Source organism: Ahaetulla prasina, chromosome 4 (assembly GCF_028640845.1).
Source record: "Ahaetulla prasina isolate Xishuangbanna chromosome 4, ASM2864084v1, whole genome shotgun sequence".
Lineage (NCBI taxonomy): Eukaryota > Metazoa > Chordata > Lepidosauria > Squamata > Colubridae > Ahaetulla > Ahaetulla prasina.
In genome coordinates, this window is record NC_080542.1 from 29,529,207 (window position 1) to 29,601,295 (window position 72,089).

The 72,089-nt window shown below is 38.5% G+C and overlaps 3 pseudogenes; all 3 read right to left on the reverse strand.

The window, feature by feature from the left end:
- Window positions 1-1,805: 1,805 nt before the first annotated feature.
- LOC131198123 (vomeronasal type-2 receptor 26-like) lies at window positions 1,806-19,133 on the reverse strand (annotated as a pseudogene).
- Window positions 19,134-23,066: 3,933 nt separating this feature from the next.
- Window positions 23,067-45,784, reverse strand: LOC131198124 (vomeronasal type-2 receptor 26-like; annotated as a pseudogene).
- A 15,833-nt stretch (window positions 45,785-61,617) lies between these two features.
- LOC131198125 (vomeronasal type-2 receptor 26-like) overlaps window positions 61,618-72,089 on the reverse strand; it is a 14,266-nt pseudogene continuing 3,794 nt past the window's right edge.

The window sequence follows — 72,089 nt, forward strand, 5'->3', positions numbered from 1 at the left end:
GGTGGCAATTGTTCCCACAACAGTCTTTGCACAAGTATGAGTTGTACACCAGTCATATCCTTTCCTGTCTTGGGAAGGTCAAGCCTTTCAGTGGCAGCCTCATCATTTGGGATACCCTTCCATGAGATTTAATAGTCCCCTAAACCTGGCTCTAACAGAAAGCTGAATGATCTGACTTCAGAACTTCACAGATCTCAAGTTTCATACCATTTCAAGGCCTAGAGTAAAAGTCAAATCATTCAACATTCTAGAATACCCAGGTTTAGAGAATGCTAATTCTCATGGAAGGATATCCCAAAGAATGAGGATGCCACTGAGAGGCTTGATGCTTACGTGTTTCTACATGATTATATTTAAGCAGTGAAACATAAAGTGGTCTCCTCTGACAGTATAATCGGCAGATACCCTTGGGAAGAGGCACACATAAGGAAGAAATGTGGTGATAACCAGCAACCTTGACTTGTATCGAGAAAGAAAATGCAAGCCAATATAGCTGATATAGCGACAGTGTAATATGAACCAAGTATGTAAAACCCAAAATTGCTCATCCAGCCATTTTTTGGACCAGATAAAATTTCTGGATGCTCATAAGGGCTGTTCCACATAGAGCATGTTGAAATAATCTAATAATCCCATTCCAATCCCATCCCTTTCCACCAAAATAAGAAGCCAATTCACCAATACAGTTCACTTAACTGTCTGGTTCCTGGCTAGTGTTATATATGCAGGCATATTTGCTCCTAATCACTGTATGATATTTGCTGTATTTGCTTTATAATCTCTCATCTCTACTATCTCTGTTTAAGATTGTAAATATGTTTTTCAGTGACATCATTAATGCTCTTAATGGTGGCAGATACTTTTATATCTGGCAAAATAGTATTCTTTAGAATAGAAATAGCAGTAGCCCATAGTCTTTCCAGCATTCTCTAGGAAGTTGATAAAGTCAGCATATTGCAACCAACAATCTGGGTCCCCATTTCACTGACCTTGGGATGATGTAAGGCTGAGTTAACCTTGATCTGGTCAAGATCAAATTCTTGGCAGAGGGCAGAGTTAGCCTGTAATACTGCATTCTAACCAATGCACCATCACTGCTTAGTCCCTACCACTGCTTTTTTATACTAGAAAAGAAAGCAGGACCAGACATTTTCAACTTTTTCCATTATAGAATAAGAATAAATCAGGTTTTTTTTAAAAAATAATAATAATAACTAAAATATTTTTTCTCAAATTATAGATTGTAACCTTAAATAGACTCATCATCTCTTAAGAGATCACTTTTTCCATTTTAATCAATGAAGACTAATTTTTTCAGATTGAATTTGTGATGTTTTATCCATCATTCATAGAATAATTGGTTAATGCTTCAGATATGTTTCTTAGTAATAAAGTTCTTGATGTAGAACCTGTCAGGGTTAGTATTAGAAGTTTTTACACTTTTTTTCTTTTTTTAAAAAAAATCCCATCATTTCAAAAATGATGCAGAGCTAGGCATATTCATACTTTTTTATGGAAATATTTGGAAAGTTTGTTAGCTTGTGTTTCTCTTTGTGTGTGTGTGTTTTCAAATTAAATCTTAATTATTTCAATAGCATGAATCAAATCAATAGGTCCTCAAATTCCAATTTACAAACTTAAAATGAATCATGGCCTCTTAATATCTCAGATTTTTAGTTAAATGAGGGATAATTTGACTGGCTTTTACTCCTACATTGAAAACTCACCCAACCATTTTCATGTCTTCAAATTTACTGATGAATTTACTAGAGCTTTAAACAAATGCTTCTAAAATAGAGAAATGATTATAGGAGAGTTTGGTTCATATTTTATCAACTTTTTCTCTTAATGAGTTGCTCCCTATTGTTTAGCTGTGGTTTACAAATAATTATGTAACATTTGGGGAAATATATGCAGACAAGCAACCCTGCACTGGAGGCTAAAATGGAGAAAACCTCCACAGCCACCATGTATTTGCCTCTGGTGCTCAGGTAAGATGGAACAAAGGAGAGCCACACACTACAGAAGATCAGCATGCTGAATGTGAGACATTTGGCCTCATTGAAACTGCTGGGGAGATTCCTGGAGAAAAAAGCTACTGTGAAACTTCCAGCTGCAAGAAAGCCCATGTAGCCCAGGACACAGTAAAACATGGTAGATGAGCCTTCACTGCATTGCAATATGATTTCTTCCATTTCTGAATGTTTGTCAATGTCAGGAAAAGGAGGAAATGTGATGAGCCATACTGTACATATGCCTGTTTGAATCAAGGAACAAGAAAGAATAATGGAGGTGGCCAGACTTCTTCCCACCCAATTCCTCATCCTGGATCCTGGCTTGGTGGCCATGAAAGCCAGAACTACAGTGATGGTTTTTGCCAGCACAGAAGACACAGCCACTGAGAAGATGATGCCAAAGCTAATTTGTCGGAGGAGACATATTATATTGCCTGGTGCAACAAGGAACTGCAGTGAGCAAAGGAAACAGAGGAGAAGTGAGGTAAGTAGAACATAGGTGAGATTTCGGTTATTGGCCTTGACGATGGGAGTTTGGTGATATTTCAGAAATGTTGCCAGAATCAGAATTGTGCAGGCAGAAAAGAAAAGTGCTAGAATCAGTAGACATATTCCCATTGGTTCCTCAAAGGATAAGAATGAAATTCTCTTGGGAAGACATGAATCGTGCTTCTTATTTGAATATTGACCATCTGGACATTTGGAACAGTCATCCATGTCTGGAATTTAAATATACATGCATTATATATAAACACTGACTCTGTAAATGCTTAGACAGGGATGTAAAGCTCTGTGAAATGGTATATAAGTCAGTGTGTCTATTGATTATTATGGTGAACAATATAAATAAGAATAAACATAACAAGAATGTGCTTTGATCACTTCATCCATACTGAATTTTCTACATTTTGTACATTCCTGCGGGATAAAATGTGTTCATATCCATAAATGCGAGTAACATTCAAGAAAAATAGTTAAGGATTAGCCTCTTTTCCATATATTTTCAACACATTCATGTGGCACAGATTTTATGGGAGAATAAATAAGACACAGCTACAGAAATGACAAAGTAATCCCACCGTAAGGGAAATCGGGAGTTTCAATATTATGTTAATCACTTATTTAATTGTTTGCTTCTTTTTGTTTGTTTGTTAAACCAGAGCCATAGTTAAATGCTTAACTCTTTGCTTTCTTACCCTTCTGTCTTGATATTTTCTCTTTCGGACATTGATGACAATCATAGCAGCAAAACGGCTTCGCCTCCTGCTTTCTTTTGTAATTACCAGGGGAGCAGCTCTCAGTACACACGGAAATAGGCAGTGTCTATTCAATAAGTAAAATAAGAAGGGAAATATTAGTGTTCACTCTGGTGTTTGAAAAGAAAATTTAAAAATCATGATTATTTAATATTTATTTATTTATTTGTGATTCATCTCACGGATTAAGTGACTATGTGGCTTACAAGAAATAAAAGACAAATATAAAATTAGTTAAGATTTTAAAAATTATATGAACATCAAAACCAAGGAAATGGAAGGCAGGGGAGACATTTGTCTTGCCCCCATCAATCATCTCCAGCAGTGAGCACTCTTCTTGGAGCACCAGGAAAACAAGCAGAACCAAGTTCTGATATTCATCCAGAAGGCCAAACAGAACGGGATTACTTCCTACCTTTGGTAATAGAGCATTTCACATTGTCATGGCTCTAAATGAAAAAAGCTCTTCTCCATCACCCTACCTATCAAATTTCTTATCAGATAGGACCCACAGCAGCTCCCTTCTGTTGGAATAAGTGGGGCGGGTTAGTTCCACTGCTCCTCAAATGTCCTGGAACCATGCTACATAAGGCTTTAAAGGTAATAGCACCTTTTATTGAACCCAGAAGCAAACCAGTAACCAATGCAACTTGCACAACAGCAGTTATATGTGTGCCACCCTAGGAGCCTCCAAAACTGCAGATCACTGCATTTTTTACCAAGCTAAATTCCAAGTACTCTTCAAGAGCTATACCAAGCTAAATTCCAAGTACTCTTCAAGAGCTATACCAAGCTAAATTCCAAGTACTCTTCAAGAGCTATACCAAGCACATTGTAGTAATCCAAATGAGATCCGTATAATCACAATCCATATAATTATATAAGGATGCAACTGGTGCACAACAAGAAGTTACACAAAGGCCCTACTAACCATGATTTCCATCTGCTCTTTGAACATCACCAGGTGAATTTAAGGTTGTGTAACATCATCCATAACTAAAGATGATAAACAACAGGATCTTGAGGTCTCCTCAATCCACAGCTACTTCATCTTATAGAATAGAATAGAATTTTTATTGGCCAAGTGTTTGTCTTGGTGCATATGCTCTCCGTGTACATAGAAGAAAAGATACATTCATCAAGGTACAACATTTACAACACAATTGATGGTCAATATATCAATATAAATCATAAGGATTGCCAGCAACAAGTTATAGTCATACAGTCATAAGTGGAAAGAGATTGGTGATGGGAACTATGAAACGATTAATAGTAGTGCAGATTCAGTAAATAGTCTGACAGTGTTGATGGAATTATTTGTTTAGCAGAGTGATGGCCTTCGGGAAAAAACTGTTCTTGTGTCTAGTTGTTCTGGTGTGCAGTGCTCTATAGCGTCGTTTTGAGGGTAGGAGTTGAAACAGTTTATGTCCAGGATGCGAGTGATCTGCAAATATTTTCATGGCCCTTTTCTTGATTCGTGCAGTATACAGGTCCTCAATGGAAGGCAGGTTGGTAGCAATTATTTTTTTTGCAGTTCTAATTATCCTCTGAAGTCTGTGTTTTTCTTGTTGGGTTGCAGAACCGAACCAGACAGTTATAGAGGTGCAAATGACAGACTCAATAATTCCTCTGTAGAATTGGATCAGCAGCTCCTTGGGCAGTTTGAGCTTACTGAGTTGGCGCAGAAAGAACATTCTCATTAAAAAACATTTTTTAATGATGTTTTTGATATTAGCTGTCCATTTGAGATCTTGCGATATGATAGAACCTAGAAATTTAAAGGTTTCTACTGTTGATACCGTGTTGTCAAGTATTTTGGTTGCACCACAAGGCTAGTCGTTCGACCTCTAGTCTATATGCGGATTCATCATTGTCTCGAATGAGACCAATCACTGTTATGAAAATTCAGTTGAAGACCTATCCAGACCCCTACATCCTCCAGGCCTTCCTAAATGCCAACCGTTACATTATTTAGATTACCAGAGATAGAGAAGTGAAGCTGATTGTCATCTATGATATCTCATCCTTGGTGCCAGATGATCTCATCCAGTGGTTTTATGAAGATGTTTAAAAGGACTGGAGAGAGTACTGAGCCCTATACCACCTCTCAAAGGAATAGTTGTAGACTGGACCTCTCTATATTAACACTGGCTAGAAATGGCCTTGGAGAAAGAAGCCAAACCAATGAAGTACAGCACCACTGAGTGGCAAATCCTGCAGTTGGCCCAAAAGGATACTATAATCATCATACAGAAACCCACTGAGTGGTCAAAGGGAACAAGATGTCAACCCTGAAGTGGACCTGACTGAGACCATCTTTGTGGCTTCAGGATTTCCACAAGGCAGAAGTGGGGACAGGGAGGGGGGAATAGTTAGCTGGGGCTTTGCAGTCAAAACACAAAATTTTCTTGTGGGAACCAAGGTCATTCCAACAGGTGGCTGGGAGAGGAGGAGTGAAGTAACCAAGCAACTGGCCAACACCTCTATTGGACAATGATGATTTGGGAAAAGGGGAAAACTTCCATTTTTTTTTCATCAGGTGATAACCATGGGAACTTTCAGAGTCAGTTTTTACCAGTTGTGCCAAAATAATGTATCCAATAAATTGTTTTTTGAAGAATCTACCTGCCTTGGAGTTTTATTTTTCAATGGATGCATTACTTGCGGCACTGACACAAGGATGGATGCACTATCCTTACTCCACTCTTATCAAAGATTATCCATAAGTTTGACCAATACTATTTCCTTTACATCAAGTGAAAGCGATCCAGATAATGTTTTATCCAGGATGCTTAGGAGTTTCAATGGAACCACTTTTCCAAATCATCCCTAAAATGGAGAAGAGGAAGCCTGGATGGAAACTGTGCATACACATTGTATCCAATGAATTTTTCATGAGGAGGGAATAGACCAAGGTCTCCTTGAATTGTGCTGGGAAAACCTTTTCCTTCTTCCAACTTCACAACACTCTCATGGAGACTTTCACCAATTATTGTGGAAAGACAAGGTTCTAATCAACAAGTAGTTGTGTTGACAGTCTTGAGGATCCAGTGTACTTTCTTAGTCCAAAAGGATCAGTGTAGAGGATCTAGTCCAATTCCTCAGCTCAATAGGATCAAACTGCTTCAGAGCTCCATCAATGGACACTTTCAAGAAGAGACTGGACTGCCATCTGTCAGAAATGGTGTAGGGTCTCCTGCTTGGGTGGCGGGTTGGACTAGATGACCTACAAGGTCCCTTTCAACTCTGTTAATCTGAAAATCAGCTTCCAGTAAATCAGGTAAGTCCATTCCATGGGCATCTCTAATGGTCTTGCTCCATGCCTGTTCTCAAATTGAGAATGGATCTGAGTGACTTTATCCATCAGGTGTAATGGCCCTGTAAATGGTCATCAAAATCATCCTTCCCCTAGGAGGACCTCTTGATTAGGGTGGAGCTCATTCTCTGAGCTTGTGGGTTGATTTATTTCATTACCATGCTTGGTAACATCTGCAGCAGAGTTGAGGGGATGCCTGGGTTTTTCTGCTTATAAGGATTTTGTGTGATCAATAGGTCTTGTGAAGGATCAGATGTGGATGTGTCAAGAGAGGGCCTTATGATGGGTCTTAAAAAACCAAAATACATGAACATCAGCTGGCAGTCAAATACCATGATCACAAATCCTTAATCTCTATCCACATCAAACAGCATCAATTTGATTGGAGTAACACCAGAATCATTGGCCATGCTACCACTAACACATGTGTGAGTTCATCAAAGTCTGGCACTCCATAAGCAATTTCATCAACAGAAACACTGACCTATAATTAGCTTACGAACCAGTGTTGGGTTTCAAATATTTTTACTACAGATTCTTTGGGTGTGGCTTGGTGGGTGTGGCTTGATGGGCATGGAAGGGGAAGGATACTGTAAAATCTCCATTCCCTCCGCAATCGAGAGAAAGGTTACTGCAAAATCCCCATTTCCTCTCAATCAGCTGGGACTGAAGAGATGGGGTGGGGCCAGTCAGAATTTTGACTACCAGTTCTCTGAACTACTCAAAATTTGGTTCTCCAGAACTGGTCAGAATCAACTGAAACCCACCTCTGCTATGAACCCCTCAGAATTCAAATCAATCACATAACCAACCAATGATAGCACCGAACCTCAACCAACCCACCGACCTACCTCCCCACCAACCAGCACTTCACCTCATAGTGACCAACACCTGACATGACCTCCCCATCACAAGACCCATTACAAGATCTTCACTTGACACACCCACATCTGATCCATCACAAGATCTACTGACCATTAAAGTTTACTGTTTTTCATAAATCTAATTTTTATGCTGCCTTAATGCTCCCCAGGTATATTCAGATCCATATCAACTGAAAGAATCAGTCTTTTATCTTCTTTCTCTGTCAAAAGATATAGAGCTTTCATTTGGATACAGGGGTCCTTACTATTTTCTTAGTGACTGCTCAAAGTTATGAAGAACCTGAAAAAATATTAATGACTGGTCTTCAAAGCTCTGCCTATTGCAGTGTCCTCATGGTCATATGATCATGGTCATATGATTAATTGTGACAACTGGCTTCTGACAAGCAAATTCAATAGGGAAGCTGGCATGAAGTCATTCAATGTCCCCCTTGATGACAATGGGTGATTTGCTAATGATCACAGTTGGAACTGATAGTGTAAATCAGTGCGATAATTTTATGACTTAGCCACAAAGTTCCAATTATGGATCTAAGAAAGTATCATCCCAGACATCCAAATAAAATCATCTACCTTCAGAACTTACTTGGTTGAAAGTGGTAGGCCATGTGATGGCTTTCTCATGAATGGTGAACATCTGGTCTTCAGCAGCCCAGGGATCTAGTTTCCCAACTTTCACTCGATGCAATGATTGGTTGGGGAATGTGACCCAGTTCTCAATATCCAGTCCTGTAACCAGTTCTCCTTTTTCATCAAAGGAAATTTCATCCCCAGCACTGTTGTTAAATGCAATTCTTTTCAAAAAGAAATGAAGCTGAATACAGAAACAATTGAACACATTTGTGAAAAAAAGAAGACAGAGAGAAAGCTTCATTAAGACACAGAATTATGTGATGGATCAAAACAATGAGGGGGATTATGTGTAATGTTCTGGTGGTCCATCAGATACGTTTGTTTATATGGCATTATTGATAAAAAATATTTTCCCATAATCTACAACTAAAAAGCAGAAACATTATCTTGCCAACAAAAGTGTGTATAATCAAGGGGCGTAGCCAGCAATGCAGTGGTACAGTGTGGATTCCGGGGCTCTAGGAGAACACCGATATCCCAGCCAAACAGGAGATCCCTAGTGGATCATAGCTGTCCTGTAGAGACAGTTAAGAATGGAGGCACAGGCTGGTGTGAACAGGGAAATAGCAAGTTCCCTGGAGTGCCAGCATTAGCCTCCGACCCAGCAGCATGGGTAGTCAGCCATTAGGAGCTGTCAAAAGCCAGGGCAGTCACACAGAAGATTTGAACAGGAGCAGTGATTGAATGGAGTATTGTTACCAGGCGAGTGATTGGCCAACAGATAAGAAGGAATCATTTTTAAAGCTTGAAAGAAGTCCCAACCCAAAATTAGCAGCTAATTGGCACGTGGAAATTCAAAGTGAAGGAAAACAAAAAACAAAGAGGAACTTTAAGATCAAAGCCCTAAAAGGAAAACTTTCCATCTGGATTTAAAATTGGACTTGGAAGAAATTAAAAATAATAAAAGAAAAATAAAACTGGGGAAAAGCATTTTTTAATAACAAAAGGATTTAATTGAAGAAGAGGAAGTAATTATTTTGTGGATTAACAATATGAAGACATATTGTTGCCGGGGGGGATTTATGAATTGGAGAGAGACATCCGCTGGTGGAAAGAAAGCATCACATTACTTAGACCACAGTGGGAAACGACTGGAGTAGTATTTGTTTAAACAGCTGGAGCACAATTTCAAAAAGGAGTAGAAAGAATAAAGACTCAAATTGGAATTGTTTAAATTAACATTTGAATTGGACATTATTTGGAAAGAAAAAAGAAAAAAAGAGACATTATATGGACTTGAATTCAAATTATCCATAAGCTAAAATAATAAATTCAAAAATACTTTCTCTTTAAATTGATAATATAGAGAGTTGGAAGTATGAGTATGAGGAGATGTTTCAAATGGTGTGAGCATCATTTAAGGGAAATAAAGAAGCAGAGGACTGGTTGGAATGTAAAAAAAAGGAAAAAGGAAATATGAGTGAGAAGCAAGAGGAACAAGAATACAATGTTGAAAAGGAAATAATTGAAGATAAAAACATAGATGATTACACTGAGATTGACAGTGACAGAATAAAAATTTATAGGGGGAAATATCTCTCAAAAAAGAAGAGAAGAAAAGGAAATGGGAAAAGATTGAGGGGGAAAATTAAAAAAGTAAAATTAGAGAAAGAGGCAGAAAGGAAGATACAAGAAAAAGAAAAAGAAAACAATAAGAGAATGGAAGAAAGAGAGGAAAACATTAAGAAATGGAATTTTGGAGAGACTGAAAGAAAATAGTTAAAAAGGGAAGAAAAATTGATAGCAGAAAGGAAATTAAAACATTAATAGGATGATTAAAGAGAAGGATATTAGTAGTAGAAATTGTATGTAAGAAGTAAATTAGAACAAATATATAGATTATTGTAAAAGGGAAGTAAGAAAGGATGAAATGAAGTGTATGTAAGAAACAAAAAAGAAGAAATATCCTGTTTAATGTAAAATGGAGAAGTAGATGAAATATGAAAGATAAAATGGGTTATATGTTTTGTTGTCTAAGGATGCATGGATTGGAGAGAACTATAGTGGATGGTAAAGAAATATGTTTTAAATATTGAAAAGAACAAAGAAATCAATTGAAATTAAGATATAAAACTGAAAAGTTGGTAAATAAGTAAGGATGAAAAGAAATATATGCAAGAAGTAAAAAAGGAAGAAGTATACTGTTTAAGAAAAATAGACAAGCAGATGAAATGTGAAAGATAGAATGGTTTATAGGTGAAAATAACTGAAAGGGAGATATAAAATTGAACAAAATTGAAATGTTAGTAAATGATGTATGTTAATGAAAGAGAAAAATAATTATTGAACTGGGAATAAGAATTTAAAGAAAATAAGAAGTGGAAGGTTGAACTAACTAAAAGGTTGTAAGGTAAAAATGGAATAAGTTGAAAGACATTGTTAATAATTAAAAATATATGAGGACATTCTGAGAAATATATTCAATAAAAAACCGGGGTTGTCTGGACACCATAGTGAAAAATACTGAATTGAAAATGAATACAGCAATAGAGAGAGATAAGGAGTAAAGAGACAGAAGAAAGGGAGAAGGAGAAAAAAAAAAGAAGAAAGGGAAGAGGAGAGAGAGGAGAGGAAGAAAGGGATGGAGGGAGGGAAAATAAGAGTAGGAGAGAAGGCTAGATAGGGAGGAAAAAAGGAGGAGGTGGAGAAAGGAAGGGGAATTAGAGAAGGAGTAGGAAAGAAGAAAGTAGGAAAGAAAGGAGACGAATAAGAAAGAGAAGAAACATTGCTGTAAAATGAAAAAGATGAAATGGAAGAAAGGCAATCCTGAATATGTTTGAACATATGAAGATAAAAACTGAATTATCTAAAAAATAATAAAAGAGAATATATATCAGTAAAAATGGAGAAATTAGAACTTGAGGGTGAAAGAAGATGTGGCTTATATAAACAAGTATAAAAATATTAAGATAGGGTTAAAAATATGGAAAAAGAACATTTTGGCAGAAATTGTAACTAAGTAAAATGTATTTGGACATGTTAAGTTGCATAAGATATGATATGGCCAATACTCTGTTCATAAAATATGTGAATGTGTGCATGGGGGGAAAAAACAATAAAAACTGATTTAAAATAAAAGTGCGTATAGTCAAGGCTATGGTTTTCCCAGCTGCAATGTACGGCTGTGAAAGTTGGACCATAAGAAAGGCTGAGCATCAAAGAATTGAGACCTTTGAACTCTGGTGCTGGAGAAGACTCCTGCGAGTCCCTTGGACTGCAAAACAATCAAACCGGTCAGTCCTAGAGGAGATCAACCCTTAATGCTCCTTAGAAGGTGAGATCCTGAAGATAAAACTCAAATACTTTGGCCATTTAATGAGAAGGAAAGACTCACTGGAGAAGAGCCTAATTCTAGGAAAGATTGAGGGCAAAAGAAAAAGGGGACAACAGAGAATAACGTCACTGGATGGAGTCACTGAAGCAGTAGGTATGAGTTTCAATGGACTCCAGAGGATGGTAGAGGACAGAAAGACCTGGAGGAACATTATCCATGAGGTTGCAATGGGTTGGACATGACTTTGCAACTAACAACAACAACAACTATTTAATAATAAAAGAAATCTAACAGTACATCTAGGAGAATTTAATTCTCAAAAATAAACCTAATTGGGTAGGCAGTTATTATTTATCACATAAAGATGGTAAAGTTTGTACTATTATTTTGCAAGCACTAAAAAGAAATTCTGCCCAGCTATTATTAGAGATATGCAAATGAGGGAAGATTCAGATATAAAATTATAGATCTACAAATAATATAATAGACACAATTACTGCAGCTATAATTGTAACTTGTTTCATTCCATATCTGGATGTCTGAAAAACTCTAACCAATCATTTGGTGGCAATAGAGAGACACAGAAAAGGCTCTTTGCTACTATTTAGTGGTTGACTGAGTTTTTACAACTCTAAAAAAAAAAAAGACCAGTACCAAGTGTTTTTGCAATATGCTAGAATTGTGAATGAGGCTGAGTTATTGGAACTGGCTGTTTGAAAGTGTTTTTTATGGCTTCCCTTTTCTTGCATGCAAGCAGCTGTTGATACTTTCTCTTCTGGTGGAGGAGGTCCAGTTCATCAAATACTTAAAACTGGTAAGTGGTAGCAAAAGGAGTTTTTGATGTTAACAAACATCTAGTGCAGAGCTGTCAAACTCACAGCCCTCCTGAAGGGGAAAAAAGTCATGATACATCATATAACAATGCCAAGAGACTTTAGGAAAAACCCTTCCATACTTCCACCTCTCACAATACTTGACAACACAGTATCAACAGTAGAAACCTTCAAATTTCTGGGTTCTATCATATCGCAAGATCTCAAATGGACAGCTAACATCAAAAACATCATTAAAAAAGGACAACAAAGAATGTTCTTTCTGCGCCAACTGAGTAAGCTCAAACTGCCCAAGGAGCTGCTGATCCAATTCTACAGAGGAATTATTGAGTCTGTCATTTGCACCTCTATAACTGTCTGGTTCGGTTCTGCAACCCAACAAGAAAAACACAGACTTCAGAGGATAATTAGAACTGCAGGAAAAATAATTGCTACCAACTTGCCTTCCATTGAGGACCTGTATACTGCACGAATCAAGAAGAGGGCCGTGAAAATATTTGCAGATCCCTCGCATCCTGGACATAAATTGTTTCAACTCCTACCCTCAAAACGACGCTATAGAGCACTGCACACCAGAACAACTAGACACAAGAACAGTTTTTTCCCGAAGGCCATCACTCTGCTAAACAAATAATTCCCTCAACACTGTCAGACTATTTACTGAATCTGCACTACTATTAATCGTTTCATAGTTCCCATCACCAATCTCTTTCCACTTATGACTGTATGACTATAACTTGTTGCTGGCAATCCTTATGATTTATATTGCTATATTGAACGTATCTTTTATTTATTTTATTTGTCACAACATCATACAAAAAGATTATATAGTATATACACATATAAACATATATAGGAAGAAGAAAAGAAAAACAATAGGACAGGAACATGAGAGCATATGCACCAAGACAAATTCCTTGTGTGTCCAATCACACTTGGCCAATAAAAATTCTATTCTATTCTATTCTAACAATGCCAAGATGACACAAGTTTGATACCCCTGATCTAGTGAAACCATAGCTTGGGATTGTGCAATAGTTGCCTGGAAGCACAATATTATTATGGGATACATGCTGGTGGAGCTCTTGGATAAGGGTGTTATAATTTTTCATGAGTGGATCAGGAGATTCAGCTTATGACGGAGATCTGAGGTACCTCAGTTATCATTTGATTTAGATGGGAGTCCACTTGACTTGGCAGAAAATATATCCTCAGTATGTGTTTCTTGAATGAAGCATTTTAATGGAAAAGGATTGAGATGTGTTTGATGCCATATTACTAGAACCTTGGCAAAAGGAAGAAGGTCTCTAAAGTTTATTAAATAGTTAATAGCTAGGCACACTTTTGCAATTGTTGTTCTCTGAGTTTTGACAATGGGTGAATAGGAATTCTTCAGCCTCAGGGTTGGGAAGGAGATATTTGTGCCATGCATAGAGGATATGGTCATTAGGATCCAATCCTCCATTGAGGATCCCTCCTTGGTCAACCAGTACATTTACAACGTAAGTTACCAATTCATCTCACATGCATCTAATCTGGGTTTCTGCCTCATTGGGGGCATTGAGGAATTTATTATCAAAAGGGCATAGTAGGAGAGGGACTTGAATATGGTTTATAGAATAGTAGAGACTAGGATTCCAGATTGCCTTTTGCTCTTCAGTGCTGGTAATGTCCCAACTGTAAATTAATGTAATCCATTAAGTAAAAGTTTTTTAACAGTTTATCAGCAATACATTTTCATCACTAACTTAGTTTCAAGGTTAGAAGGGTGACTTTATGCTGGTCACTTAGATATCAAGCAGTTGTCTTCCAAACCAGGACCTATAAGGGTAATTTTTGCAGGAGTGGTAGCTTTCCATTAGCTTATGGCTGGAATTGTAATTGCGTCTCTAGGTGGTGGAGAGTCTCTAGGTTGTTATTTGCACCCAAAGGATGGGAGTGGAATGGAGTGGAATGGATCAGATATTAAAATAAAATTGATCAGGTGAATGATGGTGAAGGAACAGAACTGGAGAATTGGTTTCCATAAAAAAAATCAAAAGAAAGTTTTCTTGTAAGAGATCCTCTTAGAGGATCTCCTCTATGCTAAGGGGACTGTCAATGTCTCTCCGTATCCACTGGCAAGATTTTCTTAGCTGTATGTCCCGGTACAGTCAGCTTACACCATCGCTGACTGTGGGGGAGGAAGTACTGACCCCCAGGGAGGGAGTGTGCAACTTAGGCATTCTCCTGGACGATCGGCTGTCCTTGGAGGATCACTTGACAACCGTCACCAGGGGAGCATTTTATCAGGTTCACCTGATTCGCCAGTTGCGCCCCTTTCTTGACCGGGACGCCTTACGCACGGTCACTCACGCCCTCGTCACTTCCCACCTGGACTATTGCAATGCTCTCTACATGGGGCTCCCCTTGAAGAGCAGCCTCCAGTTAGTCCAGAATGCGGCCGTGCGGGTGATAGAGGGAGCACCGCGTTGCTCCCATATAACACCCATCGTGTGCGGTCTACACTGGCTACCGGTAGCCTTCCGGGTGCAATTCAAGGTTTTCGTTACCATCTTCAAAGCGCTACATGGCTTAGGACCGGGATACTTTTGAGACCGCCTTCTGCCGCCAATTGCCTCCCAACGACCCGTGCACTCCCACAGAGTGGGCCTCCTCAGGATGCCATCAACCAAACAATGTAGGTTGGCGACCCCCAGGGGGAGGGCCTTCTCTGTGGCGGCACCTGCCCTGTGGAACGAGCTTCCTCCGGGATTACGACAACTCCCCGACCTCCGGACCTTCAGACGTGAACTGAAGACTTTATTATTTCAGCGCGCTGGACTAGCCTAAGAATAAAATGTTTTAGCTAAATTTTAATGGGGTTTTTAATCGGTTTTTACCGTTTTTAGTGATCTGGCTATTATAATATTTAGTTTTAACTGGGTTTTTAAATGTTTATTTATTATATTGTTTTTAATATGCCTGTGAACCGCCCTGAGTCCTACGGGAGATGGTGCGGTATATAAGTTTGATTAATAAATAAATAAATAAATAACTGTTTTCAACAGAAACTATTTTAAAGGTGTTCCTGAAGAATAGGAATCTAAGGAGGAAATTGTTCAGGAAAGGACTTAGAAAAGAAGTGAGATTTGAAGACTAAGTCAGGAGCAAACTACTCTGGGAATGGCAATTTTCCCCCCAAAAAAAAAAAATACTAAAGAAAGAACACAAGAGAAATTCCTAATTCTATTCACAGAAAACTGTCACTTCTAATTTCAAATTCATGTCTCATTTCCCTCATTATTTGACTCTTGAGAAAATTACCTGCCACGGCTGTACATCCTGAAGATTAGGTTTCCTGCCACTCAACCTTCTCCTATGTGGTTGTTGAGCTACCAGTAGGGCATGTAAAGCATGTGCCACAGCATACACTGCATTGTATATGCTGTAACTGGGACTGGACATCCTCATTTCAAAAAAAGCCCCAGGAAGGCTCTCTAGTTTCTCCTTCCCAGTGCAGATACCCTCAGTTTCTTGATTCACAAATGGGTCTGGAAATACACAGCCAAATGCATGTTCCCATACATCTTTAATGAAACCATCTTGGGGAAAGAATGAGAAATGGTTTCTTGACTGAAGAAAATGTTGGAATCCTTCAACCTCATTTGAGTAACCTGCAAAGGACAGTGCACCATGGAGAACTTGTATGTCCCAGCTTTTCTGATAAAAGAATGATGCAATACTGATTTGGGAAGCCACAATCCATACTTTACCTTTTGGCTTTATAGAAACCATTTCCATTTCAGGCAGAAATAACAACCATCTTAAATGTAAAACATATTTGTCATTGATTATCACAACATTAGCTTTGCTGTTAGAAAAAAGATGAAATGTCTCCACAAACCATTTCAGGCCATCCTCCATATTACTGATATAAATTGTCCCGAGTTTTTGTTCTAAGAAGGCAATACAGATACCATGAACAGAAAACCATGAAAATATCAGTTGTTCAAATTTTGCTCCAACTTCTCCTTTCACAAGAATCCCAACCCAGGTCCACCTGAAATGGACAAGTAGCTGAAGAATCCCCCTATAATTTAAGTCTTCACCTGGAACCATGTGGTAATAGAAGGGGATAGCAGTTTTTCCATTCATACTTGGAGGAGGGCCATATAGGAACTATAGGAACAAAAAAAAAGATAGAAAAATGATTGACAAAACTGATATGCATCTTCTGCAAATAAATAGTTCTGAAATGTTTCAGGATTTGCTTTCACACTATTTATGTGTAAGAAATATTTGTGAGAACAGTGTTGCAGGAAATGATTGTTGAGTTCCCTTTCATCTGCCCAGCTGAATGAGTCTCTCTATCATCTTTCTGTTGAATGTGCAGATTACTTCTTTTTCTTCAACAATAAACATAATTTTTTTTTTGAATGTGGTTCATATTGTTGTAGAACCATAGAACATTTTAAGCATTTTGTGTTGCAACTAAGATATATATGGATGTATGGATGTATGTATATATATAAAATTTCTTGTTTGATGAGCCTTGCTTCAACAAATACAGTGACTAATGAGCAGATAAGGAGTCCCCAGATTCAAGGCCATGTCAATCAAGGAAAGTGTGAAAGAGAGATAGAGCAGTGATTATGAACAGATGAAGTTTTGTCTTAGCTAAAGAAGCTCACTTCTTTAGTTAAAGAAGTAACTTTGGGCATTTCATAATCTTTCACACTGGTAAATGGAGAGAAATATAGGAGAAACAGTATGTATAACTCCAGAAACATCTGAATGCATCTGAGTCTAACGACATGAATAAACACAATCCAGAATTATTACATCCTTTTTTTTTTTGCTCCTCACAATAGCAAATTCCTTGAGTGGGAATTCAAAGCTACTACACAATAGCGAATTTTTTATGATTATTAATTATTGAAATTGACCTATCATATCAAATTCTGAAATTAAATTCACTTAAATTTCTGCTTTGATAAATACATTTTCTTAAATATACTTCATAGTTAAATGTATGCTACATTAAATATATCTTCATGTCTTGTAATCTGAATATATAAAACAATGTATGGACAACTTACTATTAATGAATCTTACCTGGGGAATCCTGTAAATGCCTAAAATGTCTTCAATAGTAAAAGAATATTCAGGATCAAGAGTTCCAAGAACAGATATGAGTTTCCTCAGGATGCCACATTTGTAGTTGGGAATGAATTGGTTTTGACTGGAAAAAAGTTCCATTGTGGCAGGATATGAGTACTGTCCACCATAACTATCATAGATTCTGAAGCCCAATGTGATGTTAGGTAAGAGCTGGGGGTCATCATTTATCTTCTTCACAGCAAATATCAAGCTCAAAACATGCTGATAAAACTTGATCAGAACTCTGCAATGGGAAATAGATGCTGTATCAAATAAAGTTCTGGGTCAAAGGGCAGTGAAATTTAATTGCATAAGAATAATGTTAACTGATTAATTAGTTACCATTCAGTTTTCAGTAGAATCATTGTGTGTTTTTCATGAATGTATTTGTTAAACTATTTTGATTATGTGATACTGAGCAAAAAAGAAATACGATTAATTTTGGCTTTGGTTTCTTTTATCTTTTCTTAAGAGAGTATCTAAGTCCTGTTCCAGAATCTACAAAAATTATTATTCTTTGAGGAGCAACACATTACCAGGCACAAAATAGGTTGTAGCTCATTATATTATATCTATAGTAAATAATTTAATAAGTGCTTTAAAATGGTGGTAGATTTTAGGAGAAACCCTTCCATATTTCCATACAATACTAGACAACACAATATCAACAGTAGAAACCTTTAAATTTCTATGTTCTATCATATCGCAAGATCTAAAATGGACAGCTAACATCAAAAACATCATCAAAAAAGGACAACAAAGAATGTTCTTTCTGCGCCAACTCAGTAAGCTCAAACTGCCCAAGGAGCTGCTGATTCAGTTCTACAGAGGAATTATTGAGTCTGTCATTTGCACCTCTATAATTGTCTGGTTCGGTTCTGCAACCCAACAAGAAAGACACAGACTTCCGAGGATAATTAGAACTGCAGAAAAAATAATTGCTACCAACCTGCCTTCCATTGAGGACCTGTATACTGCACGAATCAAGAAGAGGGCCATGATAATATTTACAGATCCCTCACATACAGGACATAAACTGTTTCAACTCCTACCCTCAAAACGACGCTATAGAGCACTGCACACCAGAACAACTAGACACAAGAACAGGTTTTTCCCGAAGGCCATCACTCTGCTAAACAATTAATTCCCTCAACACTGTCAAACTATTTACTAAATCTGCACTACTATTAATCTTCTCATCATTCCCATCACCAATCTCTTTCCACTTATGACTATATGACTGTAACTTTGTTGCTGGCAATCCTTATGATTTATATTGATATATTGACCATCATTTGTGTTGTAAATGTTGTGCCTTGATGAACGTATCTTTTCTTTTATGTACTCTGAGAGCATATGCACTAAGACAAATTCCTTGTGTGTCCAATCACACTTGGCCAATAAAATTCTATTCTATTCTATTCTATTCTATTCTAAATCCCATAACATGCAAAAGCCAGTTTAAGCAAAATCCAGAGGTTTCTCTATCTAAGCCACTAATAATAATAATAATAATAATAATAATAATAATAATAATAATAATAATAATAATAATAATAATAATAATAATAATAATAATAATAATAATAATAATAATGACTTACAGTGGTTCACCAACAGCAGAATTCTTGGGAACCTCCTCAAAGTGTTCTACAACTCTACTTATGAAGATGAATGAAGTAATACCACCAATGATGAGGTCACCTGGTTGAAAATATTTGTGAACAATTGGGATAGTGGCTTGGATTCTGCATGTTATTGTTTGAGGTTTGCAGGACATATGTGGCAATAATAGGAAAAGAACCAATATCACCATGGCCTAGTTTACAAGCTTTCTATCATTTCATGCAATACTTAAGAACTTCCAAGAATAGTCCTTTTGTCTAGTCCTCACATAACTACCATAAGCTTTTGAACTTTATAATAAAAATCATTCTGAAACATCATTCAAATAATGATCTTACTTGTCCCCAAACTCTAAAAACATGTTTTTCAAAACATATGAAATAATTAAGCTGTGTGTCTTTGCAGACTTTAAGAAGCAACAAAGTCAATAACAATCTTTTAGATAATTATAAGGGGGAGTTGAAGAAAAGTACAACCTTGAAATTGCCATTACTCTGTAGAATTAAGAATATACTTCTCTATTCTGAAATATTAGCAATTTCATCCATTAATTGAACAACAGGACTGAGACCTGACAGCAATCCTCAAATATTGCACAATATGTTAGATGAAAAATTGAGGGACATAAATTACCAATGAATATGTGATCGATTCTAAAGCCAAGCCTAATTTGTAACTTTCACATTCATTTTAAAAATACTTTTACGTCTTGATGCTGACCAGTAGCAGCAGCTGATGTTATTTCATTTCAATATCAGATTTCTCAACTTCTTATGACTATCACAAAGTGTTGTATTTTATGATTATCTATCTCCTACCACTCATGACTATAATCATGTTCCTTGTATTTTTATTATTTTTATTGTTCTGTTGTTTCTTAGTATGATTTGATTGCTTATTAGTAACATATGACTATCACTAAGTCTTGTATCTTATGATTCTTGATTAATGTATTTTTTTTCTTTTTTCCCTTTTATGTACACTGAGAGCATATGCAGCAAAGGCAAATTCCTTGTGTTCCAATCACACTTGGCCAATAACCTATTCTATTCTATTCTATTCTATTCTATTCTATTCTATTCTATTCTATTCTATTCTATTCTATTCTATTCTATTCTATTCTTTATCTCACAGGACTGTTTCAACACCTTAGGGCCATGAGTGTCCAAGAGAAAGGTCTCTCAATTCAAGAAAGGATGCAATTGGCACAACAGATGGTATACACAACTCCCATCCCCAATCATAGTTACCACCTGCTCCGTGACCAATACTTGTGAATCCAAGAGGACTCGCAGTTTGTGCATCAATCTTGAATTGAGAAATGCAGTCTAACCCAAGATTATGGATCAAAAGTCCTCAGATGTAGAGGAGAGGGCTGCCCAATGTCCACAGTCATGAGTCAGAGCCTCATTAGCCTTGAGTTGGGATTTGTTCCTCGCCAGTCATAGAGCTTCCAGACATTGGAACAGGATCTCAACAGTCTCCCTTGTCTAGATAGGATTGAAAAGTGAAGAGAATATTATATTGATATTATGCTATGCCCCTCCTTAGGAATACATTACTGGGTTGCTATTCTATCTTCAACACTCCCATTCTGGGAAGGTTGTTTAGAAGGTGATTATGCTCTAATTCCAGGATGAATTATCTGTACCCCTTTCAATTGGGATTCAGCCCTAAATATAGGACTCTCAGCACTGCTATGCAGGGTCTCACAGTGCTTTCTATCTGCTGTTAAACATCAACAGCCTCATCATTTGGGATGATACCCTTCCATGAAATTAAACAGTTCCTTAAGGTTGGGCCTTCCAGAAAGCTGAATGATCTGACTTCAGAACTTCAGAGAGCTCTAAACATCAAATACCTGTACAATTAGCACAGGGCCCCCCCAGGGCTGTGTGCTCTCCCCACTTCTCTTCCCTCTGTATACAAATGACTGCATCTCCAACGATCCATCTGTCAAGCTACTGAAGTTTGCAGATGACACAACAGTGATTGGTTTCATTCGAGACAATGACGAATTCGCATATAGACGAGAGCTCGAATGACTAACCTTGTGGTGCAACCAAAACAATCTGGAACTGAACACGCTCAAAACCATAGAAATGATGGTAGACTTTAGGAGAAACCCTTCCATACTTCCACCTCTCACAATACTAGACAACACAGTATCAACAGTAGAAACCTTTAAATTTCTAGGTTCTATCATATTGCAAGATCTAAAATGGACAGCTAACCTCAAAAACATCATCAAAAAAGGACAACAAAGAATGTTCTTTCTGCGCCAACTCAGTAAGCTCAAACTGCCCAAGGAACTGCTGATTCAGTTCTACAGAGGAATTATTGAGTCTGTCATTTGCACCTCTATAATTGTTTGGTTCGGTTCTGCAACCCAACAAGAAAGACACAGACTTCAGAGGATAATTAGAACTGCAGAAAAAATAATTGCTACCAACCTGCCTTCCATTGAGGACCTGTATATTGCACAAATCAAGAAGAGGGCCGTGAAAATATTTACAGATCCCTCACATACAGGACATAAACTGTTTCAACTCCTATCTTCAAAACGACACTATAGAGCACTGCACACCAGAACAACTAGACACAAGAACAGGTTTTTCCCGAAGGCCATCACTCTGCTAAACAATTAATTACCTCAACACTGTCAAACTATTTACTAAATCTGCACTACTATTAATCTTCTCATCATTCCCATCACCAATCTCTTTCCACTTATGACTGTATGACTTTAACTTTGTTGCTGGCAATCCTTATGATTTATATTGATATATTGATCATCAATTATGTTGTAAATGTTGTACCTTGATGAACGTATCTTTTCTTTTATGTACACTGAGAGCATATGCACCAAGATAAATTCCTTGTGTGTCCAATCACACTTGGCCAATAAAAAATTCTATTCTATTCTATTCTATTCTATTCTAATTTCATACCATCTCAAGGCTTATAGAAAAAGTCATTCAGCTTTCTGGAAGACCCAGGTTTAGGGACTCCTAATTCTCATGGAAGGATATCCCAAAGAATGAGGATGCCACTGAGAGACTTGATGCTTACATGTTTCTACATGAATGGAAAAAATGGATTGGATATATTTAAAAGAGATATCAGACTAAGAGTTATCAGACTGCCTTTGAATGATTAGGATGCATTATTTTTGATTGTTTTGTGGGAGGTTAGGAATTGATGAGAATTGTAGGATTATAATTTAGTTAGGAAGGAAAATTTTTTAGTATATGTTTGTTTTATTTTTACTATACCTTGTGTTTGTTCTGGGAAGTCGGGGGGTGTGTGAAGGGAGGGGGAAGGGGGGAAAGGGGGGAGGGGGGGAAAGGAAAAAAATTGTAAAACTTTTTCAATAAAAAAAAGAATAAATCAATTATTTTTTTAAAAAAAATAACTAGAATAATTTTTTTCTCAAATTCCAGATTGGAACCTTAAATAGACTCATCATCTCTTAGTAGGTCACTTTTTCCATTTTAATAAATGAAGACTAACTTTACAAGGCTTTGCTCCTGAACAGAAAACTCACCAAAACATTTATAATTAAAATTAAATTTGGGATTAGAAGGGCGATACATTTATTGAATACAATGACAGTTCATTTCAGGTGATATTAGTGATGTCTTATCTATCATTCATAGAATAACTGGTTAATACTTCAGATATGTTTTTTAGTGTTGAAGTTCTAATATTAACCTGTTACTACACTTTTTTCTTTTTTAAAAAAATCCCATCATTCCAAAAATGATGTAGAGCTAGGCATTTTCATACTTTCCTATGAAAATATTTGGAAAGTTTGTTAGCTTGTGTTTCTCTGTGTGTGTGTGTGTTTTCAAATTAAATCTTAATTATTTCAGTAGCATGAATCAAATCAATAGGTCCTCAAATTCCAATTTGCAAACTTAAAAAGAATCATGGCCTCTTAATATCCCAGATTTTTAGTTAAATGAGGGATAATTTGACTGGCTTTTACTCCTACAATGAAAACTCACCCAACCATTTTCATGTCTTCAAATTTACTGATGAATTTACTAGAGCTTTAAACAAATGCTTCTAAATAGAGAAATGATTATAGGAAAGTTTGGTTCATATTTTTTCAACTTTTTCTCTTAATGAGTTGCTCCCGATTGTTTAGCTGTGGTTTACAAATAATTATGTAACATTTGGGGAAATATATGCAGACAAGCAATCCTGCACTGGAGGCCAAAATGGAGAAAACTTCCACAGCCACCATGTATTTGCCTTTGGTGCTCAGATAGGATGGAACAAAAGAGATCCACACACTGCAGAAGATCAGCATGCTGAAGGTGAGACATTTGGCCTCATTGAAACTGCTGGGGAGATTCCTGGAGAAAAACGCTACTGTGAAACTTGCAGTTGCCAAAAAGCCCATGTAGCCCAGGACACAGTAGAACATGGTAGATGAGCCTTCACTGCATTGCAATATGATTTCCTCTATTTCTGAATGTTTGTCAACGTCAGGAAAAGGAGGAAATGTGATTAGCCATACTGTACAGGTGCCAACTTGAATCAGGGAACAGGTAAGAACAATGGATGTGGCCAGACCTCTTCCCACCCAGTTCCTCATCCTGGATCCTGGCTTGGTGGCCATGAAAGCCAGAACCACAGTGATGGTTTTTGCCAGCACAGAAGACACAGCCACTGAGAAGATGATGCCAAAGCTAATTTGTCGGAGGAGACATATTATATTGCCTGGTGCAATGAGGAACTGCAGTGAGCAAAGGAAACAGAGTAGAATGGAGATAAGTAGAACATAGGTGAGATTTCGGTTATTGGCCTTGACGATGGGAGTTTGATGATATTTCAGAAATGTTGCCAGAACCAGAATTGTGCAGGCAGAAAAGAAAAGTGCCAGAATCACTAGACTGATTCCCACTGGTTCCTCATACGATAAGAATGATACTCTTTTGGGAAGACATAAATCTTGATCCTTATTTGGATATTGACCATCTGGGCATTTGGAACAGTCATCCATATCTGAAAGTTAAATTTAAATATATATGTATTAAATATATATACATGCATGCATGTGTATTTTCAAATTTCTATTTGAATTCTGAAATTATTCTATGAATATTATTATGTCACAGGTCTTTGATTCAGAATAGAATAACAGAATAATATAAGAGAGTTGGAAGGGACTTTGTAGGTCTTCTAGTCCAACCACCTGCCCAGGTAGGAAACCCTACATCACTTCCAACATCTTTTTAAAAATTTCCCATGTTGGAGCATTCACAACTTCTGGAGGCAAGTTGTTCCACTGATTAATTGTTCCAACTGTCAGGAAATTTCTCCTTAGTTCTAAGTTGCTTCTCTCCTTGATTAGTTTTCACCCATTGCTACTTCTTCTACCCTCAGGTACTTTGGAGAATAGTTTGACTCTATCTTCTTTGTGGCAACCCCTTAGACATTGGAACGTTGCTATCATGTCTCCCTTAGTCCTTCTTTTCATTAAACTAAACTTCTTGTTTTATCACACAGGGCTAGCTTAATGTAGTTGTAATGGGGGTTTTACTATAGTTTTAGTCTGTTTTGGCCTGATCGAATTAGCTTCTTAAAATGCTTCTTAATTTTTATGATATTTGTTTTTATTTGGCTGTAAACCACCCTGAGTCCTTTGGGAGAAGGGTGTATATAAAGAAAATAAAATAAAATAATAAATAAATAAATAAATAAATAAATAATAAACATCCCCAGTTCCTGCAACCATCCTTCATATGTTTTTGCCTCCAGTCCCCTAATCTTCTTTGTTGGTCTTCTCTGCATTCTTTCTAGAATCTCAAAATCTTTTTTTACATCGTGACGACCAAAACTGAATGAGTATTCCAAGTGTGGCCTTACCAAGGCATTATAAAGTGGTATTAACACTCCACATGATCTTGATTCTATCCTTCTGTTTATGCAGCCCAGAACTGTGCTGGCTTTTTTGGCAGCTGCTGCACACTGCTGGCTCATATCTAAATGGTTGTCCACTAGGACTCCAAGATCCCTCTCACAGTTACTACTGTTGAGCAAGGTACCACATATACTGTACTTGTGCATTTTGTTTTTCTAGCCTAAATGCAGAACCTTACTTTTTTCACTGTTGAATTTCATTCTGTTAGATAGCGCCCAATGTTCAAGTCTGTCAAGATCTTTCTGTAACTTGAACCTATCTTCTGGAGTATTGGTTATTCCTGCCAGCTTGGTGTCATATGCAAATTTGATGAGTTCCCCATCTATCCCCTCATCTAAGCCATTGATGAAGATGTTGAAGAGTACTGGGCCTAAAACAGAGCCTTGGGGTACTCCACTGTATACTTCCCTCCATGTGGCTGTAGTTCCATTGAGGACTACACGTTGAATGTGGTTTATCAGCCAGTTACAAATCCATCTGGTGGTGATGCTGTCCAACCCACATTTTTGTACTTTATCTAGTAGTAGGTTATGGTCTACTTTATCAAATGCTTTACTGAAGTCCAAGTAAATTATATCGACTATATTCCTCTGGTCCACTAATTGCTTTTCTTAATAGCAAGATTGGCACTGACATTGTTAATCTGACTTTTTAGTGTTTGGGTTTTAATGGTTTCTATTTAGTATTTTTAATTACTTACTGTTCAGTTTTGTGCATTTATCTATATTTCTCTGGTTTAAGAGTTGCACTGTGTTTTCTAGGGAATGCACTTATCAACAGTTTTTCATCTATTCTTTGGCACAAGAAATTTGAACTTTTAATATTTGAACTTTTAATAGGCCACCCAACCAAACAGAGAAAGTAGAGGAACTTTTTGCTAGTCAGCTAACTAAGGTATGTAGGAAGCACATCACATTAGTAATGTGGGATTTTAACTACCCTGACATCAACTGGGAGACAAACTCTGCACCAAGTGGAAAATCCAACAGGTTCCTAACAAACCTAGCAGACAACTTTGTTTCCCAAAAAGTAGAGAAGGGAACAAGGGGAGCAGATTTAATTCTCACTAACAGAGATGAAATGATAGAAGATGTTGAAGCTATAGGAAATTTGGGGCAAGTAATCACACAATATTGGCATTCAACATTATGCAAATACAAGTAGTAGAACAAAGTCAAACTAGAGTCTTGGACTTTAAGAGAGCTAATTTCAATAAACTCAGAGAGAGCTTGAGAAGGATTCCATGGATGAGAATCCTCAAGGGGAAACCAACTCAGGAAGCTTGGGAGATTTTGAAAAGTGAGATTATAAAAGCGCAGCCTAGCACAATACCAATGGAGAAGAAAAATAATAGATCTCAAAAGAAACCAGCATGGATGAATAAAGAACTGTCTGACAAATTGAAAGACAAAAAGGACAAGTATAAAAAGTGGAAAGAGGGACAAATAACTAAGGCAGAATATCAGCAAATAGCCCGAGCTTGTAAAGATAAAGTGAGGAAAGCTAAGGCTAACAATGAAGTAAAAAATAACAAAAAAAGCTTCTTCCAACATGTTAGAAACAAGAAAAAAGTCAAGGAAACAATTGGCCCATTGCTGGGAGAAAGTGGCAAGAAGGTGGCAAGCAACAGGGAGAAAGCAGATCTACTTAACTCATTTTTTGCATCTGTCTTTACACAAAAGGAAAAACAATCCAATCTATCAAGAACAGCACCACAAAAAACAGATTAGGAACACAAGTTAAAATGGGGGGGGGAAAGGTAAGTGAACATCTGTCTACCCTCGACGAGTTCAAATCACCAGGACCAGATGGATTACACCTCAAGGTTCTGAAGGAACTGGCAGACGAAATCTCAGAACCACTGAACTATATCTTTCAAAGATCCTGGAGCACAGGGGAGCTGCCAGAGGACTGGAAAAGAGCTGATGTAGTTCCCATCTTCAAAAAAGGAAAAAACAAAACAGATCCAGGAAACTACAGACCTCTCAGCCTAACCTCAATACCAGGGAAGATTTTGGAAAAGATAATCAAACAACGAATCACCGAACACTTAGAAGCAAACAAAGTAATAACCAAAAGCCAACATGGGCTTGTCAAAAACAGATCATGCCAGACTAATCTTATTGCATTCTTTGACAAAATGACAAAATTAGTGGACCAGAGGAATGCTGTTGATATAATTTACTTGGACTTCAGTAAAGCATTTGATAAAGTAGACCATAACCTTCTACTAGATAAAGTAGAAAAATGTGAGTTAGACAGCACCACCACCAGATGGATTCATAACTGGCTGACCAACCGCACTCAACGGGTAGTCCTCAATGGAACCACATCCACATGGAAGGAAGTATGCAGTGGAGTACTCCAAGGCTCTGTTTTAGGCCCAGTATTCTTCAACATCTTCATCAATGACTTGTACGAGAGGATAGATGGAGAACTCATCAAATTTGCAGATGACACCAAGCTGGCAGGAATAGCCAACACTCCAGAAGATAGGTTCAAGATAAGGACCCAGATTGTTGGGGGGGCAATAAGTTGACTTTGTAAAAATATACAAATAGAATGAGACTATTGCCTTATACACTGTAAGCCGCCCTGAATCTTCGGAGAAGGGCGGGATATAAATGTAAAAAAAAAAAAAAAAAAGAAGGATCTTGACAGACTAGAACATTGGGCGCTATCTAACAAAATGAAATTCAACAGTGAAAAAAGTAAGGTTCTACATTTAGGCAAAAACCCCCCGAAATGCACAGGTACCATATATGTGGTACCTTGCTCAATAGTAGTAACTGTGAGAGGGATCTTGGAGTCCTAGTGGACAACCATTTAGATATGAGCCAGCAGTGTGCAGCAGCTGCCAAAAAAACCAACACAGTTCTGGGCTGCATAAACAGAGGGATAGGATCAAGATCACGTGAATTGTTAATACCACTTTATAATGCCTTGGTAAGGCCACACTTGGAATATTGCATTCAGTTTTGGTTGCCACAATGTAAAAAAGATGTTGAAACTCTAGAAAGAGTGCAGAGAAGAGCAACAAAGATGATTAGGGGACTGGAGCTAAAACATATGAACAACAGTTGCAAGAACTCGGTATGCCTAATTTAATGAAAAGAAGGACTAGGGGAGACATGATAGCAGTGTTCCAATATCTCAGGGGTTGCCACAAAGAAGAGGGAGTCAAACTATTCTCCAAAGCACCTGAGGGTAGAACAAGAAGCAATGGGTGGAAACTAATCAAGGAGAGATGCAACTTAGAACTAAGAATAGAATAGAATAGAATAGAATAGAATAGAATAGAATAGAATAGAATAGAATAGAATAGAATAGAATAGAATTTTATTGGCCAAGTGTGATTGGACACACAAGGAATTTGTCTTGGTGCATATGCTCTCAGTGTACATAAAAGAAAAGATACGTTCATCAAGGTACAACATTTACAACACAATTGATGATCAATATATCAATATAAATCATAAGGATTGCCAGCAACAAGTTATAGTCATACAATCATAAGTGGAAAGAGATTGGTGATGGGAACTATGAAACGATTAATAGTAGTGCAGATTCAGTAAATAGTCTGACAGTGTTGAGGGAATTATTTGTTTAGCAGAGTGATGGCCTTCGAGAAAAAACTGTTCTTGTGTCTAGTTGTTCTGGTGTGCAGTGCTCTATAGCATCGTTTTGAGGGTAGGAGTTGAAACAGTTTATGTCCAGGATGCGAGGGATCTGCAAATATTTTCACGGCCCTCTTCTTGATTCGTGCAGTATACAGGTCCTCAATGGAAGGCAAGTTGGTAGCAATTATTTTTTCTGCAGTTCTAATTATCCTCTGACGTCTGTGTTTTCTTGTTGGGTTGCAGAACCGAACCAGACAGTTATAGAGGTGCAAATGACAGACTCAATAATTCCTCTGTAGAATTGGATCAGCAGCTCCTTGGGCAGTTTGAGCTTACTGAGTTGGTGCAGAAAGAACATTAAGGAGAAATTTCCTGACAGTTAGAACAATTAATAAGTGGAAAAACTTGCCTGCAGAAGTTGTAAATGCTCCAACACTGGAATTTTTTAAGAAAATGTTGGATAACGATTTGTCTGAAGTGGTGTAGGGTTTCCTGACTGGGCAGGGGGTTGGACTAGAAGACCTCCAAGGTCCCTTCCAATTCTGTTGTTATTATTATTAATATTATTATATTATTTTAATCAATTATATTATTTGCTTGATTTTTTGTTGTTGTTGTTAAACAACAGCCAATTTTAAATTCTTAATTGTTTATTTGAGGTTTTTCAATTGGAAAAGGAATCCTTCTTTTGGGGAGAGCACAATATTCTAAGAGATGTGAAAATTCAACTACAACAGCTACAGCTCAGCTTCCTGTGGAATCATAACAGAACTTGATTCATGAAGCTTCTTGCCTCTCTGGGTGGACATTTTCTCTTTGGGACATCGATGACACTCATAACAGCAAAATGGCTTTCCCTCTTGCTTTCTTTTAAAATATCCAGGGAGACAGCTCTCAGTACACATTGAAGTGGGTAGCATCTATCCAATAAGTGAAATAAAAAGTAAAATGTTAGCATTCACTCAGGTACTTGGTGACATTTTAATATTTGGCAATTAATGAAAGCTAATTCCATCTTTGCTTCTTTTTCTTTATCATCATCAGGAGCATCAATCAGCATCAGCAGCATCAAAAAAAATCTTCATTCTTAGTTTTATTTTACCGATTACATAAATATTTTAGGCTCAAAGCATGTCTCAGTGCTGAATTTAATTATATGATACTTAGTTTAATTGAAGTCCTCTTTCTGGACATGTAATCTCTCACAGTGGAGATATTTGGACATAAACCATTGTGCCATGTCTGTCGAAAAACAAATATCTGCACAATATCTCATATTAATCAGTAGATCAGAAGGGTGGTGAATTGGGCTTGTTTTGCATCCTGTCAACTGTCCCAATATGTTAGTTAGCAAAAGAAACTCCTGAAACATTTTTTTTAATTTCCAAGAATATACTTTACTGAAAAGCCATATGGGTACAGAAGTTCTAACATTTCATGCATGAAAAGCATAAGAAAAGTTTTCCTTTCCCTCCCTGGATTTCTTTTGTCCACTAATCGGTTGCACTGAGTTGTTTTGAGAATGACCTGTCTACCTTGGACATTCTCAGAATTGACGACCTTTGGGTAGAACTGTCTCACTTGCATTCCAGAGTTTCCCTCCCAAACCACCCACACATTCAAATGCCTTCCCTTCCCCCCTCCCATTATTGTTGTCTGTTTGTGAGCAGGCTGCATAGTGAATCAACCATGACACATCCACAAGCCCTGGGCACCTTGCAAGTCATTGAATCAACCACAATTTTTCTGTATATCAAAGTATTCTAATGTGATGCCATCTGTCCAACAGATAAAGCTTGGCCAACGTTGGGTCATGAAACAGGATAATGATCCCAAGTACACTAGCAAATCTATAATAGAATGGCTGAAAAAGAAAAGAATCAACATGTTGCAATGGCTCAGTCTAGACTTTGATCTGATTGAAATGCTGTGGTAGGACCTTGAGTGAGCTGTGCATAAAGAAATGCCTACAAATCTCAATGAACTAAACCAATGTTGTAAAGAAAAATGGAGCCAAAATTCCTCCACAATGATGACAGAGACAGATAAAATCATATAGAAAACAATTACTTCAAGTTATTGCTTCTAAAGGTGGTTCCACATGCTTTTGAATCATAAGGTATAGTTACTTTCTCACACATGTCTTCTACATTTTGACTTTATTTTGTAAAATAAATGATGACATGGTATAATATGTTATGTGTTGTTATTCATTTGAGGTTTTATTTATCTACCATACTTTTAAGAACTGTTAAGGACCAGATGATTTTTTACTATGTCTTGATATATAAAATCATAGAACTCAAAGAGGGTGTATTTACTTTTACATGTGACCTAGAAGTTTTTCACAATGGACTTATATGGAGGTTTCTATACAAGTCCAACACTAAGAGATTTTACATTAACTGGAAAGAGGAAATCTTGAGTCAGTGGGTCCAATAGATCCCAGGAAAAATATCAGAGCTCTCTATCCAAAAGAGTATAAAGGAAAAAGAAGCTAAAATACTGTGTAGAAACTCAAACTCTCAGGCCACTGGTAGAGAACCTAAATTTGATGAAGACATATGCCATCCATAATGTTGAGAAAGGATTTTTTTTATTTTAATACATACCTACAGTACATACATACAACTTTATCTCTACTGTATAATTTGCACTTTATAATTTGTATTTTAAGCAACCTAAATCATAAACATTCCCAGGCCACAATTTTATACTCAAAATTATTCTCTATCCCATCTCTCAACACATAACGTAATCCAAGAAAATGCTTTAGCTTCATTCTCCTCTGAAGCCACTGAAGCCACTGCTGCTCCTTCATCAGGAGCTATTGCTGAGACAAGCTTTTCAAGAGAGACTGAGTGCAAAAAAGGGAAGAAAATATTTTTTTTCTTCTGTATACAGAATCTATTATTTCAAATTCAAATTATTTCAAATATAATATTTTGATAGTTGATAGTTGTTTAGCAAATGCTCTGTCTCATGTAATTCCAGTCCACCACCTACCTTCTTGATAAACAGAATGGAATTTCAGAGTGAAATTTCAATAAGAAATACAATAATTATTCTAAAAATGCTAGATAAAATACCAGAATAATAAAATATATAAAGAGCCTTGCAGCCACAAGATCTGATTAGCTGCAACAAAGTTGGAATTGATTATTAATTATGAATTTACTTTAGGGATTGGATTATATCAAATCTCCTCCTTTAAGCTTAATACAGTACTTCAATACATATCTTTGCACTCAACCATGTATGCGTAAGTTCAGAAGTAAAATATAATAAGTTTTTAAAAAGTTACAGAATAATTTGTCATTCTATATAAACTTCAATCAGGTACAATGTACTAATACATATATATATAAAGTTACCCTTCCCATTAAAGCAGTGGATCTCAGCATGGACTACATGGCCACACTGGAATCAATGCATATCTCTAGGGCACCAGAGTAAGCTTATGAGGTGAGCACCCAGATGTAATGACCAGGATGGGTGTTATATGCGTTGTTCCCATATAATACCCATCCTGCGCGGCCTGCACTGGCTGCTGGTAGCCTTCCGGGTGCAATTCAAGGTGCTGGTTACCACCTTTAAAGTGCTCCATGGTTTAGGTATTTGCGAGACTGCCTTCTGCCACCGATTGCCTCCCAACGACCTGTGCGCTCCCACAGAGCGGGCCTCCTCAGGGTGCCATTGACCAAACAATGTAGGTTGGCGGCCCCCAAGGGGAGGGCCTTCTCTGTGACGGCACCAGCCCTATGGAACGAGCTTCCTCCAGGATTACGCCAACTCCCCGACCTCCGGGCCTTCAAACGTGAACTGAAGACCTTATTATTTCACCGAGTGGGACTAGCCTAAGACATATTTTAGCGAAATTTTAATGGGTTTTAATTGGTCTTTGACCGTTTTAGTAATTTGGCCAGTAAATATTTGTTTTTAATTGTTTTTAAATATTGTTATTTATTATATTTATATTGTATTGGTGTGGGTATTTTAATTTTGGCTGTAAGCCGCCCTGAGTCCTCCAGGAGATGGTGCGGTATAGAAATGTAATTATAAATAAATAAATAAAAAGTAATTGCCAGATGCACAACCAATTGTCATGTCATTCTCTGTTTCTAATTTCAACACCATAAATATTGAACATTATTACTATTTGTAATAAATATCTGTCAGCTAAAATGACTCTGGGTTGATTCACAGAAATAAATTAGGCTCGGAAAGAACCATGAGCAAAATAAAAAATAAAAAATTGGGAATAATAAGACATTTATTATCCATACATTATTTGGAATCATGTATGAATAATGAATGTATTAGAATAATGTATGAATAAATACTTTACATCTCCAATACTTTTAAATTTTACTGCAACATATGCATTGAAACTCAATAATAATTTGTGTAATGGGTTAGATACTACTGGTTTTAAGAAATGTGCAGTTCTTATACTGTTTATAATTCTTCCCAGTTCTAAGGTAAAGGTTCCCCTTGCACATATGTGCTAGTCATTCTCGACTCTAGGGGGCAGTGCTCATCTCTGTTTCAAAGCCAGAAATATTCAAAGATGTCTCTGTGGTCAGGTGGCCGGCATGACTAAATGGTGAAGGAGCACAGAACGCTGTTACCTTCCCACAAAAGGTGGTCCCTATTTTTCTACTTGCATTTTTTACATGTTTTCAAACTGCTAGGTTAGCAGAAGGTGGGACAAGTAATGGTAGCTCAGCCCATTATCTGGCACTATCCATTTCAAGTGAAATAATAAGTCTTTTTTTTCCTTTCTCTGTTCTAAGATATAGAGATATCATTCAGATACAGATAATCCTTATTTACTGACCACTTTTTCAGTGCCTGATTAAAGTTACATTGTTGCTGAAAAAATAGATTTATGGCTAAGTTTGTGGCTGTTGCAGTGTCTGCAGGGTCATATAGTCAGCACTTGTGACTTCAAGCTGGCTTCTGACAAGTAAAGTTAATAAGGAAATATAGCAGGAAGTCTCATGTTGTGGCCATGCAACATCCTGCTTAATGACCAAAAGTGATTTGCTAATGATGGCAGCTGGATCTGATGCTGTAAGTCAGTGAAATCAAGTGATGTTTCACTTTATTCTCTTCACAATAAAGTTGCCAGTTTCAATTATGGTTTGTAAGCGAGGATTACATATATCATTTAATCATTCAAAGAAAACCACCTATATTCAAAACTCACTTGATTGAAAGTGCTGGGCCAAGTGATGTCTTCCTCACGAATGGTGAACATTTGGTCCTTAGCAGCCCAAGGATCCAGCTTCCCAACTTTCACTCGATGAATTGATTGATTGGGGAATGTGACCCAGTTCTCAATATCCAGTCCTGTAACAAATTCTCCATTCTCATGGAAAGAAATTTCATTCCCAATGCTGTTATTAAATGCAATTCTTTTCAGAAAGAAGTGAAGCTGAATTGAGAAATAATTCAATATATTTGCGAAAAGAAAAAACAGAAAGAGTTATCATAGTTAAGATACAGAATTATAGCTCAAAACAATTTACACATTAAGAAAGGACTTGTCAAACCAAAGCTTGTAGTTATACTATTATTGCCTCAAGGATGCACTGTTATTATAGTTACATGCTGGTGGAGCTCTTGAGTAGGAAGTTATAATTCTCCAAGAGGGCACCAGGAGACACAGCAGATGTCAGAGCAAACTGGTTGGTAATGTTCCTTGGTATGTTTATTTTGAATAGAGTATTTTAACTAGAGCTGGATTGGGAAGTGATTGCTGTCCCTGTAAGCAAAAATTCTCTTGGCACAAGAGAATAGGTCCCTAGAGGCTATTATATATAGCTGTCATAGCGGTCATTCTGGAGCCAGAAGTACAGTTGAATTCAGCTGGGTGGTCACTTGCAAGGACATCATTTAATATATGGAGGTTTAGCCAAATGACTATTTGAGCCAAATGACTATTTGAGCAAAGTATTGATTGCTGATCTTTTGAAGAATAAGTGAAGAGGAATTCTTCAACCTTGGTGTTGGGAAGGGGACATCTGTGTTGTGTATAGAGGGTGTGGTCACTGTAGTCCAATGTGGCATTGAAGTCCCCTCACAGAAGTACAAATATGTTGGAATACAAATATATTGGAATAGTATAAGGACAGCAGCATAAGTTTCCAGTTCATTCCATAATCATCTGATCTGGGGTTTCTGCTTTATTGGGGACATATAAACATTTATTACTAACAGAAAATAGTGACTGAATTGATTAACATAGTTATGACATATGATCTGAATGGGGGTATTGTTGTGGCATACAGAATAGTGGAGACCAAGACCCCAGTCTGCTTTTTACTCTTTTTACTCTTCAGTGCTATGAGAAATAAATGGAATTCATTAAGTAGCAGTTCATCCGCAGTTCATGTTTCCTGGATCAATGTGATATCATGGTAAGGAAGTCAGTAAAACAGAGATCTCTTGCAAATGCAAACCAAATGTCCAAAGGATGACTTTATTTTTTATTTATTTTATTTATTTATTTGTTGAGTACGTATTAGATAATATATATAAGTATAACTATAAATTGAATACATAAAATGAATACAATTAAAAGGAACATTAGGACAGGGAAGGTAGGCACACTGGTGCTCTTATACACGCCCCTTACAGACCTCTTAGGAATGGGATGAGGTCAACAGTAGCCAGTCTAAGGTTAAAATTTTGGGGTTTGGGGATGAAACCACAGTCAGGTAGTGCATTCCAGGCATTGACCACTCTGTGGCTGAAGTCATATTTTCTGCAATCGAGTTTGGTGTGGTTTACCTTAAGTTTGTATCTATTGTGTGCTCATGTATTGTTGTGGATTTGGATGTCAAGCAGTTGCCTTTCAAACCAGGGGCTGGGAATTTTTGCAGAGATGGTAGCTACCCATAATTAGGATGTCTGTAATTACATCTCACTAAATGGGGAGGAAGGTAGAGTATCAGGCTATTATTAGTAACCAAAGAAAGACAGTAGAGTGGAGCAGAGTGGATAGATATGTAGCAGCCATTTATCTAATTTGCAGTTTATTAGGTGACTGAGCAGCACTGGATACTTGGCCTCTATAAGAGAATCAAAAGGAAGTCTTGGGACTTTTCCTACATAGTAATCCCTAGTAATCTACTTAACAACAACAGAGTTGGAAGGGACCATGGAGGCCTTCTAGACCAACCCCCTGCCCAGGCAGGAAACCCTACACCATCTCAGACAGATGGTTATCCAACATTTTCTTAAAAATTTCCAGTGTTGGAGCATTCACAACTTCTGCAGGCAAGTCGTTACACTTATTAATTGTTCTAACCATCAGGAAATTTCTCCTTAGTTCTAAGTTGCTTCTTTCCTTGATCAGTTTCCACCCATTGCTTCTTGTTCTACCCTCAGGTGCTTGTCATGGAATGTTAATGGCTTGAATTCAGCTCAGAAAAGAAGGAAAATATTTCACTACTTGAAACAATTTAAAAATGATGTGATTTGTTTGCAAGAGACACATATAAAATTATCAGACCAAAAATATTTAATTAATTCAAAATTGGGTAACCATTTTGTTGCATCAGCTTTGGAAAAGAAGCATGGAATTGTTGTATATATCAGGAAGGATTTACCAGCTAAGCTAATTGAGGCAGATATTCAAGGAAGATTTATTGCTATTGAACTGGTGATAGATGCAAAAAAGACTTTGTTGATAGGTATTTATGCACCTAATCAGCAACAAGAAAAGTTTTACAAAATGTTACATGAGAGGTTGACCCTCTGGGATTATAGTTCGTTTATTTTATTAGGAGACTGGAATGGAGTAATTGATACAAGAAGGGATAAGAGAACCTCCTCCAAGAAGATACCTATACATGCAAAATTACCAAAATCCTTTTTTGAAATGATGGAAGACTTTGAGTTTAGAGATATATGGAGGTTACGGAATCCAGATGAGAGAGATTTTACTTTTTTCTGATAGGCATCAATCTTTTCACGCATTGATTTTATTTTAATTTGTAATGACTTGCTTTCTAGAGTGAAGAAAGCGAAGATATTTCCGAGGTGTTTAACTGACCATAGCCCAGTATGGATGGAATTATTACAAGGGAAAAAAGGTGGTAGAACATGGAGGTTGAATGAAAATCTGTTTAGATATGAGGATAATGTAACTTATTGTAAGAAACAGTTAAAAGAATTTTTTGATTTTAATATGTACAAAGGGACACCTATAGGAACTGTGTGGGAAGCGAGCAAAGTGTTTATTAGAGGATATTGATTTATTTGGACAACAGGCAAAGGAATAATAAACAAAGGCAGCGAGATATTTGGAAGAAGAAATTCAAAGGAAGCAACAGTTATTAACTCAAAACCCACAAGATCATAAACTTAAAGAGGCTATAAAAATATTACAGAGTCAATTTAATATGTTAATGGCAGACCAGGTGGCAACGAATATACAATATGCTAAACATAATACCTTTTGTAATGCAAATAAACCTGGGAGATGGTTGGCATATAATTTAAGGAAGAAACAGAAAGCACGTGTCATACAAAAAATAGAATATAAAGGTAAAGAGATATACCAACAGGATAAAATTAAAAGGCATTCTCAGAATTTTATACTGCACTATATGCAAAAGACAAAATATTGGATAGGGACATTTATGATTATTTGAAAGATTATAAGGTGAATATTCTAACATTAGAACAGAGGAGGAGCTGAACCGGCCGATAGCTACTGGAGAAATAGTGGAGGCAATTAAACAATTAAAATGGGAAAACCCTGGTACAGATGGTCTTACAGCAACTTATTATAAAAACACAGGATGAAATATTAGGCCCACTTAAAGAATTATTTAATCAGATACAATTAGGAGTGGGAATACCCCGTCATGGAAAACATCTTTTATTTCACTGATACGAAAGAGGAGCAAGACTGCTCTAAACCTGGTAACTATAGGCCGATTTCACTTTTAAATAATGATTATAAGATTTTGTAAAAATAATAGCAAATAGATTAATGTTAGTTTTACAACAAAGAATTCATACTGATCAATCTGGTTTTATAAAAGGGAGGCAGATGAGGAATAATGTTAGACAGATTATTAATATATTGGAATATTTGGAAAGAAGAATACTTCAGCGGCACTTATTTTTTGGATGCAGAGAAAGCCTTTGATCGATTGCATTGGGATTTTTATTTAAATTAATAGAAAATGCAATTTGGAGACTGTTTTATTAGAATAATTAAAGCGATTTATGGAGGGCAAACAGCACAGATTATAGTAAATGGTAGTTTGACAGAAGTTATTAAGATTGCGAAAGGAACAAGACAGGGATGTCCCTTATCACCATTATTGTTTGTTTTGACTCTGGAACCATTATTAGATAAAATACGAGAATTAATGAAAATAGAGGAATTAAGATTAGACAATATGAGTACAAAGTTAGAGCTTTTGCAGATGATGTAGTGGTTACGTTAACGAATCCTATAAATTCAAGTAGATTTTGTTGGAAGTAATTGATAAATATGGAAAGGTATCAGGATTTAAAATAAATCAGAATAAAACAAAAGTGATAATTAAAAATATGTCTATACAACAGAAACAAAAACTAGAGGAAATGACAGGATTTGAGGTAGTAAAAAAGGTTAAATATTTAGGGGTCTATATTAGCTCATCGAACAAGAAACTTTATAAGAATAATTATGACTTGCTATGGCAAAAAGTTCAGAATGATATGAGTGGCTGGAAGAAATTGCAGTTATCCCTATTGGGAAGGATTGCGGCTATTAAAATGAATGTGTTACCTAGATTTTTGTTTCTGTTCCAGATGATACCTATAATTAAAAAGGATAAAAATTTGGAAGATTGGCAGAGTGGGATTAATAAATTTATATGGCAGGGTAAAAGGCGAGGTTAAAATGAAAATAATACAGGATTCACGGGAAAGAGGTGGTTTAAGAATGCCTAACTTTAAACTATATTATGAAGCAGTAACCCTTTCAGTAATAAGTGACTGGTTTAACTTAACAGAGGAAAGAATTTTGAATATAGAAGGTTATGACTTGTTATATGGATGGCATGCGTACTTATTTTATGGAAAAAGTGGATAGGGCTTTTAAGAATCATGTGTTGAGAAGTGCTCTTTTGGTCTGGAATAAATATTCCTATAAATTAGATTACAAGATTCCTATATGGGCGAGCCCTAGACATGCAATAGAGAATATAAATATAGAACAGAAACAGGAAATGATTACATATAAAGAACTTTTGTATGCTGAAGGAGGTAGATTGCAATTAAAATCATTACAGGTATTAAATGAAGAAGGAGGAATTATACTTGGTTTCAATATGGGCAAATAAGTGCTAGATGGAAAGAAGATCAAAAATTGGTATAATGCAAAGGAGGAAAATTTAATAAAGCAAATTAGAAATCAGACCCAGGAGCATATAAAGAGATTGTATAATGTGTTGCTTGAAATAGATTCGGAAAAGGATTTGGTAAAGGATTGTATGATAAAATGGGCACAGAATATTCAGGAACCAATAATGTTGGAAACATGGGAGAAAATCTGGGTTAGAAATGTTAAGTTTACACAAGCACAGAATTTAAGGGAAAATTTTTATAAGATGTTTTATAGATGGCATTTAGATCCCAAAAAATTATCATGTATGTATCCTAATATCCAAGCGAAATGTTGGAGGTGTGATTGTGATGATGCTACATATTTTCATATTTGGTGGACTTGCAAGAAAATTAAGGTCTTTTGGATAAGAATTTGGTGGATTATTCAAAATGTATTGAAGAAGAAGATAAAGTTCCTGCCACAATTTTTCCTTTTGGGAATTATAATGGATTGTACAGGGATTGAGACTAAATTGATTTTGAACTTAATAACAGCAGCAAGACTGTTGATTGGACAATACTGGAAGAAAGAAGAGATACCTACAATAGAAGAATGGATATTGAAAGTTATTAATTTTTTTTTTATTTTTTTTTTACATTTATACCCCGCCCTTCTCCGAAGACTCAGGGCGGCTTACAATGTATAGGGCAATTTGGCTGAGATGGCTAAAATCTCAGCGTTTTTAAAAGACAATACGCAGGAAAGATATTTAATTGAATGGAAAAAATGGATTGAATAATTAGAAAGTTATTTTATGTAATGGGGAGGGGGTTGGGAGACGAAAAGCTTTGGATGTGGTTATTTGGATTGGACTTTACCTTGTGATTGACCCGGGAAGCCGGGGGGTGGGGGAGGGAGGGGGGTGTTTTGTTTTTTTTTGGGAGGGAGGGGGAAAAAAGGGGGGAAAATGTTTTTGTTTTTTTAAAATTCTTTCAATAAAAAAAAAACAAAAAAAAACAGAGTTGGAAGGGACCATGGAGGCCTTCTAGACCAACCCCCTGCCCAGGCAGGAAACCCTACACCATCTCAGACAGATGGTTATCCAACATTTTCTTAAAAATTTCCAGTGTTGGAGCATTCACAACTTCTGCAGGCAAGTCGTTACACTTATTAATTGTTCTAACCATCAGGAAATTTCTCCTTAGTTCTAAGTTGCTTCTTTCCTTGATCAGTTTCCACCCATTGCTTCTTGTTCTACCCTCAGGTGCTTTGGAGAACAGCCTGACTTTCTCTTCTTTGTGGCAGCCCCTAAGATATTGGAACACTGCTATCATGTTTCCCCTACTCCTTCTTTTTATTAAACTAGACATACCCAGTTCCTGCAACCGTTCTTCATAGGTTCTAGCCTCCAGTCCCCTAATCATCATCCCCTAATCATCTCTTCTATTTAACTCTGAGATTGTACTAAGGGCACTGTAAATGTTTATCCATAAGTACTGATGAGGCTTTTTTTTTGCTATCTTTGCCCATCACAGGGAGAAGCAGCATAAGCAAAAGCTAAACTTCAGGTAGCTGCAGCCTATCAGAGGGGAGTTAGAGAACAGGTAAGTTTGGAAGACCAAAGCAGGAAGACCAAAGCAAGATTAGCAATCCCACAAGAAAAAGGGATAAAGAGAAAACACACAAGAATTTCCTAACTTTCTATTTGCACCTCGCTGACCCTTCTGATTTGCAATTCACATCTCATTTCCAACATATTTGACTCCTGAAAAAATTACCTGCCATGGCTGTACATCCTGAAGATTAGGTTTCCTGATACTTAACATTCTTTTATGTAGTTGTTCAGTCGCTTGTATGGCATGTAAAGCATGTGCTGCAGCATACACTGCATTGTATATGCTGTAACTGGGACTGGACATCCTCATTTCAAAAAAAGCCCCAGGAAGGCTCTCCAGTTTCTCCTTCCCAGTGCAGATACCCTCAGTTTCCACGTTTGCAGATTGGTCTGGAAATTCACAGCCAAATGCTTGTTCCCACATATCTTTTATGAAGCCATCTTGATGAGAGAATAAGAAATGCTTTCTTGCCTGGAGAAAATGCTGGAATCCTTCAACTTCATTTGAAGAAGCTGCGAAGGACAGTGCACCATGGAGGACTTGGATGTCCCAGTTCTTCTGATAAAAGTATGATGCAAGAGTCATTTGGGAAGCAATGATCCACACCTTGCCTTTTGGCTGTATAGAAACCATTTCCATTTCAGGTAGATATAACAACCACCTCAAATGTAAAACATACTTATCATTGATTATTACAACATTAGCTTTGTTGTTAGTAAAAAGATGAAATGTCTCCACAAACCATTTCAGTCCCTCATCCACATTATTGAAATAAATTGTCCTGAGCTGCTCTAAGAAAGCAATACATATACCATGAAGAGGTAACCATGAAAAAATCAGTTGTTCAAATTTTGCTCCACCATATCCTTTCACAAGTATCCCAACCCAGGTCCACTTAAAGTGCAGAAGTAGCTGAAGAATCCCCCTGAAATGGAAGTCTTCATCTGGAACCATGTGGTAATAGAAGGGGATTTCAGTTTTACCATGCATGCTTGGAGGAGGGCCGTATAGAAACTATAGAAAAAAAAACAGGAAAATGATTGACAAAAGCAATATGTATCGTTTGCAAATGTAGAATTCTAAAATGTCTCAGAATATGCTCTCACGATATTTATGTGCATGAAATATTTATGACACAAGGTAGTATATGACTGTTGTACCAACTGTAGAGTTATATGACTACGATTTTTCATCCTCTTTCTACTTAATTTACTTAACTTCATTCTCTTTCTACTTAACCTACATATTCCTGCTGATTCTAAATGAATAGGAATAATTTTGTCTATGAAAGTGATTGAAAGTGAACCAGAGAGCATTTGTAAAGTCCTTGTTCTGCAGATAGATGAAAAATGATGAAAATCGATGAAAAATATATCCAACCTTTGTTCTGAAATATATCTCAGTGTATGATTTCAGATTCTTCCCTTGCATAAGCTATTCTGTGGTTATGAATCTTGTGTTTGACACCAACATAAAGTACACTTATGATCCCTCTTTTCTTTTTATAGACAGTATGCTTCCTATTTAAGAATGCCTTTTCTCAGTTTATTGAAGAATTTTAATTGCATCATTGAATATTTTCTTAGGAAATGCCATCTATCAGAATGAAATATAATTTTTTGTATACTATCTCCATTAAAAAATCTGCTTTTATAAAGACCTTGACATTTAAAATGTAGCTTTGACTACTTCATTCTTTAACTAGTTAGCTATATATTGTCAAATATTTTAGCTTCCACAATCCCAACTGATTCTGAGCAACATACAACACAGAATAAAAATAATAGAATACTATATATGGTAATAAGGAAAGGAAGGATAGGTAGAAGGAAGGAAGAAAAAGAAAAGAAAAGAGGAAGGGAGGGAGGGAGGGAGGGAGGGAGGGAGGGAGGGAGGGAGGGAGAGAGAGTGATAAAGTAGTTATGGAGAAGATGAAATGTGGGAAGAACTTATGGATACCCACTCTCTGCTAAAAGAGCTCACTGTGTAACTTTAGATCCCTCAATCTCTCTCTCAGCCTAACCTACCACAACTGTTAATTGTGGAAAAGAAAAGCACTTGTACGACATTTCAACATCTGAATGGAAGACAACATATAAATCTAATAAAGAAATGCAATATAAATAAATAAAATCAAGAAAGTTTATATTATTTATTGATCATCATAATATCCTTACATGGGAAGACCACAGAAATCTAAACTTTTGCCCATTAGGGTATTTATTAATGGTTAATTTTTTAAACTTAGCTAATATATCAAATTCTGAAAATTAATCCACATTGCTTTATGCTTCAATAAATACATTTTCTTAAATATACTTTATAGATACGTTCATATGAAGTTAAAATATCTTAATGCATTACAATTCCTGCTACCTGAAAATACAGAGCAAAGTGTGAAGATCTTATCATTAAGAAATTTTACCTGTGGAACCTTATAAATGCTTAAAATATCTTCCATATCAAAAGAAATTGCAGGATCAAAAGTTCCAACAACTGATACAAGGTTGTTCAGAATGCCACATTTGTAGTTGGGAATGAATTGGTTCTGATTGAAGAGAACCTCCATTGTGGCATGGTATGTGTACTCTCCACCATAAGTATCATATATTCTGAAGCCCAGGGTGATGTTAGGTAAGAGGTGGAGATCTTCATTGATCTTCTTCACAGCAAATATCAAGCTCAAAACATGCTGATAATACTTGATCAGAACTCTGCAATGGAAATTAGATTCTACATCAAATGAAATTCTGTATCTAAAAATAGCAGTGAAAGGTATAAAAGCAAGAGAAGACTACTATGAAACACTGTTTAGAAATAGGAAATATTTATATATTATATGTTGTGTGTCTGTCAGATTGTGTAAAATAAATTTTTTTTTAAAAAAAGAAAGATCAGTAAACAAAAATAAAAAAATAAAATAAAAATGGCAGTATAATTGAGTTCCATAAGAAATGTTAATTGATTAATTCAGTTTTCAGTGGAATCATTGCTAGCATTTCTTAAAAGTGCTTGTTAAACAATTTTCATTATATAAAAGTTATAGGTCTTTTTATTAACTTAATAAGCAATTCAAAAATCCCCAAATCCCAAAATATGCCAAAGTCAGTTTAATTTTAAGCAAGACTTAAAGTTTTTCTATTTTCTATTTTAAAATAGAAAAATGTGGGTTAGACAGCATCACCACCAGATGGATTCATAACTGGCTGACCAACCACACTCAACGTGTAGTCCTCAATGGAACTATACCCACATGGAGGGAAGTATGCAGTGGGGTACCCCAAGGATCTGTTTTAGGCCCAGTACTCTTCAACATCTTTATCAATAACTTGGACAAGGGGATAGATGGGGAACTCATCAAACTTGCAGATGACACCAAGCTGGCAGGAATAGCCAACACTCCAGAAGATAGGCTCAAGATATAGAAAGATCTTGACAGACTTGAACATTGGGCACTAACAAAATGAAATTCAAAAGTGAAAAAAGTAAGGTTCTACATTTAGGCAAAAAAAACCAAAATGCACAGGTACCATATATGTGGTACCTTGGTCAATAGTAGTAACTGTGAGAGGGATCTTGGAGTCCTAGTGGACAACCATTTAGATATGAGCCAGCAGTGTGCAGCAGCTGCCAAAAAAGCTAACACAGTTCTGGGCTGCATAGACAGAGGGGTAGAATCAAGATCACGTGAAGTGTTAGTGCCACTTTATAATGCCTTGGTAAGGCCACACTTTGAATACTGCATTCAGTTTTGGTCGCCACGATGTAAAAAAGATATTGAGACTCTAGAAAGAGTGCAGAGAAGAGCAACAAAGATGATTAGGGGACTGGAGACTAAAAACATATGAAGAACGATTGCAGGAACTCGATATGTCTAGTTTAATGAAAAGAAGGCTAGGGGAGACATGATAGCAGTGTTCCAATATCTCAGGGGCTGCCACGAAGAAGTGGGAGTCAAGCTATTCTCCAAAGCACCTGAAGGCAGGACAAGAAGAATGGGTGGAAACTAATCAAGGAGAAGCAACTTAGAACTAAGGAGAAATTTCCTGACAGTTAGAACAATCAATAAATGGAACAACTTGCCTCCAGAAGTTGTGAATGCTCCAACACTGGACATTTTTAAGAAAATGTTGGATAACGATTTGTCTGAAATGGTGTAAGGTTTCCTGCCTGGGCAGGCGGTTGGACTAGAAGACCTCCAAGGTCCCTTCCAACTCTGTTATTATGTTATGTTATGTTATGTTATTTTAAGAATAGTAGCAAAACGTAGCATTAATGCTTTCATTATTTTAGCTATAATAATAATAATAATAATAATAATAATAATAATAATAATAATAATAATAATAATAATAATAATAATAATAATAATAATAACTACAACAACAACAATATAAGAATTTCTCATAAGAATTTAATTTATTACTAAAACCAATCTTTTTAAATAAAATTTAAAAAATAGAATGAGCCTTTGACTAATTAAATCATCCTGAAGACATGTATTTCTTTTTTCCCTACTCCAAAAAGTTTCAGCATATTGTATTAATACAGAGACATCTCTGTTTATTGCTGCTTTATTTATTGAGACAAAGTATACTGTGTTTTTGACTTAATAGTATTGTTCATATGGTTAAATACAACTTTCTTTTCCTTGAGAAGCAGTTTTAGAAGCTGACACTTTAATTCCCAATATTGTACAGTATAGGATCTCAGAATAACAAAGGACTAAATAGTTATTTTTATTTTTTCCTTTGCTCTAAAGGAACATTATTGGTTTTCTGAAGAAAGCATGATAAAACATATAAATTGAAAAATATTATTTCAGTTTTATAATTATATTTTAAAATTTAGAATAGAATAGAATAGAATTCTATATTGGCCAAGTGTGATTAGATACACAAGGAATTTGTCTTTGGTGCATATGCTCTCAGTATACATAAAAATACAAGATACATTAGTCAAGAATCATAAGCTACAACATTTAATGATAGTCATAGGGTACAAATAAGCAATCAAATCATACTAGAAAACAATTTATATGTGCAATATTGGAATAAATTATGACTCACAGGATAAATTTTAAAAATATTTTTGTCTAGTTGATGCAATTCTACCAGTAAAGAAAATAATAATATCTTACTGTGGTTCACCAACATCAAAATGCTTGGGAACTTCCTCAAAGTTTTCTACATTTCTGCTTATAAAGACAAAAGTTGTAATGCCACCAACGATGAAGTCACCTGCTTGAAAATATTTGTGAAAAATTGGGATGGGGTCTTGAATTCTGCATATCATTGGTTGGGCATTACTAGATACATGTGGTAATAATAGGAGAAAAATCAATATCATCATGACTTAGCTGACAAGCTTTCTATTATTCGATGTAATGCTTATGAGTATCCAAGACTGAAATAAATACTCTCTGCTCCTCATAAAACTTCCATTTCGTTCTAAACTTTAAAATAAAATAGCATTCTGATACGTCACTTCTATAATAATCTTACCTGGTCATGAAGTCTAAGATCAAGTTTTTTCAAAACATATGAAGGGTTTAAACTGTCCATCAGCAATTAGTGCTCATTGAGTAAACATGAACTGTTCATAAGAGTTTTGAGAAGCAGCCAAGTTAATAATAATCTTTTTGATAATTGTAAAGGAAGGGGGGAAGACAAATGCAACCTTTAATTTTCCATTTTTCTGTGGAACTAAGGATATGTTTCTCAATTCTGAACACAGAATTAGCAATTCAAGGAACAACAAGGCTGAAAAGAGATAATCATCATTAAATATTGAAGGACATATTTTTGAGATGAACAGTGAGGCGTAGAAATGAGTCTGTGCTTGATCTTAAAGCCAGACCAAACTTGTAACTTTCACCTTCATATTAAAAATACTTTTTTTTTACCTTGAGGGTGACTTCACAGAGTAGTAGCAATTGCTGGTGTTATTTTATTTCTATAGCAGACTAACTAAATATTTCAGGACTGCTTACAGGATAACCTTGAAATCTTAAGAACATGAGTAGTAATCTGAAGAGCCTCCCGTTTTAAAAAAAAGAGTGCAACTGGCACACCATATGGAGCCCTTCCCTCCCTTTGGCCACAGGTGCCATCTACTCTTTAAGCAGGAGTTGTGAATCCAAGATGACCCCTTGTTTCAGGGGTGAAATACTCCCAGTTCGGACCGGCTCGCCTGATCTGGTAGCAATGGTGGCTGGTGGTTCGGAGGACCAGTAGCAAAAATCCCTGGCCCTGCCCCCTGCCTCTGCTGAGCTGCACCATCAGCAGAGGTTTTTTTTTTTTTTACTTTTAAAGCAGTTTTTCTTCAGCCAAAAATATGCCTTTAAAAGTTAAAAAAAAAAAGCCTTTGAGGATCCCGCGGCTTAGCTGAAATTAGCAGAACCCTTTAAACTCTTTTTTTTTGAAAAAAAAGTTTTAAAAGGCTCCTCTGTCAATCCTAGCTGAGTTCCTCATCAGCAGAACCTTAAAAAACATGTTTCCTACAAGCTCTTCAGCCGAAGAGCTTATAGAAAACCTCCTTTTAAGAAGTTCTGGGCTGCAATAAGGCACTTACCTAATTAATTGCTCCATTCTGGCTGGGAAATCCATGCATCAGCTAGCAACTGCCTGCCTAGAATCCATCTGCTCAGTCAGCAACTGGTTTGCTGGCTGAGGAACTCTGGGAATTGCAGTCCACAAACCTTAAAGTTACTAAGGTTGGAGATCCCTGATCTAAAAAATATAAATAAAATAAAATAATAAAATAAAATATTTATGCAACTTTCTGAAATTTAATGTGTTTCTGCAGTGTTTCACTCTAACTACACAAACACACAAAATCTCACAAAGGAGTATGTGCCATTTTGTGTTTGTGAATCAGTTGTGTTGTGTTGTTTGTGTATAAAGTGTGAAAGTTGGTTTTTGAGCTTTTTGTGGCTGTATGAGGTTCCTGCTTGTTGCAGGGGCCATTTTGGGTGAAGTGCAGCTACTTTTACATTGTGTGTGAGTCAGTTGTGTTGTGTTGTGTTGTGTGTGTGTGTAAAGTGTGAAAGTTGATTTTTGGTACCTCTTATTGTTTTGTATACTTTATTATTTTTATTATTTATTGTTATTGGCCACGCCCACCCAGTAATATGACCAACAAGCCATGCCCACCAGTTAAGCCACGCCCACAGAACCAGTAGGGAAAATTTTTAGATTTCACCCCTGCCTTGTTTGCATATTTTCACCCAATAGTATGAATGGAAAGTCCTCAGACCCAGGGTGGAGTTTCAATATACACAATCATGAATCAGTCTATCATTAGTCTTGAGTTGGTTTCTTCCCAATCAGGCCCACTAAACTTCCAGACATTTAAACGGGACCTCAACAGACTCACTTGGCCAATAGGAGTTCAAACTTATGAAGGTGTAATATTGATGGTTGGTTATACAAAATCCCAAACTGGTGAATTAGCTCCAGTGATTCATATGATTGTTAAACAATGGAGGGGACAGTGACAAATCCTGTAGGGGCTTAGGTGATGAATTATCTCCCCCACACCAACACCAACTGGACATGAACATAAAGAAAAGACAAGAACCACCATAAATGCTGATGTCAAGTCCAAACCCCGACTATATCAAAGGCCACTGAGAAATCAAGGACCACTGTGACAGATGCAAACTCTCTATTCCAGATTCATCACAGATCATGAATAAGTGGAACCAGGATATTCCCAAAGAGGAATATTTTATTCACTGCCTTCTTAAGAAGCCATTGATGAATTCTACCATAATGGACAGTTTGTTGCCTATCTTCAACCTTCCCTTTTCCTTGCTAAAAAAGTGGTCACTGCATTTTCAGAAGATTTTAGATGAAATGGAATATTGGGACCCCTCTCAGTTGGTACTTATCCCTAGATATGGGATGTAAGTGGCATTTTAATGACCTCTAGTGAGAACAGAATGGAGCTAATGGAGCTGTAGTTGTTTTACTTAAACATCTGTGCAGCCTTTGATACCAACAACAAGAATATATTTCTCGAATGGCTCCAGTGATTGGGAGTAGGGGGCAAAGTATTTTCTCAGTTCAAAGCCATTTTCAGTTGGTGCTAATTAGGAACAAAAGGTCTGACCTTTGGCCTCAATTATACATCTCTGCCCATAGTGAATTCTTGGTGCCTAGAGACTGTTAAACTCTGGGATTAAAACTGAACTCAACAAGAAAAAGTGGGTTTGAGTTTGGGGCTCCCAGGTTCTTGGAGAATTACCATATTTGGTTGTGGATGGGGCTGCACTGTGCAAAGTTACCATGTGTGAAATTGGTGGCTCCTCTTGGATTTACAACTCATGCTTGAGGAGCATATGCTCAATATATAAATATGAAAAATAAAATAAAAATAAAATAAAGGTCAGCAGGCCTTTGCATATCAGTGATATAATATATATACAAAATATACACTTTCTTGGACCAACATACACTTCTTACACTCACTCAGATCATAATCTCCTCTTATTTGGACTACTATAATGCATTCTGCATGGGACAGTGCCTGAAAAAAATGCAGAACCTTCATTTGATACAGTGTTCCATATAATTTTGGCTTGATTTTTTAAAATTTTAATTTGATTTAATGGGTTTTAAATTTTTGTAATTTTATAGGGTGTAATTGTATTTTAAATCTGGCTAATTGAATAAGTTTTTTAAGGGTTATTCTTAATATTGTATGTGTTTGTTTTTTGTATTTTATTTGGCTGTTCACCGCCCTGAGTCCTTCGGGAGAAGGGCGGTATACAAATTAAAATATTATTATTATTATTATTATTATTATTATTATTATTATTATTATTATTATTATTATTATTATTATTATTAATTTTGTGCAAATTGAGCAAAATGCTGATAAAACACAGAAAGATGGTGATAATGAGCAAGCTTGATTTGCACAAGGAAAGAAATGCAAGTCTGTGCAGCTCAACCAGTAACAGTGTAAGATAAGCAAAAAATGTGGCACCAAAATTGCTCATGTGTTACATTCACATAGTTGAAATATTTTGATGGTCTCCAAGGCTGCCCCATATAGTGCATGGTTGAGATAATCTAGAATCACCCCAAACAACCAGAATGGCAATCAATCAATCAATAAAATCAATCAATCAATCAATAGTGCATACATACTATCAGAGTGTTTACAGTGTGACTACTATTTTGAGACAACCCAGGAGCTAAATACAGGACACAGAGGTTTGTCTTACAAACAGTAACTTCCTACTCTCATTGCTACACACTCTACAAGTACCATTACTTCTATAGATGCTGGAACTACTCCTATGGTCATTATCTACTGACTCTGTACTCTCTGTCTCATTAATCTCCATTACATCCTGTTTACCATCTCTTGATTGGATACCTTTACTTTCTCTTTCCACTAGCTCAGTTTCCTCACTTTGGTTTATCTGCCTGCCTGACACTTTTTTTAACTTCAGCTTCTTCCATATATCTCATTGTTCCTTAGGCAATGAACATGACCATGTCCATGTCTCTTGGTATGTACTGGGTTCATTATGAATACCACCTACTCTAACCCCACCAGCTTTGAACCTCTCAGGAAGGAATAGAATAGAATAGAATTTTTTATTGGCCAAGTGTGATTGGACACACAAGGAATTTGCCTTGGTGCATATGCTCTCAGTGTACATAAAAGAAAAGATACGTTCATCAAGGTTCAACATTTACAACACTTCATGTAATCTAAACCTTTATTTTAATGTAATATAATAAAAAAAACTTAATGTAATCTAAACCTTTATTATATATAATATATAATTTTATATATATATATATATATATAAATATATATATATATATATATATATATATATATATATATATAAATATATATATATATGTGTGTGTGTGTGTGTGTGTGTGTGTGTGTGTGTAGGTCTTTGGTTATTCGGGTTTTCTCCCGCGTAAAATTGGAAGTGTCTTGGCGACGTTTCGACGAAGTCTCACTCGTCATCTTCAGGCTTCAGCTTCGTGCTTCTGGGAGCAAATAACCAAAGACCTACATACAAACACCCGCGAAAACCTCAGAAAACAAATATATATATATATATATAATTATTATTATTATTATATTATATATAATGTAATATAAACCTTTATTATACCCTTCAGGTCTCCTAGGTATACGTCTGTTTGTTAGCCTTGGGTTTTTCTTACTCACAGGATACACCTTGTATTTTCCCTCCTTACAAACAACACACTCTACATGCATCTTGCACTGCTTTTGCTTTTGCTGTGGCTTATGCCACCTAACTAGGTCTGGCATCTTCTTTGGCCCTCTGAAACTCACATGCTCCACTTGTTTATACAACAAATTTACTTGAGTGTCATGTGTAGGAGCATTCATAAGTGCACATGCACAACTATTCTCCTGCCTTCCTAGAACATACAGGACATCCTTCTTAACACTTTGTACACATATCCTTCCACCTTTCCTGGTGGATTACTGCCGTCCTGCAAACAGTATTTCATAACCCTGCCTGTCTAACCTAGATACACTTAACAGATGATGATCTAATGAAGGTACATATAGGACATTGTACAATGCTTCTCCTATCTCAGGTACATAAACTTTACTTTCCCCTTTAATATCAGCTGTTTAATCATTAGCCAGACTAACATGTATTTGCATAGTTGGTTTCAAACTAGAAACACTTGTGGGTCATTTGTGATATGCTGACTCACCCCACTGTCCAACAACCAAGTAGTCCTGGTGTTTTCAGATGCTGTTGTTGCCAGGGAAAACGATGCTTGAGAACCACTCCTCATTTGTCTCGCTGCTCTTCTGTTTCTCCTCTCAAGGTAGCATCTTTTTTTTTTTTAATTTTGTCACAACAGTATACATAAACATTGTCATAGTAAAAAAAGAAAAACATATCATGAAATATATATATATATATATATATATATATATATATATATATATATATATATATATATATATATATATATATAAAAGATATGCATAGCTATATTAATTAGATATAATAAAGAGAACAATAGGACAGGAACGGTAGGCACTTTTGTGCTCTTATGTACGCCCCTTATAGTCCTCTTAGGAATGGGGTGAGGTCAATAGTAGACAGTTTTTGGTTGAAGATTTTGAGATTTTTTGTAGAGACTATGGAGTCAGGTAATGAGTTCCAAGCATTAACAACTCTGTTGCAGAAGTCATATTTTCTGCAATCAAATTTAAAGCGGTTGACATTAAGCTTGAATCTATTTTTTGCTCTTGTAATATTGCGATTGAAGCTGAAGTAGTCCTTTACAGGAACAATATTGCAATAGATGATTTTGTGTGTTAAACACAGGTCATGTCGAAGTCGACATAATTGTAAGTTTTCTAATCCCAGGATTTCAAGCCTGGTGGCATAAGGTATTTTGTTGTTTTTGGAGGAGTGAAGAACTCTTCTAGTAAAATATTTCTGGACGCGTTCTATTGTATTTATGTCAGAGATGTGGTGTGGGTTCCAGACTGATGAGCAGTATTCAAGAATAGGTCTGGCAAATGTTTTGTATGCTCTAGTTAATAGTGTAGAATTTTTGGAAAAGAAGCTGCGTAAAATTAGGTTACCGTATATACTCGAGTATAAGCCGAGTTTTTCAGCACGTTTTTTGTGCTGAAAAGCGCCCCCTCGGCTTATACTCGAGCCAAGCCGTTCAGCCCTTCCTCTTGCAGCGAGTCCTTTCTACCGCAGGCAGCTAGCTCTCGTTAGTGCGCGCGCATGCGTACTTATTCCTATGTGGACACACACGCACACCCCCTCACGCACAATTACCCGCGCGTTAGTTATAATTGTTGACAGCGTTGACAGAGAGGGCACGAGGGAGAGGCGAGGCAAGGCAAGGGACCCCGACCGAAGAGTTATAATTGTTGACAAATACACACGCAGGGAGCGAAGAGTGAAAACCCTCCCGGGTTTCAAGCGAAGGAAGGAGGCGCCTGGCTACACACCGCCCTTCAAAGAAATAGCTGGCATTCCTCATGGACGGGCGCAGACACACACACACACACACACACACACACACACACACACACACACGCCGCCTCCTAAATTCATTCCCCCACCCCACCCCACCCCTTTTTTCTTGGCTGCTTCTTCTTTTTCTCCCTCCCCCCCCCCCGGCGCCGCAGGCCGTCTAGGGCTCTCCTTACCCAGCCCGTGCAAGTGCGGTCAGCTGCCAAATCGCACGTTTCCTCTCCTCCCACTGAGGAGGTTTCAAGCTCTGGATTTAAATACAACCGAAAGGGGACGCTGGGGCTACAAACAAGACAGGGGAGGGAGGGGGAAGGGGAGGGAGGGAGGGAGGGGAGGTCGAGGGGAAGCGCAAGAAACTTGTCAGGTAAAACTCAACAGGCAAGGGCGGAAAAAAAACAGGGAACTGGGAAAACGCCCCCAACTAGGGAGAAAAGGGGAAGGTGGTGTTTTTTTTTTTTAAAAAAAAACAAAAGTCCCGAAACCCAGCGACGGAACCTTTTTCAAAACCGGCTGCCGAGCCGAGAAGTGACGGACGGACGGACGGCCGACTCGCGAGGCCAGAAGGTAGCCCAGCCGCCTCGTCAGGCTTTTCTCAGTTACTGCGGCCCGCTCTCCCTCCCTTCCGTAGCGGTTTAGCAGGGCTGCTTTGGAAGAGCCTTAAACGAGCCCGTCCTCAGCCACCCCCCCCCTTCCCCTTCCTTCGTGCCTCCAGCTCCAGCAGCAGTCTATCCCGGTGCGCGAGCGCCTCCCGCTTTGCCTTCCTGGAGCCTAGCGGCCCGCTCTCCCTCCCTCCGCCTCCTCCTCCGTAGCGGTTCAGCAGGGCTGCTTTGGAAGAGCCTTAAACGAGCCGTCCTCAGCCACCCTCCTTTCCCCTTCTTTCGAGCCTCCAGCTCCAGCAGCAGTCTATCCCGGAGGACGAACGCCTCCCGTTTTGCCTTCCCGGAGCCTAGCCGGCCCCGTTCTCCCTCCCCTCCGTAGCGGCTCAGCTGGGCTGCTTTGGAAGAGCCTTCAAAGCGAGCCCGTCCTCAGCCACCCTCCCTTCCCTTCCTTGAGCCTCCAGCTCCAGCAGCAGTCTATCCCGGTGACGAACGCCTGCTTTGCCTTCCCGAGCCTAGCCGGCCCGCTCTCCCTCCCTCCGTGGCGGTTCAGCAGGGCTGCTTTGGAAGAGCCTTAAACGAGCCGTTCTCAGCCGCCTCCTTCCCTTCCTTCGAGCCTCCAGCTCCAGCAGCAGTCTATCCCGTGACGAACGCCTCCCGTTTTGCCTTCCTGGAGCCTAGCCGGCCCGCTCTCCCTCCCTCCGTGGCGGTTCAGCAGGGCTGCTTTGGAAGAGCCTTAAACGAGCCCGTCCTCAGCCACCCTCCCTTCCCTTCCTTCGAGCCTCCAGCTCCAGCAGCAGTCTATCCCGTGACGAACGCCTCCCGTTTTGCCTTCCCGGAGCCTAGCCGGCCCCGCTCTCCCTCCCCTCCGTAGCGGTTCAGCAGGGCTGCTTTGGAAGAGCCTTAAACGAGCCCGTTCTCAGCCGCCCCTCCCCTTCCCCTTCCTTCGAGCCTCCAGCTCCAGCAGCAGTCTATCCCGTGACGAACGCCTCCCGTTTTGCCTTCCGGAGCCTAGCCGGCCCGCTCTCCCTCCCTCCGTGGCGGTTCAGCAGGGCTGCTTTGGAAGAGCCTTAAACGAGCCGTTCTCAGCCGCCTCCTTCCCTTCCTTCGAGCCTCCAGCTCCAGCAGCAGTCTATCCCGAAGTAAGAATCCGGCCCGTCTACCTTCCCGGAGACTGGCCGGCCCGATCTCCCTCCCTTCTCTAGCGGGGCAGGTGTCTAGAGCTAAAGAACCTTGAGCTCCACCACCCCCCTCTCCCTTCCCTTTCCTTCGAGCCTCCAGCTCCAGCAGCAGTCTATCCCGGTGGATCCCAGCAGTCTTTCCCGGGGGACGAACGCCCCCCCCTTTGCCTTCCCGGAGCCTAGCCGGCCCCGCCCTCCCTCCCCCTCCGTAGCGGCTCAGCTGGGCTGCGAGCCCCGTCCTCAGTCGCCCCTTCGCCCCGGCCCTTTTGCTGGCCTCGCCTGGGCAGGGCTGGGCAGAGCCGGTGACATCACCCTCCACCGCCCACCCGTTGCCGTCCGCCGTCCGCCGCCCGCCGCCGCCGCCGCTGCTCGCCTCCCGTCCCTCCCTCCGCCCTCCTCCAGCAGCCAGCAGCGTGGCCGGGGCGCTCGGCGCGGCAGGGCCGGGCTGGCGACGGCCTCTCCTGGCGGCAGCAACGGCGCGGCAGCAGCATCAACAGCACCAGCAGCACCAGCGGCTCCGCAGCAGCCCCGCAGCCGCCTCCTTCCCGGGCGCCACCTGCATGAGCCACCGCAAAGGCGACAAGCCGCCCATCAGCATCCAGGAGCACATGGCCATCGACGTCTGCCCAGGTCCCATCCGCCCCATCAAGCAGATCTCCGACTACTTCCCGCGTTTCCCCCGCGGCCTCCCCGCCGCCGCTTTGCTCAGCCGGAGCCTCCCTCTCTCTCTCTCTCTCTCTCTCACACACACACACACACACACACACAGAGACTTCTAAAGTGGGTTTAATGATATTAGAGACCCTTATTGCCCTGCCAAAAAAAAAAAAAAAGAGCCACCCCAACGTCTATGAAAATTAACCTTCTCTTCCAAGAGACACTGTGCAGGGTATTTTCACTGTTGGTGTGCATACAGGCTTAGATTTGTGCTGGGTTCTTAGTACTTAGAGCACTGACCTTCAGAGGCACCCTGGTCCCTTGGAAGCTAAAGGAGGACTCATTTTCATGCTTGCAGTGTTCAATTTGGGAAGGGCATCCAAAGAAGTGGTAGATCCTTGTGTGTCCAATCACACTTAGCCAATAAAAATTCTATTCTATTCTATTCTATTCTATTCTATTCTATTCATTTTATTTTGTCAAATACATATTAAATAATTATATAAATATAAGCATGAATTGAATACATAAAAGGAATACAACTAAAGGGAACATTAGGACAGGGACGGTAGGCACGCTGGTGCTCTTATGCACGCCCCTTACAGACCTCTTAGGAATGGGGTGAGGTCAATACTAGATAGTCTTTGGTTAAGGCTTTGGGGATTTTGGGAAGAGACCACAGAGTCAGGTAGCACATTCCAGGCATTAACAACTCTGTTACTGAAGTCACATTTTCTGCAATCTAGATTGGAGAGGTTCACTTTTAAGTTTGAATCTATTGTGTTCTCGTGTATTGTTGTGGTTGAAGCTGAAGTAGTCATTGATAGGAAGTACATTGTAGCAGATAATTTTATGAGCTATGCTCAGGTCATACCAAAGGCGGCGTAGTTCTAAATTTTCTAAAGCTGGGAATCCTCCTTCCCCCTTTTGCACTTTTATTGTTTTTCGTTCAAATAAATATTCATGTTATTTTACTTGGCTCTATCTTTATTTTTTACATTGACCAGTAGCTGCCTCATTTCCCACCCTCGGCTTATACTCGAGTCAATAGTTTTTCCCAGTTTTTGTGGTAAAATTAGGTACCTCGGCTTATATTCGGGTCGGCTTATACTCGAGTATATACGGTAACTACTTTTAGAGCCTTTTTTGCTATGTAGTTGCAGTGGGCTTTGGCATTTAGGTCATTTGATATGAGAACTCCAAGATCTTTGACAGGGTGAGGGTCGTCAGTAAAGTAATGACCATCAAGTTTGTACTTGTTGATAGGATTCTTTTTTCCAATATGTAAGACTGAGCTTTTGCTGGTAGAGATTTGGAGTTGCCAAGTTTTAGACCAATCAGAAACTAAGTCGAGGTCTTCTTGAAGGGTAGAAGTATTGTTAGCGGTATTAAATAGTTTGACATCGTCAGCAAAGAGAACACAATAACTTGAGATGAGGTCACAGAGATCATTTATGTATAGTATGAAGAGCGTTGGACCAAGAACACTACCTTGGGGAATGCCACTTTTGACAGGAACAGGATTTGATATAGCGTTACCAATTTTGACCACTTCTTGTCTGTTTGACAGGAAGGCGTTTATCCAATTGTGAAGAGGTCCCGAAATGCCGTAGGATTTTAGTTTGAGCAGTAGTTTATCATGTACTACTGAGTCAAAAGCTTTGCAGAAGTCTATGTAGATTGCATCTATTGCTTTACCTTGATCAAGGTTGGCAGTCCATATGTTTTTGCAATGAAGAAGTTGTAAGTTACAAGACAATTTTTTGTAACATCTCTGGAGATGTTCTGTGGAATCACACATGTAGCATCTCTTCACTGTGTAAACTGTCTCAGCTGCTCTGCTGGCATCCGGGACTGTTGCAGATGCTTGTCTGTGCTGAGCATTCTCTCGTTCCTTTCCTGGTCACCTCTTCAGCTGTTTCTGCTCCTCCTCCAACAATTAACCAGTCAAACATGTCATGGTTAAATCCCACTGTTGCATGGACTCTAGACTAGTCACAAGAACATTCCATGAACTGTCCAATGAACTGAGCACCACATATACCTTGTGTGCCTCAGTAAACGTCTTTCCTCTTTCCTCTAACTCAAGGAGTGTCTTTCTCATAGCCTGCAGATGTGTGGACATGCTCTCCCCCAGCTTCAGTTCTTCTTTATACAGTCTCCTTGTCAATAACACTTTACTGCCTGCAGTACATACACACTGTGCAAAGTCTCCCAGCACTCTTTTGCAGACTGGAGACTTCTCACATATATCAGCTGACTGACCTCTAAAGCCAGAATTATGCTGACTAATGCCTTTTCATTTCTTCTCTGGTCCCCATCATCCAGGACTGCTTGTGGATTAGTAACAATTGTCCACAACTCCTTCCTCCGCAGGTACATCTCCATCTTTATATTCCAGGAGATGTAATTTGTCTCATTCAGCTGAGACACCATGAAACCTCCTCCCATTACACTGAGGAGGCCATGCTGCCTGCTTTCCTTCACAAGCCATTAACCACTATCAAATGATGTTGCATAACCCCTCTGGTTCTAGTGCAAGCTCTCATTGGGTTTCTCCTCTCTCTAGTTGGCCTTCTCTCTGGACTGTGCCCATAATTTGTCAGAGTGTTTAGAGCTTGACTACTATTTTGAGACAACCCAGGAGCAAAATACAGGACAGAGATGTTTTACTTATTTTATTTTTTATTTTTATTTATTCGATTTCTATACCGCCCTTCTCCCGAAGGACTCAGGGCGGTGTACAGGCAAGAATAAAACAGACGGTACAATATACAAATTTAAAATACAGTTAAAAAACTTATTTTAAAATTGGCCTGAAAAATAAAATATGTAATAAGCTAAAAAACCCCATTTAAAATTAGTTAATAAGAATTTAAAAATTTGTTAAAATCAATTTAAGCCAGCCCCGCGCGAATAAAAAGATGTGTCTTCAGTTCGCGACGGAATGTCCGAAGGTCAGGTATTTGGCGTAAACCCGGGGGAAGTTCGTTCCAGAGTGTGGGAGCCCCCACAGAGAAGGACCTTCCCCTGGGGGCCGCCAGCCGACATTGCTTGGCGGACGGCACCCTGAGAAGTCCCTCTCTGTGAGAGCGTACGGGTCAGTGGGAGGCATGTGGTAACAGCAGGTGGTCCCGTAAGTACCCAGGCCCTAAGCCATGGAGCGCTTTAAAGGTAGTAACCAACACCTTAAAGTGCACTCGAAAGGCCACAGGTAGCCAGTGCAGTCTGCGCAGGAACGGTGTTATATGGGAGCTACGCGGAGCTCCTTCTATCACCCGCGCAGCTGCATTCTGGACTAACTGAAGCCTCCGAGTGCACTTCAAGAGGAGCCCCATGTAGAGAGCATTACAATAATCCAAGCGAGAGGTAACGAGCGCATGAGTGACTGTGCACAAGGCATCCCGATCAAGGAAGGGGCGCAACTGCCGAACCAGGCGAACCTGGTGGAAGGCCCCCCTGGAGACGGCCGTCAAATGATCTTCAAACAACAGCCGTTCATCCAGGAGGACACCTAAGTTGCGCACCCTATCCTTTGGGGCCACTAACTCGCCCCCAACAGTCAGCCGCGGCTGCAGCTGACTGAATCGGGGTGCCGGCATCCACAGCCACTCCGTCTTGGAGGGATTAAGCTTGAGCCTGTTTCTCCCCATCCAGACCCGTACGGCTTCCACACACCGGGACAGCACTTCAACAGCTTCATTGGGGTGGCCTGGGGTGGAGAAGTACAGCTGGGTGTCATCAGCATACAGCTGGTATCTCACCCCAAAGCCACTGATGATCTCCCCCAACGGCTTCATATAGATGTTGAACAGAAGGGGTGAGAGAATCGACCCCTGCAGCACCCCACAAGTGAGGTCCGTCGCGGTCGACCTCTGCCCCCCTGTCAACACCGTCTGCGACCGGTCAGAGAGATAGGAGGAGAACCACTGATACACGGTGCCTCCCACTCCCAATCCCCCCAACCGGCGCAGCAGGATACCATGGTCGATGGTATCAAAAGCCGCTGAGAGATCTAATAGGACCAGGGCAGAGGAATAACCCCTGTCCCTGGCCCTCCAGAGATCATCCACCAATGTGACCAAAGCTGTCTCCGTGCTGTACCCGGGTCGGAAGCCGGACTGGAACGGGTCTAGATAGATGGCTTCATCCAGGTATTGGGGTAGCTGTCGCGCCACAGCACTCTCTACAACCTTCGCAACAAAGTGAAGGTTGGAGACTGGACGATAATTACCCAAAATAGCTGGGTCCAGGAAGGGCTTCTTGAGGAGGGGTCTCACCACCGCCTCTTTCAAGGTGGCAGGGAAAACCCCTTCCAACAGAGAAGCGTTGATAATCTCCTGGAGCCAGCCTCGTGTCACCTCCTGAGTGGCCAGTACCAACCAGGAAGGACACGGGTCCAGTAAACATGTAGTGGCGTGAAGCCTCCCCAACAACCTGTCCACGTCCTCGGGAGCCACAGGGTCAAACTCATCCCAAATGGACTCAACAAGACGTGTCTCCTCTCCCTCGCCTGGATCATCCCAATTTCAGTCCAGACCGTCCCTCAGCTGAGCGATTTTATCATATAGATAACCACTAAACTCCTCAGCACGTCCCTGCAACGGGTCATCCCGCACCTCCTGATGAAGGAGGGAGCGGGTCACCCGAAACAGGGCGGCCGGGCGGTTATCTGCCGACGCAATGAGGTTGGAGGCATATGAGCGCCTCGCCTCCCTCATTGCCACTAGGTAGGTCCTAGAATAGGACCTAACTAGTGTCCGATCAGCTTCGGAACGGCTGGACCTCCAGGTGCTCTCTAGACGTCTTCTCTGGCGTTTCATCTCCCTCAGCCCCTCGGAGAACCAAGGGGCCAAACGAGATCTGTGCCGGGTCAGAGATCGCAAAGGCACGACACGGTCCAAGGCCCCAGCCGCAGCCCGCTCCCAGGCCGCAACTAGTTCCTCAGTCGTGCCGTGGGCCAGATCCTCAGGGAATGTTTGTCTTACAAAGAGTAGTTTATATACAAGACTTATATATACAAGACATATATATATATATATATATATATATATATATATATATATATATATATATATATATATATATATATATATATATATATATATATATATATATATATATATATATATATATATACCAAGGACCAGAAGCCAGACCACAGCTGCAACATTAGCCATTTCAAACCCCTCCAATCCATACATGCAGCAGACTGACACCCACTATGAATCTGTAGCACGACCACGAACACGAAGCCAATCAGCAGCAGTGCAGCTCACCAGCTCAAATCCCCCTGCAACTCAGATTAATCTGAGCACAACCAAGCCCCCACCCAAACAGGACATACCCCCAGCCAATCAGAGCACAAAAAACCCCCATCCAATCAGAGCACAGCCAAGCTCCCACCCAATCAGTTCAAACCCACACCAGCAATTAAAAAGGAAGAAACAGCTGCTATCACACATTGCTCCCAGAAGCACGAAGCTGAAGCTTGAAGATGACGAATGAGACTTCGTCGAAACGTCGCCAAGACACTTCCAATTTTACACGGGAGAAAACCCGAATAACCAAAGACCTACATACAAACACCCGCGAAAACCTCAGAAAACAAATACACACACACACACACACACACACACACGCATACACATGGTAGCCACATACCAGGCAAGCAAGCAATCTTCAACTCTACAGGGAGAACTACTAGGCAGATAGAACAGGATGAGGAGAGTGATACACGAGGAGAGAGAGAAAGACACCCTCTCATGGCCTCCCTATATAGACATCTTCTTAAAGTGGCAATAACCCTGCTGACTCATCCTCAGTCTTAAAGTGGCAATAACCCTGCTGACTCATCCTGATCCACAGCCTTACTGGAGATGGTCAGCTTTAAATTATCATTATCCTGACACATACATACATACATACATACATACATACTACATATTTAATACATACATACATAAAAATAAAAATTTAATAATGCCATCCTTCCAAAATAAAAAGTCATTTCACCAATAAAGGTAAAGGTTCCTTTCACACATATGTAGTAGCTGTTCCTGGTAGTGTTCCCCTAAATTCCTAGATCACATGCCTATGGGGACAGCCAGGTTTTAAGAGCCTTATAAATGGTTTATGGTATCCATCCTAAATGGGTGTAGTGGATTTTCTAATGGACAAGAAAAAATGAGTAAAACAAAGTGATGTCTAATTAGAGAATGTTTATTTAATTTGTTATAAAACTATATTTTTAAATAATGAAGCAAGATGAATAGGAGAAAAGAAGGTAAAGGAAGAGAGGGAGGGAGGGAAGGAAGGAAGGAAGGAAGGAAGGAAAGAAAGAAAGAGAAAGAAAAAGAGAAAGAGAAAGAGAGAAAGAAAGACAATTAAAAGTCTAGTCATGTTGTATTACCTCTCAGTCTGCTATGTGCACTTAATATTTCAAATATGTTTTTTCAGTGAGACCAAACTTAAAAATAATCATGTCCTATTAATACCTCAGTACCTTTTAACTCAGTTAAAACTGAATGCTTGACCAGGCTTAGCTTCCATACTGAAAACTCATCCAAAATATATATCTCCAAAATCAAAGGTTAAACTATATTAAGCTTTAAATAAAAGCTGCTACAAACAAAAATAATTAAAGAAAGGTTTGGTTTCAAATTATTAACTTTTTCTCTTAATGAGATGTTGCTTATTATTTAGCTCTGGTCTAAAAATGATTTAGGTAACATTTGGGGAAATATATACAGACAAGCAACCCTGCACTGGAGGCCAAAATGGAAAAAACCTCCACAGCCACCATGTATTTGCCTTTAGTGCTTAGGTAGGATGGAACAAAGGAGAGCCACACACTGCAGAAGATCAACATGCTAAATGTGAGACATTTAGCCTCATTAAAACTGCTGGGGAGTTTTCGAGATAAAAAAGCAACAGTGAAACTGGCAGATGCCAGAAAACCCATGTAGCCCAGGACACAGTAGAACATGGTAGATGAGCCTTCATTGCAAAGCAATATAATTTCCTCAATTTCTGAATGGGTGTCAATATCAGGGAAAGGGGGAAATGTGAACAACCAAACCATGCAGAAGCCTGTTTGAATCAGGGAACCAGAAAGAACAATGGACATGGCCAATCCACTTCCCATCCAGTTCCTCAGCCTGGATCCTGGCTTGGTGGCCATGAAAGCCAGAACCACAGTGATGGTTTTTGCCAGCACAGAAGACACAGCCACTGAGAAGATGATGCCAAAGCTTATTTGTCGGAGGAGACATATTATATTGCCTGGTGAAACAAGGAACTGCAGTGAGCAAAGAAAGCAGAGAAGGAGGGAGATGAGTAAAACATAGGTGAGGTTTTGGTTATTGGCCTTGACTATGGGAGTATGGTGATATTTCAAAAATGTTGCCAGCACTACAGTTGTGGAGAGAGAAAAGAAAATTGCCAGAATCACTAGACTTATTCCCATTGGTTCCTCATAGGATAAGAATGAAATTCTCCTGGGAAGACATGAATCTTGGTTTTTATTTGGGTGTTGATCTTCTGGGCATTTGGAACAGTCATCCATGTCTGGAATTTAAATATACATGTATTTAAATTTGTGTTTGGCTCTATTATTATTCTATGAATATTATTATAACGTAAGTCTTTAAATTACTCTTAACACCATCTTTGCACTGACATTTTCCATCTGATTTTCCAATCTTGTATTTAGATTTTAACAAGGCAATTATCTCTTAAGGTATCTACTTACTCTTACTAATATTATTAATATCTTCTATCAATTGTGTCCATTTATCTATACATTTGTCTTGTTTCACAGCTGCATCTTGTCTTTATGGAATGCAGTTTCTACAATATTGAAAATAATGTAAAGTACTGTAGGAGCGTGCTCCTATCACTTCATCTATATTGAATTTTATTCCTTTTGTATATTTTTTGCTGAATAAAATCCATAAATGAATAAATCCATATAAATGAAATTTATATCCATAAATGCAAGGTTAAGGACAAGAGCTAAGGATTTAGTTTTTCTCTGTATATTATCAATTCATTTCCCTATCACTCATGTGACACAGATTTTATGGAAGACCAAATAATGCACAATTATAGAAATGAGAAGGTAATCCCAATGTGAGATAAATTAGAAGTTTCAATATTATTTTAATAAACTCTGTGATTTTTTTTTGTCTGTTAAAAATGCTGAACTCTTTGCCTTAAGTCTTTCTTTCAGTTGATAAGGCAATCCTTTCTTCTGGGGACAGTATAATCTGGCAAAAAACCAAAAGAATACAACTCAGCTTTCTGTGGAACCATAATATAACTTGGTTCATGATGTCTCTTACCCTTCTGGCTTGATATTTTCTCTTTGGGACATGGATGACAATCATAGCAGCAAAATGGCTTTCCCTCCTGCTTTCTTTTGAAATATCCAGGGAGGCAGCTCTCAGTACACACTGAAACAGGTAAGGTCTACCCAATAAGTAAAGTAAGAAGGGAAACATTAGTGTGCACTCTGGTACTTGAAAAGAAGATTTAAAAAGCATGATTGTTTAATTTTTATTTACTTATTTATTAAATTTATATTCCACCTATCTCATCAAATATGTGACTCCAGTCGGCTCACAAAGAATGAAAGCTAAATATAAAACTAATTAATTTTTAAAAACTATATAAAAACTGGGACCAAGGAGGCAGATGGCATCAGGACAAGGCCTTCTTACCCTGTCCATCCTCAAGAAGCCGCCCTGTAAGCCGCCCTGAGTCTTCGGAGAAGGGCAGGGTATAAATGTAAAACAAAAAACAAACAAACAAACAAACAAAAAAGAACCTCTTTTGGAGCCACAGGCAAACCAGCAGAATTTTTTTTATGCCCATCCAGGAGGCCAAAAGGGTGGGAACAGTTCTAATCTTAAGTGGCAGAGTGCTCCACATGGCCATGGCCCCAGGCTTTGCTCCTAAATCTTGCCTGCCAAAATTCCTTAGCAGTTGGGCTCCAGTTGGGCTCCAGAGCCCCATGTGCTCCAACTCTGCTGGAGCACATGGGGTGGGCAAGTTCCACTGTCTCTGAGAAGATGGCTTCTCAGATACCTATAACCCATACCATATAGGGTTTTAAAGATAATAATCAATACCTTGAATTGGATCAAGAAACAAACTGGCAACCAATGCAACTCATACAACGTTGGTTTTATTTGTGCCACCCTTTACATGCCACTTCATTGTACTGTTGATTCAAATTATTCTTCAAGGGTAACCCCATATAGAGCAGATTGCTATCATGCAATAGAGAGATTAGAATGGGACAACTTGGTGTGGCCAATTCACTGCAGCCAGTTTTCCATAGCCATCTCCACACAGCAAACATGTCATTTGCATTTCATTTTGTTCCTCTTTTTGCATCTTTTCTTTAATGATTCTATTTCACAATTTCTTTGATATTAATGTAACTGTTATCCTGCAGTGAGTTGTACCATGGCAAGTTGGTTGTGCCAAGTTGTCCCACAATGAGTTGGCTACAGAGAGTTGGCCATTGCAAGTTGGCCACACTAAGTTGGCTGCATCAAGTTGCCCTAAACTCTAGAACACGACTGTTAAATTTGATCGCATGACATATCATGACATTTTTTGCACCTGGGAAGCTTGGGTGGGTGTGGCTGCACATGATGAACTGATTGGGTGGCAGCTTGGCTGTGCTCTGATTGGATGGGGGGTTTTTTGGATGGATTCCAGAGAAATAAGATTACCAAACTAATCCAAAAAGAACCCCCCACTAAAACCCAAGACAGAGAGCAAGAAAACGGCAAAGCCCTCCTCCCATATATAAAAGGCACCACAGACAGAATCAGCAAGATCCTCCACAAACATAACATCAAGACAGCATTCTGCAGAAACCAAAAAATATCCACCATCCTAAGAAACCCCAAAGACAAAATTGAGTTAGAAAATCAAGGAGTATATGAAATCCCATGCACCGCCTGCCCCACCACATACATCAGACAAATCAACAGAAGAATAAGTGCACGCATTGAAGAACACAAGAACTCAGTCAAAAAAGAGGAACCAACTTCTTCCCTGGTCCAACACCTTAAAGCCACAGGACACAATATTGACTTTAAAAAGACCAGAACTATCGCCAAAACTGAACACTTTAACAACAGAATAATCAGAGAAGCCATTGAGATAGAAAAACGCCCACACAGCATGAACAAACAAGATGACACCTCCCGCCTACCAGCCATTTGGAAACCCGCCCTTATTGACAAACGAGTCCCTAACACGAGGAATGACACCAGACCCACACTCACAAGGTCCACACAGGATGTCACCACCACACATCCACCCAGAAAGCAGACCCAAACCCACACTGATCATGAAGCACGACCAAGGACCAGAAGCCAGACCGCAGCTGCAACATTAGCCATTTCAAACCCCTCCAATCCATTCATGCAGCAGACTGACACCCACTATGAAGATGTAGCACGACCACAAAGCCAAACAACAGCTATGCAGCTCACCAGCTCAAATCCCCCTGCAGCACAGACTAGACTGAGCACAACCAAGCCCCACCAACACATGACACACCCCCAGCCAATCAGAGCACAGAAAAACCCCCATCCAATCAGAGCACAGCCAAGCTCCCACCCAATCAGTTCAAACCCCCACTAGCAGTTAAAAGGAAGAAAAAGCTGCAGTCACACATTGCTCCCAGAAGCACGAAGCTGAAGCCTGAAGATGACGAATGAGATTTCGTCGAAACATCGCCAAGACACTTCCAATTTTACACGGGAGAAAACCCAAACAACCAAAGACATACATACATACATACATACATACACATACATACATACATACATACATACATACATACATACATACATATATATATATATATATATATATATATATATATATATATATATATATATATATAAGAATTCTTATATATGGAGTGGCAAACACCCACTCCATCTACCAATAAGGATGCAACCACACAGCCAACCAACCCGCTCACAGCAACACTCCCCACCTCAACCAATCTGCAAACACCCACTCCATCTACCAATCAAGATGCAACCACACAGCCAACCAACCCGCTCACAGCAACACTCCCCACCTCCCCACCAGTATTTATAGAGAGACGGCAGCTCCGACCACTCTTTGCTCGAGAAGCACGAAGCCGAAGACACCAGCCTGAAGATGATGAGTGAGACCTCGTCGAAACGTTGCCAAGATACTCTCAACCTTACACGGGAAAAGACTCGAAAATATCAAGACCTACACACCTATACCTGTGAAAACCTACGAAAACAAATATTTATGTATATATGTATCATAACATTACTACAGGGTTGGCAATATTTTATAAAGCAAGCATGCTTAAAATTGGAATTAATTTTAAGCAGTATGCAGACATACAAACACAACATACATACAAACACAAGCACAAATACATTCTGAATTGGTCCAGATCCCCCAAATTCTGAATAGTAAATAGCATTATAAACAAACATTTAGACAAAATATTTTTAGTCAAACTTATTCTCCATCCAGCTCTCAATGGACAGCACAATCCAAGCAAAAGGTCCTGCCTCATTACCTTCTAAAGCTGATTGCTGCTTGGGAGGTAATTTGGTCTTTTTATTCCCTTTTTGACTTGTTGATTGTCTCTTTTGCACAGTATGATTTGTCAGCTAACAATGACTCTGAAGAGGTTCACAGAGGCAAACTGGGCTAAGAAAGGGGTCAGACTCAGAGCCATAAAAGAAAAGGTTTGGGAAACACTGCATTGAATAATGTATGAGTATATACTTTTCCTTTAGCTCCAATGACTTTACTTCAAGTTTACCACAATGTATGCATGGAAACTGAATAATATTTTTTAAAAATATATTAGATAACACTGCTTTTCAGATATATGTAATTCTTATACTGTTTACAATAGTTCTCAGTTGTGGGAGATTTGTATCAACTAAAAGAATAAGACATTTATCTGTCTTCTATGTTAAATGATATAGAGATGTCATTTAGACATAGGGAGTCCTCATTTACTGACCTCTTGTTCAATGATTGTTCAAAGTTACAATGGTACCAAAATGACTTTTGACTAGTCTTCAAAGTTGCAGCTATCACAGTGTTCCTGCAGTCACATGGATACCAATTATGACGTCATAGCCAGATTTTGACAAGGAAAGTCAATAAGGAATCTAGCTGGAAGTTTCATGTTGTAGTCATATAACAAACTACTGAATGACCATGGGTGATTTCCTAAAAATTGCATCTGGAACCAATGCTGTAAATTACTGCAATCACATTATGTTTCACTTTATGAATGTGCATCCTGCTGGTCCCAATAATGATTGGTAAAAAATAACTACCTATATCAATTATGATTGGTTGAGTTGCTGGTCCCAATTATGACTGGTAAAAAATAACTACCTATATCATTCCAGTCATCCAGATGAAATCATCTACATTCAGAACTTACTTGGTTGAAAGTGCTGGGCCAATTGATGGCTTCTTCATGAATGATGAACATTTGGTCCTCAGCAGCCCAGGGATCCAGCTTCCCAACTTTCACTCGATAGAATGACTGGTTGGGGAATGTGATCCAGTTCTCAAGATCCAATCCTGTAACCAGTTCTCCTTTCTCATCAAAAGAAATTTCATCTCCAACACTGTTGTTAAATGCAATTCTTTTCAAAAAGAAGTGTAGCTGAATAGAGAAATAATTGAATATTTGTAAAAAGAAAAGAGTAGAGAAAAAGAAAGCATGGTTAAGATACAGAATTGCATAACAGCTCAGAACAGTTTACACATGTGGGGGATACTTCTTAATGCACAATATTCTAGCGGTCCCCCATATTTACTTATATGTCACTATTGATCAAAAATAATTATATTATAGTTATTGTGATAATTTACTAATATAAGAAATCTAGCCTTACTTCACCCAAAAACCCCATATATCTAGATTTTAATTCTGAAAAATATACCAATTTTCTTTTGGAGACAGTTTTATTTTACTCATAAATATAATATAATTTGCACTATTTTTTAGTAAAGGTATGAAAATAAATATTTTGCTCAACTATTACATATGCAGATCAGGGAAGATTCAGATACAAAACTATAGTTATAAAAATAATATAATAGATACAATTATTGCAGCTATAATTATAGTTTAGCATCTGTCATGTCTGGCTGTCATAAAAAATCCAGTCAGTCACTTGTTGGCAACAGACTACAGGAAAGGTCTTTTACTACTATCTAGTGGTCAGCTAGGGATTTGAAAATATGATAATTCAGAAAAGAAAAAAAATAATGAGTTGCCTGTAACATTTTGAGTTGTGTTTAGACTAAGGCTATGTTTGTGAGAAATTGAAATCTGAAATGGCATAGGGCCTCCTGCTTGAGCAGTGGGTTGGACTAGAAGATCTTCAATGTCCCTTCCAGTTCTATTCTGATTGATTGAGATTAGTACCAGCAATTGTTGATACCATCTCTTTTGGTGGAGGAGGTACAATGCAGCAGTACCATTCAATATTTTAAAAAGTGGTAGAGGGTTGTTGTTGTTGTTGTTGTTTTGGTGTAAACAAAGGCCCTGTTGAACAATGGCTTGGACAAGTGCTGTTATTGTCTTTAAGGTGTACTATTATTATGGGTCACATGTTAGTGGAGCTATTGCATAGGGATGCTAAAGTTTTTCAAGAGTTCATTAGGAGGGTCAGCTGATCAGAGCAGATAGAAGATACTATAGAAAAGGGGTGTCAAACTGGTGGCCTGTGGGCCAGAGGCATCACTTGCCAGCCATGGCCACCCCAGCTCCATCAAGGGAAACATCAAGATATGTCACATGATGGCAATGTGATATCACAAGTTTAACACCCATGCTATAGGAGATACAAGCAGTCCACTCATTTGATTTAGCAGTCCACTCAGGTTAGCAGCGAATTCTTCCTTGGTATGTGTCTCTTAAATGAGGTATTTTAATTGGAACAGGATTGGAAAATGATTATTGTTATACTTCTAGAACCTTGGGAAAAAGTAGAAATTCCCTAGAATTTATTAGCTTGCATTTATTAGCTTGCATTCTAAAACCAGGTAGGTAGCTGAATTCAGCTGGAAAGTCAACTTCAAGGGCATCATTTAAAAAGTGGAGATTTAGTCTGAAGGCTGTTTCAGCCAGTCACAAAGTTTCTAATCTTTTGATCAATAGGTAAGAAGGTATCTTTCAGGCTCGGTGCTGGAAAGGGGATAGTTATGCTATGCGTAGAAAGCATGGTCATTGACCAAAATCTATCATTGATGGTCCTTCCCAGGACTATTAATTCAACAGCATAATGAAAGCAGCATAAGTTTCCAGATCATCTCACAAGAATCTGAACTGGGGTTTCTGCCTCAATAGCAGTACAGAAGTATTTATTATCAACAGGGTATGGTGATTGGGTTGAATTAGCACAATAAAACTTAAATGAGGGGAGCAGCATTGACATATCTTATAGAATAGTGGATTCAAGGGTCTCTCTTTTGCACTCCAGTGCTTTAGTTCTGGTTATCCCCCAACTAAAGATAAAAATTTAATCAATTAAATAGCAGTTTTTAACAATTTTTCAGCTGTCCAGATTTTTTTTACTAATCTGGTTTCCAGGTTAGAAGCATGCTTTATGCTGATTATTTGGGTGTGAAGTACTTACCCTCCAAACCAGGGCATGGAAAGTAATTTTTTCAAGGGTTAGTAGCTTTTCATTAGATGATGAATGGGATGGTTGTAATTGTGTCTCTGAGTGGTGGAGAGTAGGGTACCAGGGTGTTATTTGCACCCAAAGTATGGGAGTGAAATGGAGTGCAATGGATCACAGGGTATTAGAATAAAATTTGTCTAATGAGTGATGGTGGAGAAATAGCACTGGAAAATTGGTTTCCATAAGAAGAGCAAAAGGAAACTTTGGTCTTTTTGTATTAGATGACCTCTTCTATTTAACTTTGAGCCTATACTAATGGGACTGTCAATGTCTGTCCATATTCAATGGTAAGACTTTCTTTGCTAACTTTGCCTATTATTCTGTCATCCCTCTTGTGGGTTTTAGAAGTGTTTCCTAAACCTTGGTTGGTAATTACATCTTCTTATCTCATAGCTATACAGTCTTGTGCACACAACAACATTGTGCAAAACCCCTATATAATTTGTTAACATTTTCCTTTGAACATGTAACACAGTCAAATATTATCAAAAAGAAAAGTCCTCTAAAAACTCAACACTACAAATTTTTGCCCTTCCTTTTTATCATGTCAAATAGAAAGGATAGTGAGGATGGTAATTCTAAAGCATCTGAGTATCCCACAGAACAGCCATTCATCTCAGGGAATTCCTTCCACGGTTCTTCTGCATCTAATCTTTTTCTTTTTAACAAATCCCTTGTTCAACTTCTCACCATAACCTCTTTTTTCTGTCTTCTGTTTATTATTTATTTATTTATTTATTTATTTATTTATGTATTTATTTATTTATTTATTTATTAAATTTTTATACTGCCCTTCTCCTGAAGGACTCGGGGCGGTTCACAGCCAAATAAAACCACAATGAATAAATACAGAATAAAATCAATAATTAAAAAACTTATTAAATATGGCCCCAAATTAAAATGCATTTAGAACAATAAAACCCACTTTAAAATTTAAAACCGAATAATAAAAACTTCTAAAAATTCTATGCCAGTCTTGCACAAATAAATAAATACGTCTTCAGCTCGCGGCGGAAGGTCCGAAGGTCAGGAAGATGATGAAGTCCTGGGGGAAGTTCGTTCCAGAGGGTGGGAGCCCCCACAGAGAAGGCCCTTCCCCTGGGGGCCGCCAGCCAACATTGCTTGACTGACAGTACCCTGAGGAGTCCCTCTCTGTGAGAGCATACGGGTTGGTGGGAGGCAAATGGTGGCAGTAGGCGGTCCCGTAAGTAACCCGATCCTAAGCCATGGAGCGCTTTAAAGGTGGTAACCAACACCTTGAAGTGCACCCGAAAGACCACAGGCAGCCAGTGCAGCTTGCTTATTATTATACTTGTTATTATTTCTTTATTATTATACTTATTACATTTATACTTATTATTTCTTCATCATTCTGCTTCTCCACTAACTGATATTCTAATGCAGGTACTACAGTCTTAAAACTCACTGACACTTCATTTAAAAGCCAGAAAATGAATATTTTGTTTATATTCCTGTATCCTATGTTATGTCTTCTCATTCCTCAGAAGTATTTTCATCTAGAAAAAACAAATAAGAACTTTTTCATCTTCTAAATTGATTACAGCTTTCCTGTCAATTTTCTGAATGTTGTCTCCTTTCTCTTTGTAATCCATAGTTCATCTGTTCAGTTTAATTTACCCTCCTAGTCTTTCAAAGAATAGCTGCATTCATGACTTTGGGCTGATAATGTTTTTGGCAGAAATGATTTTTGACTGTGCTCCAGAAAAATAGGAATCTAACTTGAATAAATTACTCAGGAAAAGATTTTGAGAGGAAGAGAGTTTGGAAGATTCAGGCGGGAAGAAACTACCTTGAGATTAACAATCCCCCCAAAATAAAGAAGGAATAAAAAAAGAAAGAACACAAGAGAAGTTCCTAACTAACTTCACAGAAAACTGTCATTTCTGATCGGCAATTGACATCTCATTCCTAGCATATTTGACTACTTCAAAATTACCTGCCACGGCTGTACATCCTGAAGATTAGGTTTCCTGCCACTCAACCTTCTTTTGTATGGTTCTTGAGCCACTTGTATGGCATGTAAAGCATGTGCCACAGCATACATTGCATTGTATATGCTGTAACTAGGACTGGTCATCCTCATTTCAAAAAAAGCCCCAGGAAGGCTCTCCAGTTTCTCTTTTCCAGTGCAAATACCCTCAGGATCTTCATTCACAGATGGGTTTGGAAATACACAGCCAAATGCCTGTTCCCATACATCTTTAATGAAACCATCTTGGGGAAAGAATGAGAAATGCTTTCTTGTCTGAAGAAAATGCTGGAATCCTTTAATTTCATTTGAGTGAACTGCAAAGGACAACGCACCATGGAGAACTTGGATATCCCACATCTTCTGATAAAAGAATGATGCAAGACCCATCTGGGAAGCAATGA